This window comes from Mobula hypostoma, chromosome 5, assembly GCF_963921235.1.
Source record: "Mobula hypostoma chromosome 5, sMobHyp1.1, whole genome shotgun sequence".
Lineage (NCBI taxonomy): Eukaryota > Metazoa > Chordata > Chondrichthyes > Myliobatiformes > Myliobatidae > Mobula > Mobula hypostoma.
Window position 1 is genome coordinate 305,913 of NC_086101.1, and position 53,234 is coordinate 359,146.

At 45.1% G+C, this 53,234-nt stretch overlaps 1 pseudogene; it reads left to right on the top strand.

Moving 5' to 3' along the window:
- The first annotated feature begins 6,977 nt into the window (after positions 1-6,977).
- LOC134346465 (oocyte zinc finger protein XlCOF6-like) lies at positions 6,978-37,363 on the top strand (annotated as a pseudogene).
- Positions 37,364-53,234: the final 15,871 nt, after the last annotated feature.

A 53,234-nucleotide genomic window follows, 5' to 3' on the forward strand; every position in this document is an offset into this window, starting at 1 on the left:
TTAGACACGATCTGCCCTTCACAAAGCCATGCTGACTGTTCCTGATCAGACCATGATTCTCTAAATGCCCAGAGATCCATCTCTAAGAACCTTTTCCAACAGCTTTAAATAGATAGATAGATAGATAGACAGACAGACAGATAGATAGATAGATATACTTTATTAATCCCGAAGGAAATTTGGTTTCGTTACAGCCGCACCAACCAAGAATAGAGCATAAATATAGCAATACAAAAACCACAAACAATCAAACAACAAAATGCAAACTATGCCAGATGGAAAATAAGTCCAGAACCAGTCTGTTGGCTCAGGGTGTCTGACCCTCCACGGGAGCAGCTGCACGTTCGATGGCCACAGGCAGGAACGACCTCCCGTGCCGCCAAGTGTTGTATCACGGTGGAATGTGACCGAAGTCCAACAGTAAAAAGTTCAATATCCAGTCTGCAAACATGTTCCTCGATCGTAATATACCCCGGATTGCACCATCCGTTATTAACCAGATCAGTAAGCACCGAACTCCTTTTCGCTTACCGCTCTTAGTGCACTTCCGGTCAGCCGGAACGGTATTACCCACCGAACTCCTCTTCTCCAAAAGTCTCTGTTGTCTCGACCCGGTCCTCTTTCCTCGGCTTTGTGATCCCCCTCTGCATCCTCTGTGTGTTTTCCTCCGGATTTCAGCAGGGGTGTCCGCCGCTCTGTTAGCTAAGCCGGCCGGTGTTTGCTGGTCCGTGGAATACGCAATACCACCTTGCTTCTGTCCCGCGTGTCGGGATGCAACCATTTCCAGCGCTGAAGAAAACCCAGATAAAACTCTCTCTACCAGCATGTTAGAGAGGGTGCACCTTCGACGTGTTACCGTGAGAAAAAAAAATACAAAAAATAACGTACATTAAAAAGTAAGAAGAAGAAAGTAAAAGAATACATCGGAACGGCTGTACCAGGCTGCTTTCCCGCCAGAGACGTAAGGCTCACTGGTCTATAATTACCCGGACTATCCCTACTATCTTTTTTGAACAAGGGGATAACATTCGCCTCCCTCCAATCCTCCGGACAATTCCCGTGGACAAAAAACTCAGTATTCAAGGAAACAATATTTTCCTCCGTAGTCTGTAAACTCTTTCGGAATGACTTCAACTCGGAAGTGTTATTGTCCATTTTGTTATAGAGGCCCATCAACGCACGTTCCAAACGCTCAGCCCAGACAGGCATAACTTCTGATTTTTCTTTCGAAGTTTTTCCCTTTCCATTGCTGGGTTCAAAAAGCTGTTTTCTACTTCTTAAAGGATACAACGTAATGACCACTATTTCCCTCCAAGATCCAAAAAATAAAAGTTGAATAATTCAAAGTTTATACTGGGGAAAAGGAGCAATTAAAGGCAGCCACAAAATTTATGTATTACTCCATTGAGCTAGAGGCAGAAGTTAGGTTAGGATATTAAAATGTGAAAGGGAAAGGACAAGAAGAACGCATCGATTCAGAGGATTTCAGTGATTATTTTCATGGTTAATTATGAAGGAAATGGTCAGATTATGAGGAGTGGATAAAAAAAGTTTGAGAGTGGAGGGTCACAGACTCTGGAGGAAAAATTGTGGAAAGCAGTTAGGGAAAAGAAATCAAAGGCATTACAATGGATTAAACATTTTATAATGGAATGTTTGTTGGATGATCTAACTGAAGTGAAGAGAGAAAAAAACAAAAACTGGCGGAGGAATTGTGTAAGTGTAGGGAAGAGTTAGAGAGAAGGGAATGAAAATGAAATTGTGGGGGAGCAGAGTCAGGCGAATTTGATCCACATGAGACAGTTTCAGGCTCAGTGTGAAAGCGTTAACAAGAGAAAATGAGAAAACTGAGGAGGAGTATAAAGAGGCAACTACAGAATTAGAGAAATGGAAAAGTCAGGGTCAGGATTTACGGGATGTCACGAATGTCATGAAGAAACCAACAGCTGAGAAGAAAGGCAGCGCTGATCGCGAGGGTTTGTGTGGTTGTCCGTTTCCTTCTCTTCTACCTGGTTTGATGTGGATAGAGAATTGGTTGGCAGACAGGAAGCAAAGAGTGGGAATAAACGGCACCTTTTCAGAATGGCAGGCGGTGACTAGTGGGGTACCGCAAGACTCAGTGCTGGGACCCCAGTTGTTTACAATATACATTAATGACTTAGATGAGGGAATTAAATGCAGCATCTCCAAGTTTGCGGATGACACGAAGCTGGGCGGCAGTGTTAGCTGTGAGGAGGATGCGAAGAGGATGCAGGGTGACTTGGATAGGTTAGGTGAGTGGGCAAATTCATGGCAGATGCAATTTAATGTGGATAAATGTGAGGTTGTCCACTTTGGTGGCAAGAACAGGGAAACAGATTATTATCTGAATGGTGCCAGATTAGGAAAAGGGGAGGTGCAACGAGACCTGGGTGTCATTGTACACCAGTCACTGAAAGTGGGCATGCAGGTACAGCAGGCGGTGAAAAAGGCGAATAAAGGAACAGCAGTTATAATGGGTGACTTCAATCTACATGTAGACTGGGTGAACCAAATTGGTAAAGGTGCTGAGGAAGAGGATTTCTTGGAATGTATGCGGGATGGTTTTTTGAACCAACATGTCGAGGAACCGACTAGAGAGCAGGCTATTCTGGACTGGGTTTTGAGCAATGAGGAAGGGTTAATTAGCGATCTTGTCGTGAGAGGCCCCTTGGGTAAGAGTGACCATAATATGGTGGAATTCTTCATTAACATGGAGAGTGACGTAGTTAATTCAGAAACAAAGGTTCTGAACTTAAAGAGGGGTAACTTTGAAGGTATGAGACATGAATTAGCTAAGATAGACTGGCAAATGACACTTCAAGGATTGACGGTGGATATGCAATGGCAGGCATTTAAAGGTTGCATGGATGAACTACAACAATTGTTCATCCCAGTTTGGCAAAAGAATAAATCAAGGAAGGTAGTGCACCCGTGGCTGACAAGAGAAATTAGGGATAGTATCAATTCCAAAGAAGTAGCATACAAATTAGCCAGAGAAAGTGGCTCACCTGAGGACTGGGAGAAATTCAGAGTTCAGCAGAGGAGGACAAAGGGCTTAATTAGGAAGGGGAAAAAAGATTATGAGAGAAAACTGGCAGAGAACATAAAAACGGACTGTAAAAGCTTTTATAGATATATAAAAAGGAAAAGACTGATAAAGACAAATGTAGGTCCCCTGCAAACAGAAACAGGTGAATTGATTATGGGGAGCAAGGACATGGCAGACCAATTGAATAATTACTTTGGTTCTGTCTTCACTAAGGAGGACATAAATAATCTTCCAGAAATAGTAAGGGACAGAGGGTCCAGTGAGATGGAGGAACTGAGCGAAATACATGTTAGTAGGGAAGTGGTGTTAGGTAAATTGAAGGGATTGAAGGCAGATAAATCCCCAGGGCCAGATGGTCTGCATCCCAGAGTGCTTAAAGAAGTGGCCCAAGAAATAGTGGATGCATTAGTGATAATTTTTCAAAACTCGTTAGATTCTGGACTAGTTCCTGAGGATTGGAGGGTGGCTAATGTAACCCCACTTTTTAAAAAAGGAGGGAGAGAGAAACCGGGGAATTATAGGCCGGTTAGCCTAACGTCGGTGGTGGGGAAACTGCTGGAGTCAGTTATCAAGGATGTGATAACAGCACATTTGGAAAGCGGTGAAATGATCGGACAAAGTCAGCATGGATTTGTGAAAGGAAAATCATGTCTGACGAATCTCATAGAATTTTTTGAGGATGTAACTAGTAGAGTGGATAGGGGAGAACCAGTGGATGTGGTATATTTGGATTTTCAAAAGGCTTTTGACAAGGTCCCACATAGGAGATTAGTGTGCAAACTTAAAGCACACGGTATTAGGGGTAAGGTATTGGTGTGGGTGGAGAATTGGTTAGCAGACAGGAAGCAAAGAGTGGGAATAAACGGGACCTTTTCAGAATGGCAGGCGGTGACTAGTGGGGTACCGCAAGGCTCAGTGCTGGGACCCCAGTTGTTTACAATATATATTAATGACTTGGATGAGGGAATTAAATGCAGCATCTCCAAGTTTGCGGATGACACAAAGCTGGGTGGCAGTGTTAGCAGTGAGGAGGATGCTAAGAGGATGCAGGGTGACTTGGATAGGTTGGGTGAGTGGGCAAATTCATGGCAGATGCAATTTAATGTGGATAAATGTGAAGTTATCCACTTTGGTGGCAAAAATAGGAAAACAGATTATTATCTGAATGGTGGCCGATTAGGAAAAGGGGAGGTGCAACGAGACCTGGGTGTCATTATACACCAGTCATTGAAAGTGGGCATGCAGGTACAGCAGGCGGTGAAAAAGGCGAATGGTATGCTGGCATTTATAGCGAGAGGATTCGAGTACAGGAGCAGGGAGGTACTACTGCAGTTGTACAAGGCCTTGGTGAGACCACAACTGGAGTATTGTGTGCAGTTTTGGTCCCCTAATCTGAGGAAAGACATTCTTGCCATGGAGGGAGTACAAAGAAGGTTCATCAGATTGATTCCTGGGATGGCAGGACTTTCATATGATGAAAGACTGGATCGACTAGGTTTATATTCTCTGGAATTTAGAAGATTGAGGGGGGATCTTATTGAAACGTATAAAATTCTAAAGGGATTGGACAGGCTAGATGCAGGAAGATTGTTCCCGATGTTGGGGAAGTCCAGAACGAGAGGTCACAGTTTGAGGATAAAGGGGAAGCATAGAAACATAGAAAATAGGTGCAGGAGTAGGCCATTCGGCCCTTCGAGCCTGCACCGCTATTTATTATGATCATGGCTGATCATCCAACTCAGAACCCCGCCCCAGCCTTCCCTCCATACCCCCTGACCCCCGTAGCCACAAGGGCCATATCTAACTCCCTCTTAAACATAGCCAATGAACTGGCCTCAACAGTTTGCTGTGGCAGAGAATTCCACAGATTCACCACTCTCTGTGTGAAGAAGTTTTTCCTAATCTCGGTCCTAAAAGGCTTCCCCTCTATCCTCAAACTGTGACCCCTCGTTCTGGACTTCCCCAACATCTCTTTTAGGACCGAGATTAGGAAAAACTTCTTCACACAGAGATTGGTGAATCTGTGGAATTCTCTGCCACAGGAAATAGTTGAGGCTAGTTCATTGGCTATATTTAAGAGGGAGTTAGATATGGCCCTTGTGGCTAAAGGGGTCGGGGGTACGGAGAGAAGGCAGGTACAGGGTACTGATTTGGATGATCAGCCATGATCGTACTGAATGGCGGCGCAGGATTGAAGGACCGAATGGCCTACTCCTGCACCCATTTTCTATGTTTCTTTGTGGTTTCATATTGGGGGAGTAGGATCGGTGCTGGTGAGGCAAAAAGACAAAATAATCTCATCAAAGAGGTTGGAACCGTGCTTGGCCACAACCGGGGCTCTTTCGAGGTCGCGGTGGAGACGAGATCACTAAACAAATGGTCTTCAATTGGCGGACAATCGGGCACATCCTCTCCATGACCTACTGCATCGGCAGCGGAGCACCCTTTCGCACAGAGTCACTCAGCACCGCTGTCACAAGAATCGTTACAGAAAATTTTTCCTATCAAATGTAATATACAACAGTTCATCTGCTAATCTGCCACCCACAGCTCTAATCTGCGAATTAAATCTGCCAACAACACTACATTGATTGGCCTAATGTCAAATGATAATGAGGTGGCCTACAAGGAAGAAATCATCTCTCTGACACAATGGTGTCAGGAAAAAGGCCTCTCCCTGAATGTCGAAAAAATCAAGGAAGCTGGTTGTGGATTACAGGAGGAATGGGGACGGGCTAACCCTATTGACATCAATGGATCTGGGGTTGAGAGGGTGAACAGCTTTAAATTCTTCAGGATCTTCATCACCGAGGACCTCACGTGGTCTGTACGCACAAGCTGTGCGGTGGAACAGGCACAACAGCGCCTCTTTCACCTCAGACGGTTGAGGAAGTTTGGTATGGGCCCCCAAAAGCTTAGAACTTTCTACAGGAGCACAACTGAGAGCATCCTGACTGGCTGCATCACTGCCTGGTATGGGAACTGTACCTCCTTTAATCGAAGGATTCTGCAGAAAGTGGTGCGCACAGCCAAGTGCATCTGTAGTTGTGAACTTCCCACGATTCAGGAAATTTACAAAGACAGGTATGTAAAAAGGGTCCGCAGGATCATTGGGTACCCGAGTCACCCCAACCACAATCTGTTCCAGCTGCTACCATCGGGGCAACGCTACCGCAGCATAAAAGCCAGGACCAACAGGCTCCGGGACATCTTCTTCCACCAGGAATCAGACGGCTTAACTCACGCTGATTTGAGTGTATTTCTATGTTGCATTGACTGTTCTGTTTATTATAAATTACTATGATTGCAGATTGCTCATTTAAACGGAGGCGTAACGTAATTTTTTTTACTCCACATGTTTGTGAAGGATGTAAGAAATAAAGTCAATTGCATACATCTTTCTGCGATAGATCATAGTTCAATAGTCTCTGCAATTGTTTCATACGTTATTATTGCACATTGGTACCGTATTATTGTCTATATAATTATTCTCGACTTTATTTTTTGTTAAGTCTGCACACCGCTAAGTGTGATTTTAAATATTGCTGCTGTAACGAAAGAATTTCCCACTCGGGATAAATAAAGTATTTATTATTATTATTATTATTATTTTCCAGCCCTATATCTCTTTCACCAATCAACTTCACGGCTCTTGACTTTACTCCTCCCCCTCTACCGTTTTCAGTCCGCCACATTCTGACTCCCTCCCTTCCTTTCCAGTCCCGACGAAGGGTCTCGGTCTGAAACGCTGACTGTTCACTCCTCTGCATAGCTGCTGCCTTCCCCCCGGAGTTCCTCCAGCATTTTGCGTGAGTTGCTTTGGATTTCCGCATCTGCCGATATTCTCCGGTTTAAACAAATGCGCATGCGTGGACGTCATGCTCAGTCCCGAATACCGCGCATGCGCTGAGAACAGGAGACGCTCACGAAAACGGATGCAGGTAAGAGTCAGCTCCGGGCGGGAAAACCATAATCACTGGCGTCTGAAACGCGACCGAAAGACAATTACTGTTATTTCCAGGTACACTGGTGCTGTACCCCACGACGGTCCTGGTCCTTTCCCTCTCTCTCAGCCCCACGATCCGTACCCAGGCCCGAGGGAGCTTTTGACTCATGGGCCCTGATGCGGCCGTCGGCAGTTTTGCGGCGCATGCGTATTCCTGCATTTTTTTTTGTATGGCGGATAGAGAGGCTTCTCTTCCTGAAGGCTTCTGGGTAAAGAGGCAGCCATAGGCGATAGTACTGGCGTTGTTCCATACAGTCGAAGGAAATGGGAGTGGATGTATCTCCAAAACACTGCCGATCTCCAGCTATGTAAATCCGAGGATTATGAACTCGGAACAAAAATATTAATTTCGGATGAAAAGTTTACCTTCCAGTCAGTGAGAATGTCAATTAGTGTAGTATGGATCATTGGGACCTCTTCTGGGGCAAGTGGGACCTGTACAAGAGAGACGGGTTACACTTGAACTACAAGGGGACGCAATATCCTTTCAGGGAGGTTTTTTGGTGCTACTGGGGAGGCTTTAAACTAGATTTGCAAGGGGATGGGAACCAGAGTGCCAGAGCTGACAGTGGGGCTGGGGTGAAAATATATGATGTTAAAAGTTCAAGAATAGCTGCAAATAGAAATGTTGTGAGTGCTGGTAAAAATCTTCTGAGGTGTATATATTTCAATGCTAGGAGTATTGCGAGGAAGGCAGAAGAGTTCATGGCGTGGATTGACATGTGGAATTATGACATTATAGCAATTAGTGAAACTTGGCTACAGGATGGGCAGGACTTCCAGGGTTCCGATGTTTCAGATGTGATAGAGGCGGAGGAAGGAAAGGTGCGGGGGTAGCATTGCTAGTCAGGGAAATTGTTACAGCAGTGCTCAGGCAGGACAGATTAGAGGGTTTGTCTACTGAGTCCTTATGGGTGGAGCTGAGAAACAGGAAAGGGATGGCCACATTAGTGGGGTTGTATCATAGACCACCCAATGGTCAGCGAGAATTGGAGGAGCACATCTGCAGAGAGATAGCAGGCAACTGCAGGAAACATAAAGTTGTGGTGCTCGGGGATTTTAATTTTCCACATATTGATTGGGACTCCCATACTGTTAAGGGTCTAGATGGGTTAGAGTTTGTAAAATGTGTTCAGGAAAGTTTTCTAAATCAATATATAGAGGCACCAACTACAGGTTATGCAATATTAGATCTCCTATTAAGAAACGAGTTAGGACAAGTGATGGAAGTGTGTGTAGGAGAGCACTTTGGTTCCAGTGATCATAACACCATGAGTTTCAACTTGATCATGGACAAGGATAGATCTGGTCCTAGGATTGAGGTTCTAAACTGGAAGAAGGCCAAATTTGAAGAAATGAGAAAGGATCTAAAAAGTGTGGATTGGGACAGGTTGCTCTCTGGCAAAGATATGATCGGTGAGTGGGAAGCCTTAAAAGGAGAAATTTTGAGAGTGCAGAGTTTGTATGTTCCTGTCAGGATTAAAGGCAAAGTGAATAGGAATAAGGAACCTTGGTTCTCAAGGGATATTGCAACTCTGATAAAGAAGAAGAGAGGGTTGTATGACATGTATAGGAAACAGGGAGTAAATAAGGTGCTTGAGGAGTGTAAAAAGTGCAAGAAAATACTTAAGAAGGAAATCAGGAGGGTGAAAAGAAGACAATAGCTTGCCTTGGCAGTCAAAGTGAAGGATAATCCTAAGAGCTTTTACAGGTATATTAAGAGTGAAAGGATTGTAAGGGATAAAATTGGTTCTCTTGAAGATCAGGATGGTTGGCTATGTGCGGAACCAAAAGAAATGGGGGAGATCTTAAATGGGTTTTTTGCGTTTGTATTTACTAAGGAAACTGGCATGAAGTCTATGGAATTAAGGGAAACAAGTAGTGAGATCATGGAAACTGTACAAATTGAAAAGGAGGAGGTGCTTGCTGTCTTGAGGTAAATTAAAGTTGATAAATCCCCAGGACCTGACAGGGTATTACCTCGGACCTTGAAGGAGACTAGTGTTGAAATTGCAGGGGCCCTGGCAGAAATATTTAAAATGTCGGTGTCTACAGGTGAGGTGCCGGATGATTGGACAATGGCTCATGTTGTTCCGTTGTTTAAAAAAGAATCAAAGAGTAATCCGGGAAATTACAGGCCGGTAAGTTTGACGTTAGTAGTGGGTAAGCTATTGGAGGGAGTATTAAGAGACAGAATCTACAAGCATTTGGATAGACAGGGACTTGTTAGGGAGAGTCAACATGGCTTTGTGCTTGGTAGGTCATGTTTGAGCAATCTGTTGGAGTTTTTCGAGGAGGTTACCAGGAAAGTGGATGAAGGGAAGGCAGTGGATATTGTCTACATGGACTTCAGTAAGGCCTTTGACAATGTCCCGCATGGGAGGTTAGTTAGGGAAATTCAGTCACTTGGTATACATGGAGAGGTGGTAAATTGGATTAGACATTATCTCAATGGAAGAAGTCAAAGAGTGGTAGTAGAGAATTGCTTCTCCGAGTGGAGGCCTGTGACTAGTGGTGTGCCACAGGGATCAGTGCTGGGTCCATTGTTATTTGTCATCTATATCAATGATCTGGATGATAATGTGGTAAACTGGATGATAATGTGATACAAAGATTGGAGGTGTAGTGGACAGTGAGGAAGCTTTTCAAAGTTTGCAGAGGGATTTGGTGCAGCTGGAAAAATGGGCTGAAAAATAGCAGATAGAGTTTAATAGAGACAAGTCTGAGGTATTGCACTTTAGAAGGACAAACCAAGGCAGAACATACAGGGTAAATGGTAAGGCACTGAGGAGTGCAGTAGAAAAGAGGGATCTGGGAATAAAGATACAAAATTCCCTAAAAGTGGCTTCACAGGTAGATAGCGTTATAAAGAGAGCTTTTGGTACATTGGCCTTTATTAATCAAAGTATTGAGTATAAGAGCTGGAATGTTATGATGAGGTTGTATAAGGCATTGGTGAGGCCGAATCTGGAGTATTGTGTTCAGTTTTGGTCACCAAATTACAGGAAGGATATTAATAAGGTTGAAAGAGTGCAGAGAAGGTTTACAAGGGTGTTGCCGGGACTTCTGAAATTCAGTTACAGAGAAAGATTGATTAGGTTCGGACTTTATTCCCTGGAGCGTAGAAGAATGAGGGGAGATTTGATAGAGGTGTATAATATTGTACTTTATACTTTATTGTCGCCAAACAATAGGTTCTAGAATGTACAATCATCACAGCGATATTTGATTCTGCGCTTCACACTCCCTGGATCACAAATATTAAATATTATAAATATTAAAAATAGTTAAAATGAGTAAATATTAAAAATTATATATCATAAATAGAAAATAGGTAAATAGGAAGTAAGGTAGTGCAAAAAAACCGAGAGTCAGGTCCGGATATTTGGAGGGTATGGCCCAGATCCGGGTCAGGATCCGTTCAGCAGTCTTATCACAGTTGGAAAGAAGCTGTTCCCAAATCTGGCCGTACGAGTCTTCAAGCTTCTGAACCTTCTCCCAGAGGGAAGAGGGATGAAAAGTCTGCTGGCTGGGTGGGTCGTGTCCTTGATTATCCAGGCAGCACTGCTCCGACAGTGTGCGGTGTAAAGTGAGTCCAAGGATGGAAGATTGGTTTGTGTGATGTACTGCGCCGTGTTCACAATCTTCTGCAGCTTCGTTTGGTCTTGGACAGGACAACTTCCACACCAGGTTGTGATGCACCCTAGAAGAATGCTTTCTACGGTGCATCTATAAAATTTAGTGAGAGTTTTAGGGGACAGGCCAAATGTCTTTAGTTTTCTCAGGAAGTAAAGGCGTTGGTGGGCCTTCTTGGCAGTGAAAGTGGCCAGTGCGTGAGTGGGCCAGTGAAGGACTGGAGCTTTGAGGCTTTGACTCGAGAGGTTTTGGCAGTTGGTCTGTGCAATCAAGTCAATCAAGATTTGAATAAGCTCAGACTCAGCAGAAAGCAGCTAATTGGGCAGTGGAGGTCAGGTGACCAGACATTTTGAAAAGCTCAAACAGATAAATAGAGGGATAGCTCAAGCGAAGCGGCCAGTGATTGAGTGGACCAGTGAAGGAGTGGAGCTTTGAGGCTTTGACTCGAGAGGCTTTGATGAGAAGAGGCGGAGGACAAGCTAGTTCGCAGTTAGTTTTCACAATGTCTCCTGAGATGGTGATGTGCCTCTCATTTGAGATGTGGCAGTCTTGGGAGAACTCCCCTCTCCCGCAGAGTCACATCTGCCAGAAGTGCATACGGCTGGGCCATCTGGAAGACCGTGTAAGGAATCTGGAGCAGCAGCTGGATGACCTTTGACTCATAAGGGAGAATGAGGCAGTCATAGATGAGAGCTACAGGAAGGTAGTCACACCTAGGCTGTCGGAAGCAGGTTGTTGGGTGACAGTCAGAAGGGGGGGAAGTGAAGGTGAGCAGACAGGTAGTGCAGAGCACCCCTGTAGCCATTCCCCTGAATAATAAGTTTACCATCCTGGATACTGTTGGTGGGGACGACCGACCAGGTGTGAGCCACGGTGGCAGGGCCTCCAGCACTGAGTCTGACCCTGTGGTGCAGGAGGGTGGGACGGAGAAGAGGAGAGCTGCCTGGTACGAGAGGGAAAGCAACCAGAAGTCGTGATATATGTTGGGACCAACGACATAGGCAGGAAGAGGGATGTGGTCCTGAAGTGTGAGTTTCGGGAACTAGGCAGAAGGCTGAAGAACAGGACCTCAAGGGTGGAGTTCTCAGGATTGCTGCCAGTGCTACGTGACAGTGATGGTAAGAATTGGAGGAGATGGCAGTTGAATGCGTGGCTGAGGAGTTGGTGCAGGGAGCAGGGTTTTAGATTTTTAGATCATTGGGATCTCTTCTGGGGAAGTGGGACCTGTACAGATTGGATGGGTTGCACCTGAACTCGAAGGGGAGCAATATCCTTGCAGGTAGGTTTGCTAGCATGGTTCGGCAGGGTTTAAACTAATTTGCGAGAGGGATGGGACCCAGAGTGATAGAGCAGTGAAAGAAGTGCATGGAGTAAAGCCAGATCTAACATACAGAGAGGCTTTGAGGAAAGAGAAGCAGAATACAAGGTGTAAAGACAGTAAGGTAGAAGGGCTGAAATGTGTGTACCTCAATGCAAGAAGCATCAGGAACAAAGGTGATGAACTGAGAGCTTGGATACATAAACAACAGGAATTCTGCAGATGCTGGAAATTCAAGCAACACACATAAAAGTTGCTGGTGAACGCAGCAGGCCAGGCAGCATCTCTAGGAAGAGGTGCAGTCGACGTTTCAGGCCGAGACCCTAGTAGCTTGGATACATACATGGAATTGTGATGTAGTGGCCATTACAGAGACTTGGCTGGCACCAGGGCAGGAATGGATTCTCAATATTCCTGGATTTCAGTGTTTTAAAAGGGATGGAGAGGGCGGAAAATGGGGAGGAGGGGTGGCATTACTGGTCAGTGGCATTACTGGTCAGTGGCATTACTATTACAGCTACAGAAAGGGTGGGTAATGTAGCAGGATCCTCTTTTGAGTCAATATGGGTGGAAGTCAGGAACAGGAAGGGAGCAGGTACTCTATTTGGGGTATTCTATAGGCCCCCTGGTAGCAGCAGAGATACAGAGGAGCAGATTGGGAGGCAGATTTTGGAAAGGTGCAAAAATAACAGGGTTGTTATCATGGGTGACTTTCACTTCCCTGATATTGATTGGCACCTGATTAGTTCCAAGGGTTTAGATGGGGCAGAGTTAGTTAAGTGTGTCCAGGACGGATTCCTGTCACAGTATGTGGACAGGCCGACCAGGGGGAATGCCATATCAGATCTAGTACTAGGTAATGAACCGGGTCAGGTCACAGATCTCTCAGTGGGTGAGCATCTGGGGGACAGTGACCACCACTCCCTGGCCTTTAGCATTATCATGGAAAAGGATAGAATCAGAGAGGACAGGAAAATTTTTAATTGGGGAACGGCAAATTATGAGGCTATAAGGCTAGAACTTGCGGGTGTGAATTGGGATGATGTTTTTGCAAGGAAATGTAGTATGGACATGTGGCCGATGTTTAGAGATCTCTTGCGGGATGTTAGGGACAAATTTGTCCTGGTGAAGAAGATAAAGAATGGTAGGGTGAAGGAACCATGGGTGACAAGTGAGGTGGAAAATCTAGTCAGGTGGAAGAAGGCAGCATACATGAGGTTTAGGAAGCAAGGATCAGATGGGTCTATTGAGGAATATAGGGAAGCAAGAAAGGAGCTTAAGGCGCTGAGAAGAGCAAGAAGGGGGCATGAGAAGGCCTTGGCGAGTAGGGTAAAGGAAAACAAGGCATTCTTCAATTATGTGAAGAAAAAAAAGAATTAGAGGAGTGAAGGTAGGACCGATTAGAGACAGAGGTGGGAAGATGTGCCTGGAGGCTGTGGAAGTGAGCGAGGTCCTCAATGAATACTTCTCTTCGGTATTCACCAATGAGAGGGAACTTGATAATGGTGAGGCAAATATGAGTGAGGTTGATGTTCTGGAGCATGTTGATGTTACGGGAGAGGAGGTGTTGGAGTTATTAAAATGCATTAGGATGGATAAGTCCCCGGGGCCTGACGGAATATTCCCCAGGCTGCTCCACGAGGCGAGAGAAGAGATTGCTGAGCCTCTGGCGAGGATCTTTATGTCCTCGTTGTCCATGGGAATGGTACCGGAGGATTGGAGAGAGGCGAATGTTGTCCCCTTGTTCAAAAAAGGTAGTAGGGATAGTCCGGGTAATTATAGACCAGTAATTAAGTGAGCCTTACGTCTCTGATGGGAAAACTGTTGGAAAAGATTCTTAGAGATTGGATCTATAGGCATTTAGAGAATCATGGTCTGATCAGGGACAGTCAGCATAGCTTTGTGACGGGCAGATCGTGTCTAACAAGCCTGATAGAGTTCTTTGAGGAGGTGACCAGGCATATAGATGAGGGTAGTGCAGTAGATGTGATCTATATGGATTTTAGTAAGGCATTTGACAAGGTTCCACACAGTAGGCTTATTCAGAAAGTTAGAAGGCAAGGGATCCAGGGAGGTTTGGCCAGGTGGATTCAGAATTGGCTTGCCTGCAGAATGCAGAGGGTGGTGGTGGAGGGAGTACATTCAGATTGGAGATTGTGACTAGTGGTGTCCCACAAGGATCTGTTCTGGGACCTCTACTTTTCGTGATTTTTATTAACGCCCTGGATGTGGGGGTAGATGGGTGGGTTGGCAAATTTGCAGATGACACAAAGGTTGGTGGTGTTGTAGATAGTGTAGAGGATTGTCAAAGATTGCAGAGAGACATTGATAGGATGCAGAACTGGGCTGAGAAGTGGCAGTTGGAGTTCAACCCGGAGAAGTGTGAGATGGTACACTTTGGAAGGACAAACTCCAAGGCAGAGTACAAAGTAAATGGCAGTATACTTGGCAGTGTGGAGGAGCAGAGGGATCTCGGGGTACATGTCCACAGATCCCTGAAAGTTGCCTCACAGGTGGATAGGGTAGTTAAGAAAGCTTATGGGGTGTTAGCTTTCCTAAGTCGAGGGATAGAGTTTAAGAGTCGCGATGTAATGATGCAGCTCTATAAAACTCTGGTTAGGCCACACTTGGAGTATTGTGTCCAGTTCTGGTCACCTCACTATAGGAAGGATGTGGAAGCATTGGAAAGGGTACAGAGGAGATTTACCAGGATGCTGCCTGGTTTAGAAAGTATGCATTATGATCAGAGATTAAGGGAGCTGGGGCTTTACTCTTTGGAGAGAAGGAGGATGAGAGGAGACATCATAGAGGTGTACAAGATAATAAGAGGAATAGATAGAGTGGATAGCCAGGGCCTCTACCCCAGCGCAACATTGCTCAATACAAGAGGACATGGCTTTAAGGTAAGGGGTGGGAAGTTCAAGGGGGATATTAGAGGAAGGTTTTTTACTCAGAGGGTGGTTGGTGCGTGGAATGCACTGCCTGAGTCAGTGGTGGAGGCAGATACACTAGTGAAGTTTAAGAGACTGCTAGACAGTTATATGGGGGAATTTAAGGTGGGAGCTTATATGGGAGGCAGGGTTTGGGGGTCGGCACAACATTGTGGGCCGAAGGGCCTGTACTGTGCTGTACTATTCTATGTTCTATGAACTCTGCTTTGTTGGACTAAGTCAGGACATTTGTGATATTGACCCCGAGCAACTTAAAGCTTTTGACCTGTTCCACTTGTGCACCACTGATGTAAATTGGGTCGTGCGGTCCGCTACTCCTTCTGAAGTCAACAACCAATTCCTTTGTCTTGCTGATGTTGAGGGATAGGTTTTTGTCTTCGTACCATGCCACCAGGTTCTTAATTTCCTCTCTGTACTCAAGCTCATCATTACCCAAGATACGGCCTACAATTGTTGTGTCATCAGCAAACTTATATAATGAGTTTGATGAAAACTTGTCTACACGATCATGGGTGTTCAGTATAGCAGGGGGCTGAGTACACAGCCTTGTGGGGCACCGGTGCTCAGAGTGATTGTAGAGGAGAGCTTGTCCCCTATTTTTACAGCCTGGGTCCTGTCTGTGAGGAAGCTGAAGATCCAGCTGCAGATCTGAGTGCTGAGGCCCAGGTTCCGGAGCTTAGGAATCAGTTTATTTGGAATGATGGTATTAAAGGCAGAGCTGTAGTCAATGAAAAGGAGCCTTACGTATTCGTCTTTATTCTCCAGGTGTTCTAAGGCGGAGTGTAGGGCCAGAGAGATGGCATCTGCTGTTGACCTGTTGCTCCGGTAGGCGATTTGCAAAGCGTCGAGATTGACTGGTAGGCTGTGGTTGATGTGTGCCATAACCAATCTCTCAAAGCACTTCATAGCAATTGATGTCAGAGCCACAGGTCGATAGTCATTCAGGCATGCCACCTTGCTCTTCTTCGGCACTGGGATTATCGTTGCCTTCTTAAAACACGAGAGGATGTTAGACTGAAGCAAGGAGCAGTTGAAGATGTCAGCAAACACTCCAGCTGGCTCGCTTGCACAGGCCCGAAGAACCCATCCCGGGATGCCATCTGGGCCCGTCACCTTCCTTGGATTTATCTTCAGGAAGGCCCTTCTAACGTCCTCCTCGGTGACGATGAATCTTGATGTTACCAGGTCCGGTTCATCCGGAGGGAGAGGGATGCTCCTCTTCTGTTCGAATCTTGCGTAGAATACGTTAAGTTCGTCAGGAAGAGAAGCGCCACAGCTTTTGATATTCCCAGCCTTTTCTTTGCGCCCAGTGATCTTATTTAGACCCTGCCATAGTCTACTGGCATCCCTCTGGTTAGCCTGGGTTTCCAACTTGGCTCGATATTGGCTCTTGGTGCCCTTAATGGCTTTCCGGAGTTCATGCCTGGATTCCGTGTAGTGACTATTATCCCCGGACCTAAAAGCTGCAGCTCTAGCCTTCAAAAGGGACTGGACCTCATAATTCATCCAAGGTGTCCGGTGAGGGAATACCCGGATCGTCTTGCGAGACACACAGTCCTCCGTACATTTCCAGACAAAGTCCGTGACAGCTGATAGGTATAGATAGAGTGAATGCAAGCAGGCTTTTTCCACTGAGGCAAGGGGAGAAAAAAACCAGAGGGCATTGGTTAAGGGTGAAGGGGGAAAAATTTAAAGGGAACATTAGGGGAGGCTCTTCACACAGAGAGTGGTGGGAGTGTGGAATGAGCTGCCAGGCGAGATGGTAAATGCGGGTTCTTTTTTAATATTTAAGAATAAATTGGACAGATACATGGATGGGAGGTGTATGGAGGGGTATGGTCCGTGTACAGGTCAGTGGGACAAGGCAGAAAATAGTCATAGTCATAGTCATATTCATACTTTATTGATCCCAAGGGATGTGTTCCTATGACGGTCAGTCTTGCATCTTGGTGGAATGAGTCTCTGGCTGAATGTACTCCTGAATGCACAGCCAGGAAGGGCCAAAAGGCCTGTTTCTGTGCTGTAGTTTTTCTATTGTTTTTTCTATGGAAATAAAACCTTCTGTCAGGTTTACTTCTCTCTGGGTAAATAACACATCACAAAAGTGCCGTACTCCAATCAGAATAACCACTGCCCTCCACTTTATATTCATTGGCATTACCATCGATGGGTTTCTCTCTGTCAGTCAGCTGGTGGGAGGGTATCCGAGTGATTAGTAAATCTCCAGGATCGTGCTCCAGGAAAGTGCCCTTTGTAGTGTTGTGGAACATGACCAGAACTTGAAATAATACCAAAGGACAAATTGAGCCAAGTCACAGGTTGTTTGAAGTCAGAAATAGCCCATTCTCATACAGAGAGGAATACAGTCAGAGAATTTGATGGTCAGTCAGAATGTCTGATCCGTGCCTTGTTAGAAGCTGAGTGCATATCGAAACAAAAATCTGCAATATATTACAGGCCCTTTGGCCCACAGTGTTGTGCTGTCCAGGTAACCTGTTCTAGAAACTGCCTCAGATTTCCCAACCGCATTGCACTTTGTTTTTCTAAGCTCCATGTACATATCTGAGAGACTCTATGGTATCTGCCTCCACCGTCATCACTGGCAGTGCATTCCATGCACCAACTACTGTCTGTGTGAAAAACCTACCTCTGACGTCCCCTTTGACCCTTCCAAGCACCTTAAAACTATGCTCCTCGTGTTTGCCAATTCAGCCCTAGGAAAAAGCCTCTGGCTATCTTCATGATCAATGCCTTTCATCATCTTATACACATCTATCAGGTCACCTCTCATCCTTCAAAGTTCACTCAACCTATTCTCATAAGGCATGTTCTCCAATCCATGCAACATCCTTGTAAATCTCTGCAGTCTTTCTATAGTATTTCCATCCTTCCTGTAAAGAGGTAACTGAACACAATCCTCTAAGTGGGGTATAAATAAGGTTTTATATAACTGTAACATTACCTCACCGATCTTGAGCTCAGTTCCATGGTTGATGAAGGCCTCCTTAACACCATTGTCCATCAGCAGTGCAGCTTTGAGTGTCAAATTGACATGGACACCAAGATCTCGCTGATCGTCCACACTGCCAAGTGTCCTAACATAATATTGTCTTCAAGTTTGATGTACGGAAATAAACCACAGCACACTTACCTGGGTTGAACTCCATCTGCCAGTTCTGCATCCTACTGGATGAGGGAATTGAATGCAGCATCTCCAAGTTTGCGGATGACACGAAGCTGGGCGGCAGTGTTAACTGTGAGGAGGATGCTAAGAGGATGCAGGGTGACTTGGATAGGTTAGGTCAGTGATAAAATTCATGGCTAATGTAATTTAATGTGGATAAATGTGAAGTTATCCACTTCGGTGGCAAAAACAGGAAAACAGATTATTATCTGAATGGTGACCGATTAGGAAAAGGGGAGGTGCAACGAGACCTGGGTGTCATTATACACCAGTCATTGAAAGTGGGCATGCAGGTACAGCAGGCGGTGAAAAAGGCGAATGGTATGCTGGCATTTATAGCAGGAGGGTTCGAGTACAGGAGCAGGGAGGTACTACTGCAGTTGTACAAGGCCTTGGTGAGACCACACCTGGAGTATTGTGTGCAGTTTTGGTCCCCTAATCTGAGGAAAGACATCCTTGCCATAGAGGGAGTACAAAGAAGGTTCACCAGATTGATTCCTGGGATGGTAGGACTTTCATATGATGAAAGACTGGATCGACTAGGCTTATACTCGTTGGAATTTAGAAGATTGAGGGGGGATCTTATTGAAATGTATAAGATCCTAAAGGGATTGGACAGGCTAGATGCAGGAAGATTGTTCCTGATGTTGGGGAAGTCCAGAACGAGGGGTCACAGTTTGAGGATAAAGGGGAAGCCTTTCAGGACCGAGATTAGGAAAAACTTCTTCACACAGAGAGTGGTGAATCTGTGGAATTCTCTGCCACAGGAAACAGTTGAGGCCAGTTCATTGGCTATATTTAAGAGGGAGTTAGATATGGCCCCTGTGGTTAAAGGGATCAGTGGGTATGCAGCGAAGGCTGGTACAGGGTTCTGAGTTGGATGATCAGCCATGATCATACTGAATGGCGGTGCAGGCTCGAAGGGCTGAATGGCCTACTCCTGCACCTATTTTCTATGTTTCTATGTTTGTATCGATGTCCTGCTGTTATCACTGGACAACTTTCCAGACTATTCACAACACCCTCAACTTTTCTGTCATCAGCAAACTTACTAACCCACCCTTCTACTTCCTCATCAAGATCATTTATCACAACATCACAAAGAGAAGGATTCTCAGAACACATCCCTGCAGAACACCACTGGTCACCGTCCTCCAGGCAGTTTACAAACCATCTCCAACCACCTTTTGGCTTCTGTGGGCAAGCCAATTCTGGATCCACAAGGCAAGGTCAACTTGGATACTGGCCTCATTACTTTTGAATGAGCCTCGCATGAGGAATTTTATCAAAATTCTTACTGAAAGCCATGTACACTACATCCAATGCTCTATATTACTGGTCGCCAACCAATCGATCCCGATCGACTGGTTGATCTTTGAGACTTTCCCATTAGATCCCGAAAAAAAAAGAAAAAGAAATACACAAATACATTATGCCTGATAAACCTTTTGATGTAAAAGCAGATTTTACCCCTAGAGCGCATATTTGAGTCATTTTCAACCGACACTTAGTTGCTTTCCCTGGTTATTGTGTTTCTCTTTTTCCGCTGCCCAGCGTTTTGTGTCAGATGTGCCACTGTCTGTCAAATTCCATGGAGCATGGGAGAGCTTCGTTTATCTTAAACATAAACGAACAAACGGGCAAACTGTCCATTGGCAAAAGAATACAACAGGCGTGGGTAAAAGTGACTCACTTTTGCATTCATGACTTAACTGAAATTTGATCAACTTTAATCGGTTTTGACTCTGTTATGCTGCTATTTATATTACATCAGTTATGCAAAAGCGTGATCAGTTGTACTGCTCTCTTTCTTTCAAATTTTTTGCCTTTGATAGCGTGAATACATGTTTGGCATTTCAGATAGTGTGCTAGTAACTAGCATTAATTTTAGTTTTTACGGAAAAGTTAGCGCCTCTCTCTCTCTTTTCATTTAGCTGTTGTACTTTTTTCAGCGTAGCTTGTGCTGCATCAAAGTGACCAATTAGATTAGATAAGTGTACAGACTGTCGCAAACGTCAGTATACGGCACTTGCTGGTGATATCCTGCAAGCTTGCTAGCATGGCGGAGGCTCCACGAAAGAAGGCAAAAACATACAAATTCCATTCAGAATGGGAAGAGGAATTTCTGTTTACCGTGGAGAAAGACAAGTGTGTATGTATGTTGTGCCACCAAACACATGTACTGACTAAAAGAGGGAATCTGGAGCGGCACCACAACACCAACCACCAGAAATTTAAAGACACCTACCCCCCCCCCCCCCCAAAGAGCGCATCTGTGCCAGGAAAGTTGAGGAGCTGAACTCGGGGTTGAAGGCCCAGCAATCGTTTTTCACAAAACATGCTGCTCAAAAATAAGGATCATAGAAACATGGAAAATAGGTGCAGGAGTAGGCCATTTGGCCCTTCGACCCTGTACCAGCCTTCCCTCCATACCACCTGATCCCTTTAGCCACAAGGGCCATATCTAACTCCCTCTTAAATATAGCCAATGAACTGGCCTCAAATGTTTCCTGTGGCAGAGAATTCCACAGATTCACCACTCTCTGTGTGAGGAAGTTTTTCGTAATTGCAGTCCTAAAAGGCTTCCCCTTTATCCTCAAACTGTGACCCCTTGTTCTGGACTTCCCCAACATCGGGAACAATCTTCCTGCATCTAGCCTGTCCAATCCCTTTAGGATTTTATACATTTCAATAAGATCCCCCCCTCAATCATTGAAATTTCAACGAGTATCAGCCTAGTTGATCCAGTCCTTCATCATATGAAAGTCCTGCCATCCCAGGAATCAATCTGGTGAACCACCTTTGTACTCCCTCTTTGGCAAGGATGTCTTTCCTCAGATTAGGGGGCCAAAACTGCACACAATACTCCAGGTGTGGTTTCACCAAGGCCTTGTACAACTGCAGTAGGACCTCCCTGCTCCTCTACTCGAATCCTCTTGCAATGAATGCGAGCATACTATTCCCCTTTTTCACCGCCTGCTGTACCTGCATGCCCACTTTCAATGTCTGGTGTATAATGACACCCAGGTCTCGTTGCACCGCCCCTTTTCCTAATCGGCCACCATTCAGATAATAATCTGTTTTCCTGTTTTTGCCACCGAAGTGGATAACCTCACATTTATCCACATTAAATTGCATCTGCCATGAATTTTCCCACTCACCTAACCTATCCAAGTCACCCTGCATCCTCTTAGCATCCTCCTCACAGTTAACACTGCCGCCCAGCTTCGTGTCATCCGCAAACTTGGAGATGCTGCATTTAATTCCCTCATCCAAGTCATTAATATATATTGTAAACAACTGGGGTCCCAGCTCTGAGCCTTGCGATACCCCACTAGTCACTGCCTGCCATTCTGAAAAGGTCCCGTTTATTCCCACTCTTTGCTTCCTGTCTGCCAACCAATTCTCTATTCACATCAATACCTTACCCCCAATACCGTCTGCTTTAAGTGTGCACAGAAATCTCCTGTGTGGGACCTTGTCAAAAACCTTTTGAAAATCCAAATATATCACATCCAGTGGTTCTCCCCTATCCACTCTCCTAGTTGCATCCTCAAAAAATTCTATGAGATTCGTCAGACATGATTTTCCTTTCACAAATCCATGCTGACTTTGTCCAATGAGTTCACCACTTTCCAAATGTGCTGTTATCACATCTTTGATAACTGACTCTAGCATTTCCCCCACCACCGATGTTAGTCTAACCGGTGTATAATTCCCTGGTTTCTCTCTCCCTCCTTTTTTAAATGGAGACCTATATTTGTCTTAACCAATGTTTTTCTTTTCACATATCTATAAAAGCTTTTACAGTCAGTTTTTCATGTTCCCTGCTAGTTTTCTCTCATAATCTTTTTTCCCCTTCCTAATTAAGCCCTTTGTTCTCCTCTGCTGGACTCTGAATTTCTCCCAGTCCTCAGGTGTGCCACTTCTTCTGGCTAATTTGTATGCTTTTTCTTTGGAATTGATACTATCCCTAATTTCCCTTGTTAGCCACGGGTGCACTACCTTCCTTGATTTATTCTTTTGCCAAACTGGGATGAACAATTGTTATAGTTCATCCATGCGATCTTTAAATGCTTGCCATTGCATATCCGCCGTCAACCCTTTAAGTGTCATTTGCCAGTCTATCTTAGCTAATTCATGTCTCATACCTTCAAAGTTACCCTTCTTTAAGTTCAGAACTTTTGTTTCTGAATTAACTATGTCACTCTCCATCTTGATGAAGAATTCCACTATATTATGGTCACTCTTACCCAAGAGGCCTCTCACGACAAGATTGCTAATTAACCCTTCCTCATTGCTCAAAACCCAGTCCAGAATAGCCTGCTCTCTAGTTGGTTCCTCGACATGTTGGTTCAAAAAACCAACATGATAAAAAACCACATGGTCAGCATAGTTAATGCGATTAAGGCCAAGCTCGGTATTTGGATTTCAAATTCAAAGAATGGGAGGCTTACACATTTTCCCAACTTGTTATGTTACAGGCCATCAAGGAAACCAATGCTTTTCGCCCTGAGCAGTAGTGTGCTTACCTAGACAAACTGGCAATAGAGTTCGATCGGCGTTTTGAGGAGTTAAGCGTCATGAAAGATATCGCTGCATTTATTTCAAACCCATTTCTGCCAATTGATATAGAACCATAGAACCATAGAAACTACAGCACAGAAACAGGCCCTTTGGTCCTTCTTGGCTGTGCCGAACCATTTTCTGCCTAGTCCCAATGACCTGCACACGGACCATATCCCTCCATACACCTCCCATCCATGTATCTGTCCAATTTATTCTTAAATGTTAAAAAGAACCCGCATTTACCACCTCGTCTGGCAGCTCATTCCATACTCCCACCACTCTCTGTGTGAATAAGCCCCCCCAATGTTCCCTTTAAACTTTTCCCCCCTCACCCTTAACCCATGTCCTCTGGTTTTTTTCTCCCTTTGCCTCAGTGGAAAAAGCCTGCTTGCATTCACTCTATCTATACCCATCATAATTTTATATACCTCTATTAAATCTCCCCTCATTCTTCTACGCTCCAGGGAATAAAGTCCTAACCTATTCAACCTTTCTCTGTAACTGAGTTTCTCAAGTCCCGGCAACACCCTTGTAAACCTTCTCTGCACTCTTTCAACCTTATTTATATCCTTCCTGTAATCTGGTGACCAAAACTGAACACAATACTCCAGATTGGGCCTCACCAATGCCTTATACAACCTCATCATAACATTCCAGCTCTTAGACTCAATACTTAGATTAATAAAGGCCAATGTACCAAAAGCTCTCTTTACGACCCTATCTACCTGTGACGACACTTCCAAGGAATTTTGTATCTGTATTCCCAGATCCCTCTGTTCCACTGCACTCCTCAGTGCCCTACCATTAACCCTGTATGTTCTACGTTGGTTTGTCCTTCCAACATGCAATACCTCACACTTGTCAGTATTAAACTCCATCTGCCAATTTTCAGCCCATTTTTACAGCCGGTCCAAGCCCCTCCGCAGGCTCTGAACACATTCCTCACTGTCTACTACACCTCCAATCTTCGTATCATCAGCAAACTTGCTGATTCAATTTACCACATTATCATTCAGATCATTGATATAGATGACAAATAACAATGGACCCAGCACTGATCCCTGTGGCACACCACTAGTCACAGGCCTCCACTCAGAGAAGCAATTCTCTACCACCACTCTCTGGCTTCTTCCATCGAGCCAATGTCTAATCCAATTTACCACCTTTCCATGTATACCTAGCAACTGAATTTTCCTAACTAACCTCCCATGCGGGACCTTGTCAAAGGCCTTACTGAAGTCCATGTAGACAATATCCACTGCCTTCCCTTCATCCACTTTCCTGGTAACCTCCTCGAAAAACTCCAACAGATTGGTCAAACATGACCTACCAAGCACAAAGCCATGTTGACTCTCCCTAATAAGCCCCTGTCTATCCAAATGCTTGTAGATTCTGTCTCTTAGTACTCCCTCCAATAACTTACCTACTACTGACGTTAAACTCACCGGCCTATAATTTCCCGGATTACTTTTCGATCCTTTTTAAAACAACGGAACAACATGAGCCACTCTCCAATCCTCCGGCACTTCACCCGTAGACAGCGACATTTTAAAAATTTCTGCCAGGGCCCCCGCAATTTCAACACTAGTCTCCTTCAAGGTCCGAGGGAACCGCCTGTCAGGTCCCGGGGATTTATCCACTTTAATTTTCCTCAAGACAGCAAGCACCTCCTCCTTTTCAATCTGTACAGTTTCCATGGTGTCACTACTTGATTCCCTCAATTCCATAGATTTCATGCCAGCTTCCTCAGTAAATACAGACGCAAAAAACCTATTTAAGATCTCCCCAATTTCCTTTGGTTCCGCACAAAGCCGACCACTCTGATCTTCAAGAGGACCAATTTTATCCCTTACAATCCTTTTGCTCTTAATATACTTGTAAAAACTCTTTGGATTATCCTTCACTTTGACTGTCAAGGCAACCTCATGTCTTCTTTTAGCCCTCCTGATAAGTATTTTCTTGCACTTCTTATACTCCTCAAGCACCTGATTTACCCCGTTTCCTATACATTTCATACAACTCCCTCTTCTTCTTTATCAGAGTTGCAATATCCCTTGAGAACCAAGGTTCCTTATTCCTATTCAATTTGCCTTTAATCCTGACAGGAACATACAAACTCTGCACTCTCAAAATTTCCCCTTTGAAGGCATCCCATCTACCAATCACGTCTTTGCCAGAGAACAACCTGTCCCAATCCACGCTTTTTAGATCCTTTCTCATTTCTTCAAATTTGGCCTTCTTCCAGTTCAGAACCTCAACCCTTGGACCAGATCTATCCTTGTCCATGATCAAATTGAAACGAATGGTGTTATGATTACTGGAACCAAAGTGCTCCCCTACACAGACTTCTGTCACTTGCCCTAATTCATTTCCTAACAGGAGATCCAATATTGCATCCCCTCTAGTTGGTCCCTCTGTATATTGATTTAGAAAACTTTCCTGAACACATTTTACAAACTCTAAACCATCTAGACCCCTAACAGTATGGGAGTCCCACTCAATGTATGGAAAATTAAAATCCCCTACCACCACAACTTTATGTTTCCTGCAGTTGCCTGCTATCTCTCTGCAGATTTGCTCTTCCAAGTCTCGTTGACTATTGGGTGGTCTGCAATACAATCCCACTAATGTGGCGATACCTTTCCTGTTTCTCAGCTCCACCCATAAGGACTCAGTAGACAAGCCCTCTCATCTGTCCTGCCTGAGTACTGCTGTAATATTTTCCCTAACAATCAATGCTACTCCCCCACCTTTCATTACTCTGCCTTGATCACATCTGAAACATCGGAACCCTGGAATATTAAGCTGCCAGTCCTGCCCCTCCTGTAGCCAAGTTTCACTAATTGCTACAACATCATAATTCCACATGTCAATCCACGCCCTCAACTCATCCGCCTTCCCCGCAATACTCCTAGCATTGAAATATATACACCTCAGAAGATTTTTACCACCACTCACAATCTTTCTATCAGTGGATTTGCTTAAACTTTCAACATCATTTATTTTCACCCCAGCCACACTGTTAGCTCTGGCACTCTGGTTCCCATCCCCCTGCAAATCTAGTTTAAAGCCTCCCCAATAGCACTAACAAACCTCCCTGAAAGGATATTGGTCCCCCTGTGGTTCAAGTGTAACCCGTCTCTCTTGTACAGGTCCCACCTGCCCCAGAAGAGGTCCCAGTGATCCTGAAATCTGAAACCCTGCCCCCTACACCAGTTCCTCAGCCACTTGTTCCTCCTCCAGAGCATCCTATTCCTACCCTCACTGGCACGTAGCACAGGTAGCAATCCTTAGATTACCACCTTTGAGGTCCTGCTTTTCAACTTCCTACCAAGCTCTCTATACTCACTGTCCAGAACCTCTTCACTCTTCCTTGCTATGTCATTGGTACCAATGTGCACCACGACATCTGGCTGGTCACCCTCCCACTTCAGAATGTCATGCAATTGATCAGAGACATCCTTGACCCTGGCACCTGGGAGGCACAAACCATCCTGGATTCTCTGTCACGACCACAGAACTTTCTATCTGCACCTCTAACTATCGAGTCCCCTATCACTACTGCTCTCCTCTTTCTCCCCCCTCCCTTCTGCACTGCAGAGCCAGACTCAGTGCCAGAGATCCGGCTACTGCAGCTAGTCCCAGGTAAGTCATCTCCCCCCAACAGTATCCAATGCGATATACTTGTTGTTCAGGGGAATGGCCACAGGGGAACCCTGCTCTGCCTGCCCTTTCCTCTTCCCTCGCCCGACAGTGACCCAATTTCCTGTCCTCTGCTCCTTTGGTGTAACTACCTCCCTGTAGCTATGATCTATAATCTCCTCATTCTCCCGAATGATCTGCAGGTCATCCAGCTTCTGCTCCAGTTCCCTAACGCGGTTTGTCAAGAGCAGCAGCTGGATGCACTTCTTGCAGGTGTCGTTGTCAGGGACACCGGAGGGCTCCCTGACTTCCCACATCCTGCAAGAGGAGCATTCCAACATCCTGCCTGGCATTCTCACTGCACTAAACAATCTGAACAAAAAACTTACCGGAACCTACCCTGGCCTGTGCCTCTTCTCGCCGGAGCCTGTTTGAGCCAAAGCCGTCCCACTCTGACTCAGTCCACTCCGGCGATGGCCGCTGTATATGGTGGTCTGCTTTTTAAACCTTGGCGCGCTACGTCACGTGCCTGCGCAGTGCAGACCCTTCACCCCGAGCAGTGTTTAAAAAAAAAAGACTTTTTTGACCCGATTTCTTCCACTCCTTCTCAGCTGCTTGCTTCGACTGAAACAAGAACTGGCACTGAGTATAGAACAGATAACAGTAAAATTCCAGCAAGTATTTGGTGTGCCCAGTGATATTGAAATTGAAACAATTGATTTGCAAAATGACATCGATGAAGGGACGGTGACTCTTGGGGGTTTGTCAGCAGGGAGAAGTTTCCTCATCTCACCAAATGAGCACTAAAAGTCAGTGCCTACTTCGGGTCAATTTATCTGTGTGAAATTGCATATTCACAGATGAAAATTATTTAATCTAAGTGCAGGAGCTGTCTTACTAGACACCTCACAGACTGTTTCAGACTGGCTGCCTGTAGTGTCACGTACCCTGTGACGGGAATAAAGAACCAGCAGAGATGGAAAACACTTTGGAGTCTAGTATTGCTATAAACTAATAATATTTATTGGTAACTACGCAATACAGTAATATAAATGAAGATAAATCACACAAGTTAGCAATGATTATATATAAAAGTAAGTGTGGAATATATATGTATGAAAAACCAAGCTTCTTTAAGTCTAGGGGTAAAAAGATACAGTCTTACGGTGTTGAGTAAAGTTCATTTCAGTTCAATTCGTGGTATTTAGTTGAGTAATGACGGGGAGAGAGAGAAAGTGAACTGAGTCCTCAGGTGAGCTGATGCCGTCGATCTTCTCCTCGTCCTCCGAAATCCTTTACACATCACCGACTGTGACTTTAACCAGGGGGACCGGTCTTCTGAGGTGGAGCTATCACCCCTGCAAGAGTGGACACATAGACAACTCCCCACCAGTCAACCCCTTCTTCACGCTGGAATAGCAATTTGGATCGATCCGCCTGATCGATCCTCCAAAACCCACTTTCTCTGTGGGCACAACAATGCTAATTCAGTGTCCAGATCATGTGTCTGAGGTCTGTATCATCTGACCTCCCATTTATTTCTCTGTGCTGAGCATCACCTGTCATTCAAAGAGTCCCTCCTTCCTTTGTCTGTGAAGAAATGCACAAGCAGACAACCTGTCCTTGGAAGTAATATCAACAACTTGCCGAAAATCATAACATCGAGTGTCCATTAAATAATACCGCCTTCGGTTACCATAGTAACTTACGAGCTGCTCGGTGCTGTCTCCAGCTCAACTCAGTAGAAATCCAAAGTGACTTCCAATGCCTTAAAGTGACAGTCCAACCGTTGGTCTTTGTCTCTCTCTCTCTCTGTCTTTTCAAAAGCAACACATCGGTGGTAAATAACTCTGTCTCTCTCTCCTTTCCAAACAAACCATCAATGATAAATGTCTCTCTCCGAACAGTTAATAGGGGCACTCCTGGGTTCCCTCACAGAAGTTATTACCCAAATTTCAGGGAACTAGCAGAAAGTATTCAGCCCCAGTCATCACACTGAGGGGAACAGCCAATTTCTATTCATTTATTTTTTGTGTTGAAATAAAATTAAATAATGAAACTTAGATTTAAAGGTATGAAGTATTGTAATATTCTTAAAGACACCTGTTTGATATGCTAGTTTTTGTGTTTTCTTAGTTGAATTAATTTGAAAGTTTGACAAAAGCAGTTTATGTAATTCAAGTACCATTAGCCAAAATAAATGGCCTCAGGTTGGAAGTACAATATGAGCTGTTTTCTCTCTAAACAATTTAGTATGTTGATCTTGCCTTTCACTAAGGCCGAGGTAGGGGATCTTGGGCTTAAAAAGGTTGGCGACCACTACTCTACATTCATCAGTGTGCTTGGTTACATCCTCAAAGATTTCAATCAGGTTCTTAAGGCACGATCTGTGCTAGACAGAGCCATGCTGACTATCCCACATCTGGTTATGCTTCTCCAAATGCTCATAAATCCTGCCTCTCAGGAGCTTCTCCCACAACTTGCCCTCCGCTGAAGTGAAAACAACTGCTCTGTAATTTCCTGTCTTATCTCTACTCTCCGCCGTCTCCGCCGCATCTGCTCTCAGGATGAGGCTTTTCATTCTAGGACGAGGGAGATGTCTTCATTTTTTAAAGAAAGGGGCTTCCCTTCCTCCACTATCAACTCTGCTCTTAAACGCATCTCCCCCATTTCACGTACATCTGCTCTCACTCCATCCTCCCACCACCCCACTAGGAATAGGGTTCCCCTGGTCCTCACCTACCACCCCACCAGCCTCCGGGTCCAACATATTATTCTCCGTAACTTCCGCCACCTCCAACGGGATCCCACCACAAAGCATATCTTTCCCTCCCCCCCTCTCTCTGCATTCCGCAGGGATCGCTCCCTACACAACTCCCTTGTCCATTCGTCCCCCCCATCCCTCCCCACTGATCTCCCTCCTGGCACTTATCCGTGTAAGCGGAACAAGTGCTACACATGCCCTTACACTTCCTCCCTTACCACCATTCAGGGCCCCAAACAGTCCTTCCAGGTGAGGCATCACTTCACCTGTGAGTCGACTGGGGTGATATACTGCGTCCGGTGCTCCCGATGTGGCCTTTTATATATTGGTGAGACCCGACGCAGACTGGGAGACCGCTTCGCTGAACATCTACGCTCTGTCCGCCAGAGAAAGCAGGATCTCCCAGTGGCCACACATTTTAATTCCACATCCCATTCCCATTCTGACATGTCTATCCACGGCCTCCTCTACTGTAAAGATGAAGCCACACTCAGGTTGGAGGAACAACACCTTATATTCCGTATGGGTAGCCTCCAACCTGATGGCATGAACATTGACTTCTCTAACTTCCGCTAGGCCCCACCTCCCCCTCGTACCCCATCTGTTACTCTTTTTTATGCACACATTCTTTCTCTCACTCTCCTTTTTCTCCCTCTGTCCCTCTGAATATACCTCTTGCCCATCCTCTGGGTCACCCCCCCCCCCATCTTTCTTCCCGGACCTCCTGTCCCATGATCCTCTCGTATCCCCTTCTGCCTATCACCTGTCCAGCTCTCGGCTCCATCCCTCCCCCTCCTGTCTTCTCCTATCATTTTGCATCTCCCTCTCCCCCTCCAGCTTTCAAATCCCTTACTCACTCTTCCTTCAGTTAGTCCTGATGAAGGGTCTCGGCCTGAAACGTCGACTGTGCCTCTTCCTATAGATGCTGCTTGGCCTGCTGCGTTCACCAGCAACTTTGATGTGTGTTGCTTGAATTTCCAGCATCTGCAGAATTCCTGTTGTTTGCTTGTAATCCTCCACTATGTCCACACTGACCCCCTGGATGGAAACAGGGGTCACCGGTACCTTAGCTCTCCTCAGGTCTACCACTAGCTGCTTAGTCTTTTTCACATTAAGCTGCAGATAATTCTGCTCACACGATGTTACAAAGTTTCCTACTGTAGCCCTGTACTCAGCCTCATCTCCCTTGCTGATGCATCCAACTATGCCAGAGTCATCTGAAAACTTCTGAAGATGACAAAACCCTGTGCAGTAGTTGAAGTCCGAGGTGTAAATGGTGAAGAGAAAGGGAGACAAGACAGTCCCCTGTGGAGCCCCAGTGCTGCTGATCACTCTGTCGGACACACAGTGTTGCAAGCACACGTACTGTGGTCTGCCAGTCAGGTAATCAAGAATCCATGACACCAGGAAAGCATCCACCTGCATCGCTGTCAGCTTCTCCCCCGGCAGAGCAGGGCAGATGGTGTTGAACGCACTGGAGAAGTCAAAAAACATGACCCTCACAGTGCTCGCTGGCTTGTCCAGGTGGGTGTAGACACGGTTCAGCAGGTAGACGATGGCATCCTCAACTCCTAGTCGGGGCTGGTAGGCGAACTGGAGGGGATCTAAGTGTGGCCTGACCATAGGCCGGAGCAGCTCCAGAACATGTCACTCCAGGGTCTTCATGATGTGGGAGGTCAATGCCACCAGTCTATAGTTATTGAGGCCGCTGGGGTGCGGCATCTTCGGTACAGGGACAAGGCAGGACGTCTTCCACAGTACAGGAATCCTCCGGAGCCTCAGGCTCAGGTTGAATATATGGTGAAGTACTCCACATAGCTGAGGGGCACAGGCTTTGAGCACCCTGGTACTGACACCATCCGGTCCTGCAGCCTTGCTTGGGTTGAGACGTTTCAGCTGTCTTCAGCTGTGAAGCCCACCGTGGTGGTTTTGTGTGGCGAAGAGGTATAGTCATGAGAGCAGGGTGAGGGAATGTGAGGAGGGGTAGGAGGGGAGAGTGTAATATGTGTTGGTTGGGGGCCGACAACAGATGGCTCATGTGGGGGATGGGCAGGGGTCACAATGTCAAATCTGTTAAAGAACAGGTTAAGTTCAATGGCCCTGTCCACACTGCCTTCAGCTCCTCTGTTGCTAGTTTGCCGGAACCCAGTGATGGTCCTCATCCCCCTCCAGACCTCTCTCATGTTGTTCTGCTGGAGTTTCCACTCAAGCTTCCTCCTGTACCTGTCTTTAGCCTCCCTGATCCTGGCTTTCAGGTCCCTCTGTATTGCCCTCAGCTCCTCCCTATTTCCATCTCTGAAAGCCCTCTTTTTAGCATTCAGGATGTCCTTAATGTCCTTTGTCACCCATGGCTTGTTATTTGAATAACAGATTCAGGGGAAATTGGGATGGAGGTGAGGAGGAACTGCCTTTCCCAGAGGGTGGTGAATCTGTGGATTTCTCTGCCCAATGAAGGAGTGGAGGCTACCTGAGTAAATAAATTTGAGAAAAGATTGGATCGATTTTGGCATAGTTGGGGAATTAAGTGTTATGGGGAAAAGGCAGGAAGGTGGAGATGAGTCCATGGCCAGATCAGCCATGATCTTATTCCATGGTGGAGCAGGCTCGACGGGCCAGATGGCCGACTCCTGCTCCTATTTCTTATGTTCTTATGTTCTCACCACAGACTAAAATCTTTCCTGAAATATTGTTCTTCACCCATTGATGTCTTTTGCAAATATTTTTACAGGTTTGAAATGGCAGAACACTTGTGCACGGGAATCTCAAACACAACAACACATCAGTTTTGCTGAGTCTGTCTGGATATTTAAGGAGTGACCAAATATTTTCTTTGCTACACCAACACATCTGTTGTCGATCCTTGGAGATGAAGATGATCCCAGATCACATCCCAGCTGGTGATGCATTCTGTCTCTGAAATGAACTTTTCTGTTTTAACTCTGTGAAATCCACTGGAACCGGAAGCTGAGAACACACCAGCATTTGTTTACTGGAGATCAGTTCTTCAACTGCATTGATTGTACAAGGGATTCAAACATCTGACTTTCTGAATTGCCAGAGAATTGATCGTAGTGAGATATCATTCTCCTTCTCTCAGTGTGGGAAGAGATTCACTCACAGGCTACCCGCAGAAAGACCAGTGAGTTCACAGTGGGGAGAGGCCATTCACCCGCTCTGTGTGAGGGAGGGGAACCACTCAGTCATCCAGTCTGAAGATACATCAGCAAATTCACACCATAGTGAGATGCTCCACCTGTTCTGTAAGCGGGAAGCCATTCTGTTATCGATGGTAATGGTATATCAGAAAATTCACCAGTGAGGAGACATTGACCTGCTCGGACGGTGGGAAGGCATTCACATACTCAACCACACCACAGTGACACCAGCGAGTTCACACCGGGGAGATGCCATTCACCTGCTCTGAATGTGGGAAAGGGTTCACTCAGTCATCTCAGCTGAATGAACACCAGCGAGCTCACACTGAAAAGATACTGTTCACCTGCTCAGACTGTGGGAAGGGATTCACTCAGTCAAATCACCTGCTACAACATCAGTTAGTTCACACTGGGGAGAGGCCGTTCACCTGCTCAGACTGTGGAAAGCGATTCAATCACTCGTCTAACCTACAGAGACACCAGCGAGTTCACATTGGGGAGAAGCCATTCACATGCTCTGAATGTGGGAAGGGATTCACCCATTCATCTCAACTGAAGGAGCATCAGCGAGTTCACACTCGGGAGAAGCCAATCACTTGCTCTGATTGTGGGAAGGTATTTGCTCGGTCATCTCAACTGAAGTTACATCAGCGAGTTCACACCGGGGAGAAGCCGTTCACTTGCTCTGAATGTGGGAAGGTATTTGCTCGGTCATCTCAACTGAAGTTACATCAGCGAGTTCACACCGGGGAGAAGCCGTTCAGCTGCTCTGAATGTGGGAAAGGATTTATTCGTTCATCTCTGCTCTTGAGACACCAGCAAATTCACACTGGAGAGAAGCCGTTCATCTGCTCAGAATGTGGGAAGGGATTCACTCAATCATCCAACCTACTGACACACCAGCGAGTTCACACTGGTGAGAAGCCGTTCACTTGCTCTGCCTGTGGGAAGGGATTTGCCCAGTCATCTGAACTGAAGTTACATCAGCGAGTTCATACTGGGGAGATGCCGTTCACTTGCTCTGAATGTGGGAAAGGATTCGCTGTGTCATCTCGACTGAAGTTACATCAGCGAGTTCACACTGGGAAGAAGCCGTTCACCTGCTCACACTGTGGGAAGGGGTTCACTCAGTTGTCCAACCTACAGAGTCACCAGCGAGTTCACACTGGGGAGAAGCCATTCACATGTTCTGAATGTGGGAAGGGATTCACCCAGTTGTCCAACCTGCAGAGTCACCAGCGAGTTCACACTGGGGAGAAGCCATTCACTTGCTCTGAATGTGGGAAAGGGTTCACCCAGTCAGCTAAACTGAAGGAGCATCAGCGAGTCCACACTGGGGAGAAGCCGTTCAGTTGCTCTGAATGTGGGAAGGGATTTGCTCGGTCATCTGAACTGAAGTTACATCATCAAGTTCACACTGGGGAGAAGCCGTTCACTTGCTCTGAATGTGGGAAGGTATTTTCTCGGTCATCTGAACTGAAGATACATCAGCGAGTCCACACTGGGGAGAAGCCATTCACTTGCTCTGAATGTGGGAAGTTATTTGCTCGGTCATCTGACCTGAAGTTACATCAACGAGTTCACACTGGGGAGAGGCCATTCACCTGCTCTGAATGTGGGAAGGGATTCACTCAATCGTCCAACCTACAGAGACACCAGCGAGTTCACACTGGAGAGAAGCCATTCACATGCTCTGAATGTGGGAAAGGATTCATCCAGTCATCTGAACTGATGTTACATCAGCGAGTCCACACTGGGGAGAAGCCGTTCACCTGCTCTGAATGTGGGAAGCGATTCACCAAGTCAGCTAAACTGAAGGAGCATCAGCGAGTTCACACTGGGGAGAAGCCGTTCACCTGCTCTGAATGTGGGAACGTATTTGCTCGGACATCTGACCTGAAGTCACATCAGCGAGTTCACACTGGGGAGAAGCCGTTCACTTGCTCAAACTGTGGAAAGAGATTTACTCACTCGTCCAACCTACAGAGACACCAGCGAGTTCACACTGGGGAGAAGCCATTCACATGCTCTGAATGTGGGAAGGGATTTACGGATTCATCTCATCTGAAGCTACATCAGCGAGTCCACACTGGGGAGAAACCGTTCACTTGCTCTAAATGTGGGAAGGTATTTGCTTGGTCATCTGAACTGAAGTTACATCAGCGAGTCCACACTGGGGAGAGACCGTTCAGCTGCTCTGAATGTGGGAAAGGATTCATTCGTTCATCTCAGCTCTTGAGACACCAGCAAATTCACACTGGGTAAAAACCATTCAGCTGTTCAGAATGTGGGAAGGGGTTCAGCTATTCAATTCATCTGAAAGAACATTAGTTTGTGCACACTGCGGAGAGGACATTCAGCTGCTCAGACTGTGCAAAAGGATTCACTCGGCGTTTTGCACTACTGACACACCAGTTGGTTCACACTGGGGAGAAGCCGTTCACTTGCTCTGAATGTGGGAAATGATTCATGAGTTTATCTCAGCTTTTGAGACACCAGCAAATTCACACTGGGGAGAAATCATTCAGCTGCTTAGAATGTGGGAAGGGATTCACCCACTCAGCTCATCTGAAGGAACATCAGTGACTTCACACTGGGGAATGGCCATTCACATGCTCTGAATGTGGGAAGGGATTCACCCATTCAGCTTAACTGAAGGTGCATCAGCAAGTTCACACTGGGGAGAGGCCATTCACTGCTCTGAATGTGGGAAGGGATTCATTGTCAGCTCAACTCAAGAAACATCAGCGAGTTCACACTGGGGAGAAACCTTTCAGCTGCTCTGAATGTGGGAAGGGATTCACTTAGTCATCCAAACTTATGAGGCACGGCATAGAAGATAGAACATAGAACAGTACAGCACACTACAGGCCCTTTGGCCCACAATGTTGTGCCGACCCTCAAACCCTGCCTCCCATATAAGCCCCCACCTTAGATTCCTCCATATACCTGTCTAGTAGTCTCTTAAACTTCACTAGTGTATCTGCCTCCACCACTGACTCAGGCAGTGCATTCCACGCACCAACCACTCCCTGAGTAAAAAATCTTCCTCTAATATCCCCCTTGAACTTCCCACCCCTTACCTTAAAGCCATGTCCTCTTGTATTGAGCAGTGGTGCCCTGGGGAAGAGGCGCTGGCTATCCACTCTATCTATTCCTCTTATTATCTTGTACACCTCTATCATGTCTCCTGTCATCCTCCTTCTCTCCAAAGAGTAAAGCCCTAGCTCCCTTAATCTCTGATCATAATACATACTTTCTAAACCAGGCAGCACCCTGGTAAATCTCCTCTGTACCCTTTCCAATACTCCACATCCTTCCTATAGTGAGGTGACCAGAACTGGACACAGTACTCCAAGTGTGGCCTAACCAGAGTTTTATAGAGCTGCATCATTACATCGCGACTCTTAAACTCTGTCCCTCGACTTATGAAAGCTATCACCCCATAAGCTTTCTTAACTACCCTATCCACCTGTGAGGCAACTTTCAGGGATCTGTGGACATGTACCCTGAGATCCCTCTGCTCCTCCACACTACCAAGTATCCTGCCATTTATTTTGTACTCTGCCTTGGAGTTTGTCCTTCCAAAGTGTACCACCTCACACTTCTCCGGGTTGAACTCCATCTGCCACTTCTCAGCCCACTTCTGCATCCTATCAATGTCTCTCTGTAATCTTTGACAATCCTCTACACTATCTACAACACCACCAACCTTTGTGTCGTCTGCAAACTTGCCAACCCACCCTTCTACCCCCACATCCAGGTCGTTAATAAAAATCACGAAAAGTAGAGGTCCCAGATCAGATCCTTGTGGGACACCAGTAGTCACAATCCTCCAATCTGAATGTACTCCCTCCGCCACTATCCTCTGCCTTCTGCAGGCAAGCCAGGGCATCAAAGGTTATGGTGAGAAGGCAGGGGAGTGGGACTAAATAGGAAAATGGATCAGCTCATGATAAAATGGTGGAGCAGACTCGATGGGCCGAATGGCCTACTTCTGCTCCTTTGTCTTATGGTCTTATGCTTCTCATACAGTAACCCTTTCCTGGAATCATTTTTGTGAATCTTCTCTGAACCTTCTCCAATGTCAGTATATGCTTTCTAAAATAAGGAGCCCAGAACTGCACACAATATTCCAAGTGTGGTCTCATGAGTGCCTTATAGGGCCTCAACATCACATCCCTGCTGTTATATTCTATACCTCTGGAAATGAATGCCACCATTACATTCACCTTCTTCACCACCGACCGACTCAACCTGGAGGTTAACCTTTAGGGTATCCTGCACAAGGTCTCCCAAGTTCCTTTGCATCTCCGCATTTTGAATTCTCTCCCAATATAAATAATCGTCTGTCTGTTTATTTCTTCCACCAAAGTGCATGACCATACACTTTCCAACATTGTATTTCATTGTTTAGTTCTTTATCCATTCCCCTAAACTATCTAAATTTCTCTGCAAGCTCTCTGTTTCCTCAGCACTACCCGCTCCTCCACAGATTTTGTGTCATCGACAAATTTAGCTACAAATCTATTAATCCCATAGTTGAAATCATTGACAGACAGCAGAAAGCAGTGGTCCAAACACCGACCACTGTGGAACTCTGGCAGCGAGCCAGAATAGGATCCCATTATTCCCACTCCGTTTTCTGTTGATCAGCCAATGCTCCACCCATGCTAGTAACTTTCCATAGAAACCATAGAAACTACAGCACAGAAACAGGCCCTTTGGTCCTTCTTTGCTGTGCCGAACCATTTTCTGCCTCGTCCCACTGACCTGCACACGGACCATATCCCTCCATACACCTCCCATCCATGTATCTGTCCAATTTATTCTTAAATGTCAAAAAAGAACCCGCATTTACCACCTCATCTGGTAGCTCATTCCATACTCCCACCACTCTCTGTGTGAGAAGCCCCCCCTAATGTTCCCTTTAAACGTTTCCCCCCCTCACCCTTAACCCATGTCCTCTGGTTTTTTTCTTCCCTTGCCTCAGTGGAAAAACCCTGCTTGCATTCACTCTATCTATACCCATCATAATTTTATATACCTCTATCAAATCTCCCCTCATTCTTCTACACTCCAGGCAATAAAGTCCTAACCTATTCAGAATAGGATCCCATTATTCCCACTCCGTTTTCTGTTGATCAGCCAATGCTCCACCCATGCTAGTAACTTTCCATAGAAACCATAGAAACTACAGCACAGAAACAGGCCCTTTGGTCCTTCTTGGCTGTGCCGAACCATTTTCTGCCTCGTCCCACTGACCTGCACACGGACCATATCCCTCCATACACCTCCCATCCATGTATCTGTCCAATTTATTCTTAAATGTCAAAAAAGAACCCGCATTTACCACCTCATCTGGTAGCTCATTCCATACTCCCACCACTCTCTGTGTGAGAAGCCCCCCCTAATGTTCCCTTTAAACGTTTCCCCCCCTCACCCTTAACCCATGTCCTCTGGTTTTTTTCTTCCCTTGCCTCAGTGGAAAAACCCTGCTTGCATTCACTCTATCTATACCCATCATAATTTTATATACCTCTATCAAATCTCCCCTCATTCTTCTACACTCCAGGCAATAAAGTCCTAACCTATTCAACCTTTCTCTGTAACTGAGTTTCTCAAGTCCCGGCAACATCCTTGTAAACCTTCTCTGCACTCTTTCAACCTTATTTATATCCTTCCTGTAATTTGGTGACCAAAACTGAACACAATACTCCAGATTGGGCCTCACCAATGCCTTATACAACCTCATCATAACATTCCAGCTCTTATACTCAATACTTCGATTAATAAAGGCCAATGTACCAAAAGCTCTCTTTACGACCCTATCTACCTGTGACGACACTTTCAGGGAATTTTGTATCTGTATTCCCAGATTCCTCTGTTCCACTGCACTCCTCAGTGCCTTACCATTAACCCTGTATGTTCTATGTTGGTTTGTCCTTCCAATGTGCAATACCTCACACTTGTCAGTATTAAACTACATCTGCCAATTTTCAGCCCATTTTTCCAGCTGGTCCAAGTCCCTCTGCAGGCTCTGAAAACCTTCCTCACTGTCTACTACACCTCCAATCAAACTTGCTGATCCAATTTACCACATTATCATCCAGATCATTGATATAGATGACAAATAACAATGGACCCAGCACTGATCTCTGTGGCACACCACTAGTCACAGGCCTCCACTCAGAGAAGCAATTCTCTACCACCACTCTCTGGCTTCTTCCATGGAGCCAATGTCTAATCCAATTTACCACCTCTCCATGTATACCTAGCGACTGAATTTTCCTAACTAACCTCCCATGCGGGACATTGTCAAAGGCCTTACTGAAGTCCATGTAGACAATATCCACTGCCTTCCCTTCATCCACTTTCCTGGTAACCTCCTCGAAAAACTCCAACAGATTGGTCAAACATGACCTACCAAGCACAAAGCCATGTTGACTCTCCCTAATAAGCCCCTGTCTATCCAAATGCTTGTAGATTCTGTCTCTTAGTACTCCCTCCAATAACTTACCTACTACTGATGTTAAACTCACCGGCCTATAATTTCCCGGATTACTTTTCGATCCTTTTTTAAACAACGGAACAACATGAGCCACTCTCCAATCCTCCGGCACGTCACCCGTAGACAGTGACATTGTAAATATTTCTGCCAGGGCCCCTGCAATTTCAACACTAGTCTCTTTCAAGGTCCGAGGGAATACTCTGTCAGGTCCCGGGGATTTATCCACTTTAATTTTCCTCAAGACAGCAAGCACCTCCTCCTTTTCAATCTGTACAGTTTCCATGGTGTCACTACTTGATTCCCTCAATTCCATAGATTTCATGCCTGCTTCCTCAGTAAATACAGAAGCAAAAAACCTATTTATAATCTCCCCCATTTCCTTTGGTTCCACACAAAGCCGACCACTCTGATCTTCAAGAGGACCAATTTTATCCCTTACAATCCTTTTGCTCTTAATATACTTGTAAAAACTCTTTGGATTATCCTTCACTTTGACTGCCAAGGCAACCTCATGTCTTCTTTTAGCCCTCCTGATTTCTTTCTTAAGTATTTTCTTGCACTTCTTATACTCCTCAAGCACCTGATTTACCCCGTTTCCTATACATTTCATACAACTCCCTCTTCTTCTTTATCAGAGTTGCAATATCCCTTGAGAACCAAGATTCCTTATTCCTATTCAATTTGCCTTTAATCCTGACAGGAACATACAAACTCTGCACTCTCAAAATTTCCCCTTTGAAGGCATCCCACCTACCAATCACGTCTTTGCCAGAGAACAACCTGTCCCAATCCACACTTTTTAGATCCTTTCTCATTTCTTCAAATTTGGCCCTCTTCCAGTTCAGAACCTCAACCCTAGGACCAGATCTATCCTTGTCCATGATCAAATTGAAACGAATGGTGTTATGATCACTGGAACCAAAGTGCTCCCCTACACAGACTTCTGTCACTTGCCCTAATTCGTTTCCTAACAGGAGATCCAATATTGCATCCCCTCTAGTTGGTCTCTCTGTATATTGATTTAGAAAACTTTCCTGAACACATTTTACAAACTCTAAACCATCTAGACCCCTAACAGTATGGGAGTCCCAATCAATGTATGGAAAATTAAAATCCCCTACCACCACAACTTTATGTTTCCTGCAGTTGCCTGCTATCTCTCTGCCAATTTGCTCTTCCAAGTCTCGTTGACTATTGGGTGGTCTGTAATACAATCCCACTAATGTGGCCATACCTTTCCTGTTTCTCAGCTCCACCCATAAGGACTCAGTAGACAAGCCCTCTAATTTCCTTTAATTCCATAAGACAAAGGAGCAGAAGTCGGCCATTCGGCCCATTAAGTCTGCTCTGCCATTTTAGCATGAGCTGATCCATTCTCCCATTTAGTCCATCTCCCCCACCTTCTCACCATAACATTTGATGTCCTGGCTACTCAGATACCTATCAATCTCTGCCTCAAATACACCCAATGACTTGACCTCCACTGCCGCCTGTGGCAACAAATTCCATAGATTCACCACCCTGTGGCTAAAAAAATTTCTTCACATTTCTGTCCTGAATGGGTGCACTTCAATCCTTAAGTCATGCCCTCTCATACTAGACTCCCCCATCATGGGAAACAACTTTGCCACATCCACTCTGACCATGCCTTTCAACATTCGAAATGTTTCTATGAGGTCTCCCTCATTCTTCTAAACTCCAAGGAATACAGTCTATAAGAGTGGACAAACGTTCCTCATATGTTAACCCTCTCATTCTTGGAATCATTCCAGTTAATCTTCTCTGTATCCTCTCCAACGTCAGCACATCCTTTCTTAAATAAGAAGACCAAAACTGCCCACAGTACTCCAAGTGAGGTCTTACCAGCGCCTTTTCGAGCCCCAACATCACATCCCTGCTCCTATACTCTATTCCTCTAGAACTGAATGCCAACATTGCATTTGCCTTCTTCACCACCGACTCAATCTGGATGTTAACCTTAAGGGTATCCTGCACGAGGACTCCCAAGTCCCGTTGCATCTCAGAACTTTGAATTCTCTCCCATTTAAATAATAGTCTGCCTGTTTATTTCATTTGCCAAAGTGCAGAACCATACAGTTTGCAACTTTGTATTTCATTTGCCACTTCTTTGCCCATTCTTCCAATCTGTCCAAGTCTCTCTGCAGACTCTCTGATTCCTCAGCACTACCGGCCCCTCCACCTATCTTCGTATCATCAGCAAACTTAGCCACAAAGCCATCTATTCCATAATCTAAATCGTTGATGTACAACTTAAAAAGAAGCAGCCCCAACACGGACCCCTGTGGAACACCACTGGTAACCAGCAGCCAACCAGAATAGGATCCTTTTATTCCCACTCTCTGCTTCCTGCCTATCACCCAAAGCCCTATCCACGTATGTAACTTTCCCGTAATTCCATGGGGTCTTATCTTCTTAAGCAGCCTTATCTGTGGCACCTTGTCAAAGGCTTTCTGAAAACCCAAATATACAACATCCACTGCGTCTCACTTGTCTAGCCTACTTGTAATTTTCTCAAAAAAATTGGAATAGGTTTGGCAGGCAGGACTTTCCTTTAAAGAAACCATGCTGAGTTCTGCCTAGCTTGTCATATGCCTCCAGGTACTCTGTAACCTCATCCTTGACAATCGACTCCAACAACTTCCCAATCACCAATGTCAGGCTAACAGGTCTATAATTTCATTTTTGCTGCCTTGCCCCCTTCTAAAATAGCAGAGTGACATTTGCAATCTTCCAGTCCTCCGGAACCATGCCAGAATCCATCGACTTTTGAAAGATCATCGCTCATGCCTCAGCAATCTCCGCAGCAACTTCCTTCAGAACACGAGGGCGAATTCCATCTGGTACAGGAGATTTATCTACCCTTAGACTATTCAGCTTCCTGAGTACTTTCTCTGTCGTAATTATGACTGCGCACACTTCTCTTCCCTGCCACCCTTGAGTGTCCGGTATTCTGCTGATGTCTTCCTCAGTGAAGAATGATGCAAAATACTCGTTCAGTTCTTCTGCCATCTCCTTATCTCCCATTACAATTTCTCCAGCATCATGGAATCGGTAATTCCACGGGCTCTTATCATGCTGTACAGTACGTTGTCAAAGGCCCATTGAAAATCGAAATACACCATATCTACAGCATCTCCTTTGTCTATCCTGCTTGTAATTTCCTCAAAAAATTGCAGTAGGTTAGTCAGGCAGCATTTTCCTTTTAGGAAACCATGTTGGCTTTGGTCTACCTTCTCATGTGCCTCCCAATACTCTGTAAACTCGTCCCAAACAATCGAACCCAAAAACTTCCCAACCACTGATGTCAGGCTAACAGGTCTATCATTTCCTTTCTGCTCCTCCCACCCTTCTTACTAGCGGAGTAACATTTGCAATTTTCCAGTCATCCAATATAATACGAAAATCTGTCGATTCTTGAAAGATGGTTGTTAAAGCCTCCGCAATCTCTCCAGCTATTTCCTTCAGAACCCGAGGGTGCATTCCATCAGGTCCGGGAGATTTATCCACCTTCAGACTATTATGCTTCTTGAGCACCTTCTCAGTCGTAATTTTCTCTGCACATTAATATTACCACCTTAATGGTGGGGAGGAGAAGATAGCGGCACGACGCAGCGTGTGCGGCCGTTCCCAATGATATCGATTATGTGTAACTAGGGGGCCGTGCACAATCCAGATTTGATGGAGACAGCTGTGACAGGCATGGAGGAACACCTGAAGTAACTTCTGAAATGCCTGCTTCACTGCCACAGCTACTGTGCGATCGAGAATCTCCGGAGACGAAGGCCCCAAATCCTCGGCTTTGCCTATTGCTTGTTGCTGGGGCCAAGGTGGAAGCGCTCGGCAGAGATAGTGCTCGGTGCTCAGTGTCGAAGAGCTGGTCGGAGGCTCGGAGTTTTCGGATGGACTCGGAGTCAGACTATGGTTGGATGCTTCCGGGATGCTGCATTGGCAAGTTGGCAGTGCTGGAGGTTTACCGCCTGCGTGAGATGATGGGACTTTCGAGAGACTTTGAGATTTTTACCATGCTATGGTCTGTTCTTTATCAAATTACACTATTGTTTTGCACTGTTGTAACTATATTTTATAATCATGTGGTTTTTGTTAGTTTTTAAGTCGGTTTGTCATGTGTTTCCGTGATATCATTCTGGAAAAACATCGTATCATTTCTTAATGCATGCATTACTAAATGACAATAAAAGAGGACTGCATGTCCTCATAATCTAATCTAATCTAATCTAACATGGAAACATAGAATGTAGAAACTGGGTGTAGGAGTGGGTCATTTGGCCTTTCGAGCCTGCACCGCCGTTCATTATGATCATGGCTGATCATCCAACTCAGAACCCTGTACCAGCCTTCCCTCCATACCCCCTGATCCCTTTAGCCACAAGGGCCATATCTAACTCCCTCTTAAATATAGCCAATGGACTGGCCTCAACTGTTTCCTGTGGCAGAGAATTCCACAGATTCACCACTCTCTGTGTGAAGAAGTTTTTCCTAATCTCGGTCCTAAAAGGCTTCCCCTTTATCCTCAAACTGTGACCCCTCGTTCTGGACTTCCCCAACATTGGGAACAATCTTCCTGCATCTAGCCTGTCCAATCCCTTTAGGATTTTATACATTTCAATTAGATCCCCCCTCAATCTTCTAAATTCCAACGAATATAAGCCTAGTCGATCCAGTCTTTCATCATATGAAAGTCCTGCCATCCCAGGAATCAATCTGGTGAACCTTCTTTGTACTCCCTCTATGGCAAGGATGTCTTTCCCCAGATTAGGGGACCAAAACTGCACACAATACTCCAGGCGTGGTTTTACCAAGGCCTTGTACAACTGCAGTAGTACCTCTCTGCTCCTGTACTTGAATCCTCTTGCTATGAATGCCAGCATATCATTTGCCTTGTTCACCGCCTGCTTTATCTGCATGCCCACTTTCAATGACTGGTGTATAATGACACCCAGGTCTTGTTACACCTCCCCTTTTCCTAATCGGCCACCATTCAAATAATAATCTGTTTTCCAGTTTTTGCCACCAAAATAGTAAGGGAAATAGTAAGGGACAGAGGGTCCAGTGAGATGGAGGAACTGAGCGAAATACATGTTAGTAGGGAAGTGGTGTTAGGTAAATTGAAGGGATTGAAGGCAGATAAATCCCCAGGGCCAGATGGTCTGCATCCCAGAGTGCTTAAGGAAGTGGCCCAAGAAATAGTGGATGCATTAGTGATAATTTTTCAAAACTCGTTAGATTCTGGACTAGTTCCTGAGGATTGGAGGGTGGCTAATGTAACCCCACTTTTTAAAAAAGGAGGGAGAGAGAAACCGGGGAATTATAGGCCGGTTAACTTGAATCCTCTTGCTATGAATGCCAGCATATCATTTGCCTTGTTCACCGCCTGCTTTATCTGCATGCCCACTTTCAATGACTGGTGTATAATGACACCCAGGTCTTGTTACACCTCCCCTTTTCCTAATCGGCCACCATTCAAATAATAATCTGTTTTCCAGTTTTTGCCACCAAAATGGATAACCTGACATTTATCCGTATTAAATTGCATCTGCCATGAATTTGCCCACTCACCTAACCTATCCAAGTCACCCTGCATCCTCTTAGCATCCTCCTCAGAGCTAACACTGCCGTCCAGCTTCGTGTCATCCAAAAACTTGGAGTTGCTGCGTTTAATTCCCACATCTAAGTCATTATTTCATACTTCACTTCCCTAATACTCTTGAATGTCCGGTATACTGCAAATGTCTTCCACTGTGAAGACTGATGCAAAATACGCATTCTCTTCCTCTACCATCTCTGTCTCTCTCATTACAATATCTCCAGCGTCATTTTCTATTGGTCCTATATCTACCCTCAACTCTCTTTTACTTAAAAATACTTACAGTACCTTCTTTGACATTAGTCACCAGCTTCCTTTCATAAGTCATCTTTTCCTTCCCAACGACGTTCTTAGTTTCCTTCTGCAAGTTTTTAAAAGCTTCTCAATTCTCTACCTTCCTACTAGGTTTGGCTTCCTTGTATGCCATATAACAATAAAACCATAAACCATATAACAATTAACAAGCCATCTCGGCTCTTCTAGTCCATGCCGAACTCCTACTCTCACTGACCTGCACTTGATCCTTAATCCTCTATTTCTTTCCTGTCCATATATCTATCGAATTTAACTTTAAATGACAACATCGAACCTGCCTCAACCACTTCTGCTGGTACACACAGCCACCACTCTCTGCGTAAAGAAGTTTCCCCCTCATGTTTCCCCTAAACTTTTGCCCTTTAACTTGTAACTCATGTCCTCCTGTTTGAATCTCCTTCACGCTCAATGGAAAACGCCTATCCACGTCAACTCTATCAATCCCCCTCATAATTTTAAACACCTCTATCAAGTCCCCTCTCAACCTTCTACGCTCCAAAGAATAGAGACCTAACTTGTTCAACCTTTCTCTGTAACTTAGGAGATGAAACCCAGGCAACATTTTAGTAAACCTCCTCTGTACTCTCTCAATTTTATTGACATCTTTCCTATAATTCGGTGACCAGAACTGTACACAATACTCGAAATTTGGCCTTACCAATGCCTTGTACAATTTCAACATGACATCCCAACTCCTATACTCAATGCTCTGATTAATAAAGGCCAGCATACCAAAAGCTTTCTTCACCACCCTATCCACATGAGATTCCACCTTCAGGGAACTATGAACCATTATTCCTAGATCCCTCTGTTCTACAGCATTCTTCAATGCCCTACAATTTACCATGTATGTCCTATTTTGATTAGTCCGACCAAAATGTAGCATCTCACATTTTTCAGCATTAAACTCCATCTGCCATCTTTCAGCCCACTCTTCTAACTGGCCTAAACCTCTCTGCAAGCTTTAAAAACCTACTTCACTGTCCACAGCGCCGCTTATCTTAGTCTCGTCTGCATACTTACGAATCCAATTTACCACCCCATCATCCAGATCATTAATATGCCCTCTCCTTTACTTTTAATTTGACTCTGACTTCATTTGTCAGCCACTGTAGTGTCCGTCTTTCATTCAAAAATTCCTTCTTTTCTAAATCAATATATAAAGGGACCAACTAGAAGGGATGCAATATTGGATCTCCTGTTAGGAAACGAGTTAGGAGAAGTGATGGAAGTCTGTGTAGGGGAGGACTTTGGTTCGAGTGATCATAACACCATTAGTTTCAACTTGATCATGGACAAGGATAGATCTGGTCCTAGGGTTGAGGTTCTGAACTGAAAGAAGGCCAAATTTGAAGAAATGAGGAAGGATCTAAAAAGCATGGATTGGGACAGGTTGTTCTCTGGCAAAGGTGTGATCGGTAGGTGGGAAGCCTTAAAAGGAGAAATATTGAGAGTGCAGAGTTTGTATGTTCCTGTCAGGATTAAAGGCAAAGTGAATAGGAATAAGGAACCTTGGTTCTCAAGGGATATTGCAACTCTGATAAAGAAGGAGAGGGAGTTGTATGACATGTATAGGAAACAGGGAGTAAATAAGCTGGTTGAGGAGTATAAGAAGTGCAAGAAAATACTTGAGAAAGAAATCAGGAGGGCTAAAAGAAGACATGAGGTTGCCTTGGCAGTCAAAGTGAAGGATAATCCAAAGAGCTTTTACAGGTATATTAAGAGCAAAAGGATTGTAAGGGATAAAATTGGTCCTCTTGAAGATCAGAGTGGTCGGTTATGTGCAGAACCAAAGGAAATGGGGGAGATCCTAAATAGGTTTTTTGCGTCTATTTACTAAGGAAACTGGCATGAAGTCTATGGAATTAATGGAAACAAGTAGTGAGATCATGGAAACTGTACAGATTGAAAAGGAGGAGGTGCTTACTGTCTTGAGGAAAATTAAAGTGGATAAATCCCCGGGACCTGACAGGGTGTTCCCTCGGACCTTGAAGGAGACTAGTGTTGAAATTGCAGGGGCCCTGGCAGAAATATTTAAAATGTCGCTGTCTACAGGTGAGGTGCCAGAGGATTGGAGAGTGGCTCATGTTGTTCCGTCGTTTAAAAAAGGATAGAAAAGTAATCCTGGAAATTATAGGCCGGTAAATTTAACGTCGGTAGTAGGTAAATTATTGGAGGGAGTACTAAGAGACAGAATCTACAAGCATTTGGATAGACAGGGACTTGTTAGGGAGAGTCAACATGGCTTTGTGCGTGGTAGGTCATGTTTGACCAATCTATTGTAATTTTTCGAGGAGGTTACCAGGAAAGTGGATGAAGGGAAGGCAGTGGATATTGTCTACATGGACTTGAGTAAGGCCCTTGACAAGGTCCCGCATGGGAGGTTAGTTAGGAAAATTCAGTCGCCAGGTATACATGGAGAAGTGGTAAATTGGATCAGACATTGGTTGAATGGAAGAAGCCAAAGAGTGGTAGTGGAGAATTGCTTCTCCGAGAGGAGGCCTGTGACTAATGGTGTGCCACAGGGATCACTGCTGGGTCCATTGTTATTTGTCATTTATATCAATGATCTGGATGATAATGTGGTAAATTGGATCAGCAAATTTGCTGATGATACAAAGATTGGAGGTGTAGTAGAGAGTGAGGAATGTGTTCAGAGCCTGCAGAGGGACTTGGACCAGCTGGAAAAATGGGCTGCAAAATGGCAGATGGAGTTTAATGCAGACAAGTGTGAGGTATTGCACGTTGGAAGGACAAACCAAGGTAGAACATACAGGGTTAATGGTAAGGCACTGAGGAGTGCAGTGGAACAGAGGGATCTGGGAATACAGATACAAAATTCTCTGAAAGTGTCGTCACAGGTAGATAGGGTCGTAAAGAGAGCTTTTGGTACATTGGCCTTTATTAATCAAAGTATTGAGTATAAGAGCTGGAATGTTATGATGAGGTTGTATAAGGCATTGGTGAGGCCGAATCTGGAGTATTGTGTTCAGTTTTGGTCACCAAATTTCAGGAAGGATATTAATAAGGTTGAAAGAGTGCCGAGAAGGTTTACAAAGATGTTGCCGGGACTTGAGAAACTCAGTTACAGAGAAAGGTTGAATAGGTTAGGACTTTATTGCCTGGAGCGTAGAAGAATGAGGGGAGATTTGATGGAGGTATATAAAATTATGATGGGTATAGATAGAGTGAATGCAAGCAGGCTTTTTCCACTGAGGCAAGGGGAGGAAAAAACCAGAGGACATGGGTTAAGGGTGAGTGGGGAAAAGTTTAAAGGGAACATTAGGGTGGGGCTTCTTCACACAGAGAGTGGTGGAAGTATGGAATGAGCTGCCAGATGAGGTGATAAATGCGGGTTCTTTTTTAACATTTAGGAATAAATTGGACAGATGCATGGATGGGAAGTGTATGGAGGGATATTGTCCATGTGCAGGTCAGTGGGACTGGGCAGAAAATGGTTCGGCACAGCCAAGAAGGGACAAAAGGCCTGTTTCTGTGCTGTAGTTTCTATGGTTTCTATATGACAGTCCCGCCATCCAGGGAATTAACCTTGTGAACCTATGTTGCACTCCCTCAATAGCAAGAATGTCCTTCCTCAAATTTGGAGACCGAAACTGCACACAGTACTCCAGGTGTGGTCTCACCAGTGCCCTGTACAGCTGCAGAAGGACCTCTTTGCTCTTATACTCAATTCCCCTTGTTAGGAAGGCCAACATGCCATTAGCTTTTTTCACTGCCTGCTGTACTTGCATACTTGCTTTCAGTGACTGATGTACAAGAACACCTAGATCTCGTTGTGCTTTCCGTTTTCCTAACTTGACTCCATTTAGATAATAATCTGCCTTCCCGTTCTTACCACCAAAGTGGATAACCTCACATTTATTCACATTAAACTGCATGTGCCATGCATCTGCCCACTCACCCAGCCTGTCCAAGTCAGCCTGCATTCTCATAACATCCTCCTCACATTTCACACTGCTACCCAGCTTTGTGTCATCAGCAAACTTGCTAATGTTACTTTTAATTCCCTCATTTAAATCATTAATATATATTGTAAACAGCTGCGGTCCCAGCACTGAACTCTGCGGTACCCCATTGGTCACTGCCTGCCATTCCGAAAGGGACCCGTTAATCGCTACTCTTTGTTTTCTGTCAGCCAGCCAATTTTCAATCCATGTCAGTACTCTGCCACCAATACCATGTGCCCTAATTTTGCCCACTAATCTTCTATGTGGGACTTTATCAAAGGCTTTCTGAAAGTCCAGGTACACTACATCCACTGGCTCTCCCTTGTCCATTTTCATTGTTACATCCTCAAAAAATTCCAGAAGATTAGTCAAGCACGATTTCCCCTTTGTAAATCCATGCTGACTCGGACGATTCCTGTTACTACTATCCAGATGTGTCGTAATTTCATCTTTTATATTTGACTCCAGCATCTTTCCCACCACAGACGTCAGGCTAACCGGTCTATTATTTCCTGCTTTCTCTCTTCCTCCCTACTTGAAGAGAGGGACAACATTAGCCACCCTCCAATCCACAGGAACTGATCCTGAATCTATAGCACATTGAAAAATGATTACCAATGCGTCCACGATTTCTAAAGCTACCTCCTTAAGTACGCTGGGATGCAGATCATCAGGTCCCAGGGACTTATCAGCCTTCAGATCCAACAGCCTATCCAACACCATTTCCTGCCTCATATAAATTTCCTTCAATTTATCCATTACCCTAGGTCTTTAAGCCACTATTACATCTGGGAGATTGTTTGTGTCTTCTCTAGTGAAGACAGATCCAAAGTTCCTGTTCAACTCGTCTGCCATTTCCTTGTTCCCCACAATAAATTCACCCGCTTCTGTCTTCAAGGGCCCAATTTTGGTCTTAACTATTTTTTTTCCTTTTCGCATACCTAAAGAAGCTTTTACTATCTTCCTTTATATTCTTGGCTACTTTACCTTCGTACCTTATTTTTTCTCTGCGTATTGCCGTTTTAGTTACCTTCTGTTGCTCTTTAAAGTTTCCCAATCCTCGTCCTTGCTATGTTATACTTCTTCTCTTTTATTTTTATGCTGTCCATTACTTCCCTTGTCAGTCACGGCCTCCCCCTACTCCCCTTAGAATCTTTCGTTCTCTTTGGAACGAACTGATCCTGCACCTTCCGCATTATTCCCAGAAACACTCGCCATCGCTGTTCCACTGTCATCCCTGCTAGGGGATTGTTCCATTGAACTTTGGCCAGCTCCTCCCTCGTAGCACCATAGTTCCCTTTGTTCAACTGTAATACTGACACTTCCGAGTTTCCCTTTTCCCTCTCAAATTGTAGATTAAAACTTATCATATTATGGTCACTACCTCCTAATCCTCGAGGTCCCTGATTAAATCCGGTTCATTGCACAACACTAAATCTAGAATTGCGTTCTCTCTGGTAGGCTCCAGGTGAAGCTGCTTACACCTGAACTGGAGGGGTACTAACAAATCTAGAATTGCGTTCTCTCTGGTAGGCTCCAGTACAAGCCGTTTACACCTGAACTGGAGGGGTACTAACATTCTTGCAGGAAAGTTTACTAGTGCTGCTTGGGGGGGGGCGGCGGGGGGTTTAAACTAAATTTGCAGGGGGCAGGGATCCAGAATGTGAGAGAGGATAGCGAAATGAAGTATAAAGGACAGGTGGGGACTACACGGTTCCGGAATATTAAGTGTGAAGTGGAGAAAGGTGAGGCGGAACGAGTGATAAGGAGGATACACGTGCAGAGGGATGGTCTGACGGAGCATGGAGTTAAATGTGCAGAAAGAGTAAGTAAATGTAAGAAGGACAACAAAATTCAAGGGGCGTTATCCCGGTGAGAGTTCGGGGAGCTGGGTTATGCACAATAGGCAGCGATTTAAACAGAGAGAAGAGAAATGTGTTAAAAATTCTATATCTGAATGCACGAAGTGTCAGAAATAAGGCGGATGAGCTTGAAGCTCAGGTGCGAATGGGTAACTATGATGTTGTTGGGATAACGGAGACATGGCTGCAGGAGGATCAGACCTGGGAATTGAATGTACAAGGCTATACGTGCTATCGAAGGGACGGAAAGGTGGGCAGAGGGGGTGGGTTGGCCCTGTTGGTGAGGAATGAGATTCAGTGCCTTGCAAGGGGGGACATAGAATCAGGAGAAGTAGAGTCAGTGTGGATAGAACTGAGGAACAGAAAGGGCAAAAAGACCCTAATAGGTGTTATCTACAGACCCCCAAACAGTAGCATGGATATTGGGTGCAAGTTGAATAGGGAGTTAACAATGGCATGTGGCAAAGGAAATGTCGCAGTAGTTATGGGGGACTTCAACATGCAGGTGAACTGGGAAAATCAGGTTGGTACTGGTTCCCACGATAGGGAGTTTGTACAGTGCCTACGGGATGCATTTTTGGAGCAGCTTGTACGAGAGCCGACCAGGGATAAGGCTATTCTGGATTTAGTGTTGTGCAATGAACAGGTTTTGATAGGTGATCTTGAAGTAAAGGAGCCATTAAGAGGTCGTGACCATAATATGATAAGTTTTTATCAGCAAGTTGAGAGGGATAAGGGCAGATCAGAAGTGTCAGTATTGCAGTTGAACAAAGGAGACTATGGAGCCATGAGGGAGGAGCTGGCCAAAGTTGACTGGTCGGATATCCTAGCAGAAAAGACAGTGGAACAACAATGGCAGGTATTCTTAGGAATAATGCACAAGGTGCAAAATCAGTTCATCCCCCGGAGAAGGAAGGATTCAAAGGGGGGAAAGTGCCACAGTGGTTGACAAAAGTCAGAGATAGCATAGCATTAAAAAAGAAGTATAACAGAGCTAAGGTGAGTGGGAAGACGGATGACTGGGAAATTTTTAAGGAGCAACAGAACTTAACTAAAAAGGCAATACGGGGAGAAAAAATGAGGTATGAACGCAAGCTAGCTTGGAATATAAAGGAAGATAGCAAAAGTTTTTTTTAGGTATGTGAAGGGAAGGAAGATAGTTAAGAACAATGTTGGGCCCTTGAAGAATGAATTGGGAGAAATCGCTATGGGAAACAGAGAAATGGCAGACGAATTTAATAAGTACTTTGGATCTGTCTTCACTAGGGAAGACACAAGCAATCTCCCAGATGTATGGATGGGCCAAAGACATAGGGTAACAGAGGAACTGAAACAGATTGACATTAGGAAGGAAACGGTGATGAGTAGACTGATGGGACTGAAGGCTAACAAATCCCCAGGTCCAGATGGTCTGCATCCTAGAGTACTAAAGGAGGTGGCTCTGGAAATTGCGGATGCATTGGTGATCATTTTCCAATGTTCCTTAGATTCAGGATCAGTTCCTGAGGATTGGCGAATGGCTAATGTTATCCCACTTTTTAAGAAAGGAGGGAGGTAGAAAACAGAGAACTATCGCCCTGTTAGCCTAACATCAGTAGTGGTGAAGATGCTAGAGTCCATTATTAAAGATGAAATGGCGGCATTTCTTGATAGCAGTGATAGGATTGGGCCGAGCCAGCATGGATTTACCAAAGGCAAATCATGCTTGAGTAATCTATTGGAGTTTTTCGAGGATGTAACCAGGAAGATAGACGCGGAAGATCCAGTGGATGTGGTATACCTTGACTTTCAGAAGGCATTTGATAAGGTACCACATAGGAGATTGGTGGGTAAAATCAGAGCTCATGGCATTTGGGGGAGGATATTGACATGGATAGAAAACTGGTTGGCAGATAGAAAGCAAAGGGTAGCAGTGAATGGGTGTTTCTCGGAATGGCAGGTGGTGACTAGTGGGGTGCCACAGGGCTCGGTATTGGGACCGCAGCTGTTTACGATTGACGTCAATGATTTAGAAGAAGGCATTGTGAATAACATCAGCAAGTTTGCTGATGATACTAAGCTGGGTGGCAGTGTGACATGTGATGAGGATGTTAGGAAAATTCAAGGTGACTTGGATAGGTTGGGTGAGTGGGCAGAAACTTGGCAGATGGCGTTTAATGTGAATAAGTGTGAGGTTACTCACTTTGGGAGCAAGAACAGGAAGGCAGATTATTATCTGAACGGTGTGGAGTTAGGTAAGGGAGAAATACAAAGAGAACTAGGAGTACTTGTTCATCAGTCTCTGAAGGTGAATGAGCAAGTGCAGCAGGCAGTGAAGAAGGCTAATGGAATGTTGGCCTTTATTACAAAGGGAATTGAGTACAAGAGCAAGGAAATCCTTTTGCATTTGTATAGGGCCCTGGTGAGACCACACCTGGAGTATTGTGTGCAGTTTTGGTCTCCAGGGTTAAGGAAGGACATCCTGGCTGTGGAGGAGGTGCAGCGTAGGTTCACTAGGTTAATTCCTGGGATGTCCGGACTGTCTTACGCAGAGAGGTTAGAGAGACTGGGCTTGTACACTCTGGAATTAAGGAGATTGAGGGGGGATCTGATTGAGACATATAAGATTATTAAAGGATTGGACAAGATAGAGGCAGGAAATATGTTCCAGATGCTGG